The sequence below is a fragment of the Lactuca sativa genome, chromosome 7 (genome assembly GCF_002870075.4).
Source record: "Lactuca sativa cultivar Salinas chromosome 7, Lsat_Salinas_v11, whole genome shotgun sequence".
NCBI classification, from domain to species: Eukaryota; Viridiplantae; Streptophyta; class Magnoliopsida; order Asterales; family Asteraceae; genus Lactuca; species Lactuca sativa.
In genome coordinates, this window is record NC_056629.2 from 156,794,183 (window position 1) to 156,865,288 (window position 71,106).

The 71,106-nt window shown below is 37.2% G+C and overlaps 2 protein-coding genes across 2 annotated transcripts; one reads left to right on the forward strand and one right to left on the reverse strand.

Moving 5' to 3' along the window:
• Positions 1-33,214: 33,214 nt before the first annotated feature.
• Positions 33,215-36,505, forward strand: LOC111900249 (polyadenylate-binding protein 2). Its single transcript, XM_023896128.3, has 8 exons — positions 33,215-33,842; positions 33,957-34,075; positions 34,176-34,910; positions 34,991-35,080; positions 35,158-35,295; positions 35,441-35,617; positions 35,708-35,914; positions 36,092-36,505. Exons 1-8 carry the CDS (start codon positions 33,593-33,595, stop codon positions 36,338-36,340), a joined length of 1,965 nt encoding a protein of 654 aa, XP_023751896.1. The 5' UTR covers positions 33,215-33,592; the 3' UTR covers positions 36,341-36,505.
• Positions 36,506-41,476: 4,971 nt separating this feature from the next.
• Positions 41,477-47,477, reverse strand: LOC111900258 (probable E3 ubiquitin ligase SUD1). Its single transcript, XM_023896139.3, has 9 exons — positions 46,987-47,477; positions 45,914-46,594; positions 45,040-45,780; positions 44,738-44,949; positions 44,352-44,651; positions 43,250-43,410; positions 42,550-42,713; positions 42,318-42,464; positions 41,477-42,237 (listed from the first exon to the last, which is right to left on the reverse strand). Exons 1-9 carry the CDS (start codon positions 47,272-47,274, stop codon positions 41,698-41,700), a joined length of 3,234 nt encoding a protein of 1,077 aa, XP_023751907.1. The 5' UTR covers positions 47,275-47,477; the 3' UTR covers positions 41,477-41,697.
• Positions 47,478-71,106: the final 23,629 nt, after the last annotated feature.

Here is a 71,106-nt window from a genome sequence, read left to right on the forward strand (position 1 = left end):
CTGTGAATTTATATGCTTTGTGATTGTGCTTGCATGAAAGACCTCAGGGGGTTCCCGGGGCACTTAGGTGTAAGACCTTGGAGGGTTTCCTTGGCATCCTAGGTCAAAGACCTTGGGGGGGGGGGGGGGGGTCCTGAGGCACTTAGGTATAAGACCTTGGAGGGTTTCCTTGGCATCCTAGGTCGAAGACCTCAGGGGGTTCCCGAGGCATTGAGCTAAGACCATGTGGGGGTTCCCATGGCACCCGGAGTAAGACCCTGGAGGGTTTCCAGGGCTTCCCTATGTGTTGGCTTGCATGGTTTATGAGTTCTATATAGATGATTAGCTAGTATGATATGTTATACATGATTGTATGTTGGTATGCTCTGGGTAACTCACTAAGCTTCGTGCTTACAGTTTTGGTTACTGTTTCAGGAATCATCCATTTGGAAAAGAAGGGCTCGGATTGATCGCAGCGCACACACCCATGATTTCCGCAATGATAGATTTTGGGAGGAACTCTAATAAATGTTTTTAATTAACAATGTTTTGGAATGATTGAAATAAATGATATAAATGTTTGGCTATAATACAAATGAAATTTTTACCTTTGATTTTTGGGTTGTTACAATTCATGCAAACTATAATAGGTATAGTTTGGGGTTTCAAAATACAGCATCACAAATTCAGAGTTTATACATTGTCAAACATATAAAGTAAACTATGACAGACTTAGTGTATGATATTCTCGGGTAACAAGGATACTTTATTACATAATTATTTAAGTATAATTATTACTCTATAAAGTATACACACGGGTTGAAATTCAGTAGATCAATACAGAATTGCACGTAAACTAGATTATACAGAATTATGAGACTCTACTTCAAAATTGTACCCATTGGCGTACTAAACTAAATCCTATCATAGTATAACCAGAGTCTCCTGGAGGGAGAGCGTGAGATTTGTGAATAGACCTATCGGGACTGATAATCACACACCTACACTGCTAGCTACAGTTAGGTAGGCATGCCTGAGGTGACAAATGTCATATATCCGACACTTGAAGAATGTTGTAAAGGTCTCTAGGTCATATCAAGCATGGTTATATGACTCACAATAGTATAAACTAACCTTTTTGTTTACAATATTTCATTCTTCTTTAGTTTTATTTTCATTCATAGAACTATTTCATAACACAACTGGAGGATTCCAGGGATTTCAACTCACGGTTTTATTTTAACTAATAAGACTAATATACATACTGGTGTTGTCCAGGGTTTCATACAAAAATGCGTTTGTGCATTTGTCATTCAAAACTGTAATATAAAATTCATCTGGTGGTAATCAGGCATTCAAACTAATACTTCATGGAACACTGTAACAAACACATATGTTAGAAAATATTGGATTTTCTTGGAAAACATACAAACTTTTTCACTGATTCATTAACAAGATTTAATTACAAAAACATGCTTATGAACTCACCAGCTTAATGATGATACTCTTTTCAAAACCGCTTGTATTCTCAGGAAATCAGTAGACAAGTACCTCATCAGACTTTTGAGAAGACATAGCACATTGAGTCACGTCTTTATTTTTGTTGCTTTTGATGTATATATGTAACATCCCAAAATTCAAGGCTAATTTTTTATTTTTATTTTAATTAAGTATTGCATAAAACCAATCAATATAAAAACTTTCATAATAATATCTCATGACAAAACCAAAGTGTCAATAATCAAAACATAGTATCATAAAACCATATCAGAGTGAAATCCCAAAGATCTCGTGTGCGGAAAACATAGTGTAATGCGTTGCGACCAAGTCGGCTCCTCTCCTTTGTAACAAAGTACCTGAAACACATAACACATAACACGATAAGCACGCATGCTTAGTGAGTTCCCCCAAAATACCACACACATATAATTATCCACTCGAGGCTAAAACTTAACGAGACCTTCCGGTCAATGTGTCTTAGTGGGACCTTCCGGTCCCACAACTCCGGTAGACCTTCCGGTCCTACTCTGTTGACCTTCCGGTCCATACTCTGATGACATTCCGGTCCAAGCCCTTCAAGCTCATAGCATATACGTATCACATAGATAAGAACATATATCACATAAACAAGATGCATAATACCACATAGACAAATGCATAATATCACATAGACAAAATGCATAATATCACATAAACAAATTGCATAATATCACATAACTCATGTAAGCACATAAGACCTTCCGGTCCTGACTCTGTAGACCTTCCGGTCCAAACCCTGTCGACCTTCCGGTCCGAACCAGGCAAACTCACAACATGACATATTATATAAAACATATATCACATATCATGTATAAGCATACCAAGATAATTATCACAAATACAATTATCTACCAGTTACTCCTGTCGGTGGGTCGGCATTGTGGCCTTAGACCCACCCCTACTAGAAGGTAACTCACCTCTCACTGCTGAAGTCCCGTAGACTCAACCCCACACTGCCGAAGTCCGGCAGACCTAACCTCAGCTGCCAGATGATAGATCCCCAAACTATCAATATCAAAACATCACCCAATGTTCCAACACATAACCATAAATACATACTTGGGTAAATACTACTTTACCCCTAACTCAGCTTTATCCAAGCCCAAGGCCCAATCCAAAGGCCAAAAATCAACTATGAGTCAAAGCCCAACATATGCCCAATTTTCCAAATTGGGCCCAACCTTTACAAGGTCTTACCATAAGGCCCAAAAATTTATTCTAGTCCAACCTTTGACAATTTAATGATCCAATATTATATAATCATTAAGGCCTAATGAAAATTGGGCCCAACTCCTCATATCGGCCTTACCTCAAAGCCAATTAATTATTCTAGTCAATTTGCTTGATCTTGGACAACCCATTAATAACCCAATCATCAAGGCCCAACAATAAACCCAAGTGAAATTAGGGTTTTCACATAAAATGACAATTAGGGTTAAGTGTTTCTCACTTAACCCATTAAGGACTTAATCCATTAAGTCCATCATTCTTCTAAATAAGTCATATGGTGTGATTGGGGTTAATCATACAATTCCATTCCAATGGCCCAAAAGTGGGTCCCAATAAGTCCAAGCCCATAAATCAATATTAGGGTTTTCTAAACCCTAATTAGGGTTTCCAACCCCATCTTAGCCCAATACGCCCAATTGATATGTCTCTTGATTAATTAAGGTTCATTAGACTCATTAAGGTTTCAGTAGGCCCATTAGTCATCTATTTGGGCTTATAGGTCCATTAAGCTTTATTGGGCCCATTAGGGTTTCTTAGTCTCATTGTCCAACCATCCAAACAAGTCAAAACACCATCAAAGCACACCGCCACCCAACACGGCGGCCAGTGGTGGTTTACAGTTTTCCTTTCATTATTTAATTTGTAATTTACACTTTACAATGCTAAAACTCAAAATAAACACACACGCTAAACAACATAAACACACACAGCCACCCTATGGTGGCCGGTGGTGGTAGAAGGTGGCAGCCACCACCTCAGGGTGGTGGTGATGCCTTTTCCGACTAATAAACACCTACACACATGCTTCTGATTTGCGAGATGCACCTCAGCCACCCTCCCGATGGCTCACAACGACGATAGCAAAAGATTTGGGAACGTCAGCCACCACCTCACGGTGGTGGCGGTAGTCTCTTTTGGTTCTCAAACAAGCAGCAGCAGTTCAAGCAGCCACGGCGGTGGCTACCGACGGCAGAGAACGGCGGTCCTAGTCGTGCCTATAGCCGGCGGCAGCAACTCGAACAACGAATCTCGACTATGTTGGAGCCTCACAGAGGTTTTTGGTTTGACGAAGATGGCGGCGACTGGTGGCTGATGGCGATCGATGAAGTGGTAGTCCCTGGAAGCTGCCCGACGGTGCTAAGTGGCCGGAGAACGGACATATCGAATGATGTGTCGCCCATTCAACCGGTGTTCACAGTGGTTGCTTTCCATCATTGCTGGTCGGAAACCTGTTGGAATTGGGTGGTAACAGCACCGGCGACGAAGGGGCAAAAGGTGATGGAGGGGTGGCGGCTGTAAACGGGAGGTATAAGGGGTAACGGCTGGAGGGTCTTCTATTAGGGTTAGGGTTGCATAACCTTTATATACCAGCTCCTTATACGAGTTTTCCATGATGACCAAAATGGTCCCTCCATCTCCAATTTAATTCGAAAACTGATCCATATTTTACCCTTCTAACCCCTCCTTTACAAATTCTTTTCAACAGAAATCCATATGTTACCATTCAGCCCCTAAGCCTCCAAAATCTCATTCAATTTAAGTCCAAGAAGTTACCATTTAGTCCTTGCCTTCATTAATACTTACAAATTAAATTCGGATTTCACACTTTTAACCCCTAATCTCTTAAAGTGTGACAATTAGCTCTACGAGACCATCATTTGATATATAATTATTTATTTTAGGGCTACTATTCGTTCATTACTTTATTTATTTATCAAATAAATAAACAGGGTGTTACAATATAAATATGGATCAAACAGATGTAAATACCTTTTTATATATTCAATGTAATGGTTGTGTTTACTTTGATTACTATGATGTAATTGTTGTGATACTACATATGACGTCATCCACCCCCGAACGTTTCCGTTGTTCCAGTTTGGGGGTGTGACAGATTGGTATCAGAGCTATTGTTTATACTGAACTAAGTATATCAAACCTTACAAGGTATACAACTATAAACACTAAAGGGGCCAAAGTGCTCTGGAACTAAAATTATACTTTAAAATATAAGTATTCTTCAAGAAGTATACAAGAATACATAGGTACAAGAAGCTACAACACAATAAGAACTACATAAAAGTATTTAAGGCGAGTTGGACACTATGGTTAAACCTGGATAGTTATGTATTCATATGTGGGGCCAATATAACCTGATCAACTATATTTGTCCGAGATATGACCAACATGTGTTTGGGAGTGGTTGTAGTGTCGAGACAAGTCTAAAACTCATCAAATCCGATACTAATGAAGCACATAGTTAAAATACTATATGAGTATTTTATAACACTATATCACTGCACAGGGTCGTTACAAGTAGTACAAATCCTCACAAATGAAAGACTTGCAATTCCTTGTTTATGTTAGTAAACCTTTATTATAGATCCTTGTTATCACTGTAGGATTAAGATATATCTTGCTCGAAAATATCTGATTCATGATCAGTATAGAAGGATTATCGTCATTTTCCCTTGTATCTTCTGAAAAAAGATGCCTCCCAGGAAGAGACCCAACAGAAAGAGCAACAACCCTCCAACAAATCCGCCGCCACCACCTCCTCAGTTCAATCCTTCAATGTTCCAAGCAGTGGTTACAGCCGTTGCGGCTGTCACGATGTCGTAGATTATTTCTGGCGGGTCTAGCGGGTCGGGAAGTGGAACCCATCCCCTTAACCATGATGGAGGACAGCGACACCAGACGGAGTGTTCCTACAAAGATTTCGTAAATGCGATGCCCAAATCCTTCGACGGCAATGGAAGAGTCATTGCCCTAACCCGATGGTTTGAGAAGATCGAATCAATTTTCGAGATTTGTGCATGTTCCGGGGAAATCAAGGTGAAGTTTGCCGCTTGCACCTTCACCGATAGATCATTGACTTGGTGGAATAGTCGGGTCAAATCCCTAACGTTGCAAGTAGCCAATGTCATGGGTTGGGAGAGTTTAAAAGAACTTATACTTGCTGAGTAAGAACCAAGAGGCAAAATGCAAAAGTTAGAGCACGAGCTTTGGAACCTGAAGATGAAGGGTTCCGACATTGCCACCTATACAACTAGATTCTGTTATCTGGCTCTTCTCTGTCCGGGGATGGTTACCCTGGAAAGCAAGAAAATAGAGAGGTACATTTGGGGATTGCCGCGCCCAACTCAAGGAAATGTTTTGGTTGCTAAACCTCTCACATTCGACAACGCCAAGTGTTTAGCGCAAACTCTTATAGATCACGAGGTTGCTCATGATGCAGTGGAATCCGTTCCTAAACCACCAAAGGCGAGTGGTGGGAAGAGAAAGTTTTGGAAAGAGTGTAAGGGACAATCTTCGCAGGAGCCCTCCAAGAAACAACAAGTAGTGGCAGTTCATGCTGCTACCACTCCTGCCGCTGTTCCTGCAACTCAAGCACCTGCCAGTAGATATGCTTGTACTCTTCCAAGGTGCGACAAGTGAAACTTTCATTATCATGGACCCTGCCGTGATTTGCAATGCAATAGTTGTGGCAAAAAGGGGCATATAGCTCGATTTTGCAAGACACTATCCCAACCAACCAATCAGGCTCTTGGAGTGGGCGTTGGTCAAGCCTGTTATGGCTGTGGGGAGATCGGGCACTTCAAGAGGAAGTGTCCCAAGGCAAAAAAAATTTGGCAACACAGGGAGAGTGCTAACGATGGGCCAGGAGGAGGCAGTTGCTGATCCCACCGTTGTTACGGGTACGTTCCTCCTCGACAACTCTTATGCATGCATTCTTTTCGATTCTGGTGTGGAGCGAAGTTTTTTTAGTCATGCATTTAAACATCTACTCCAACATAAATCCCAAACTTTAACCAAGACATTTACCATTGAGATGGATAACGGAAAGAAAGAAATCACTAACGATGTATTCATAGGTTGTACCCTTACCTTAAATGATCATTCTTTTCCAATCGACCTTATGCCAATTTCCAAAAAGAAGATTTGATGTCATCATCGGCATGGATTGGTTGAGCCCCAATCGTGTTGATATCCTTTGTTATGAAAAGGACATTCGCCTCAATCTGCCATCTGGCGAAGCCCTCATTATTTATGGTGATAAACTCAACTCAAACCTTCGTATCATTTCATGTATCAAAGCCCATAAATATATGCGAAAGGATTCTCATGTATTCCTAGCCCATGTCGTTAATGACAAGCAGGAAGTTAAAGACCTCGAGAGCATCCCCGAAGTCTGCAACTTTCCTGATGTCTTTCCCGAAGGTCTTCCCGGAATCCCTCCTGAGCGCCAAGTTGAGTTCCGAATCGACTTAATCCCCGGAGCTACCCCCATAGCTAAATCCCCATACCGTCTAGCGCCGACATAAATGCAATAGTTATCCAGCTAACTCAATGAGCTACTCAACAAGGGATTCATCAGACCAAGTTCCTCACCCCGGGGAGCCCCGGTCTTATTTGTGAAAAAAGAATGATGGATCCTTTCGGATGTGTATAGATTATCGTGAACTAAACAAACCCACCATCAAGAATCGTTATCCTCTTCCCCGAATCGACGACCTCTTCGATCAACTGCAAGGAGCCAATTACTTCTCAAAGATAGACCTAAGATCAGGGTACCATCAACTACGAGTCCACGAGGGTGATGTTCCTAAGACAACATTTCGGACTCGGTATGGTCACTATGAGTTTGTAGTGATGCCCTTTGGTCTAACCAACGCACCGGCGGTATTCATGGATCTGATGAACCGGGTGTGCCGCCCTTTCCTAGACAAGTTTGTAATAGTGTTCAGTGATGATATACTTGTCTACTCTCGGATTGAGGAAGATCATAGACAGCACTTGAGGCTAGTGCTAGAAACTCTAAGGGCGGAGAAACTTTATGCAAAATTTCCAAAGTGCGAATTCTGGATCAGAAAAGTAACTTTCCTTGGTCACGTGGTTAGCAATTAAGGCATACACGTGGACACTTCCAAAATGTGGGCGATTGAGAATTAGTCAGCACCGAAGACACCCACAGAAATCCGTCAATTCTTGGGTCTCGCTGGCTACTATCGCAGGTTTATCCGGAATTTCTCAAGGATTGCTAAGCCTTTAACCACCCTGACTCAGAAAGGTGTACCCTTTAGGTGGGGAGAAAAGCAAGACACTGCGTTCCAAACATTGAAGCGGGCCCTATGCAGTGCACCTATCTTGTGTCTTCTTGAGGGGACGGAGGACTTTCTGGTCTATTGCGATGCATCCAATCAGGGCCTAGGTTGTGTGCTTATGCAGCGAGGAAATGTTATTGCCTATGCCTCGAGACAACTGAAAGCACACAAAGTCAATTATACAACTCACGATTTGGAGTTGGGAGCAGTGGTCTTTGTGTTAAAGATTTGGAGACATTGTCTATACGAAACCAAGTGTACTGTATTCACCGACCATAAGAGCCTACAACATATCTTCAATCAGAAAGATTTAAACATGAGGCAACGGCGATGGTTAGAGCTACTCAGTGATTATGAGTGCGAAATACGCTATCATCCTGGCAAGGCCAATGTGGTAGTGGATGCCCTCAGCCGGAAAGAGTATTCATGTTGTAGAGTGAAGGCACTAACAATGAACATCCATTCCTATCTCTCCGCTCAAATCAAAGAGGCTCAACTGGAAGCCTTAAAACCAAAGAACATGTCAGATGAAGCCTTGAGGGGAATGGAAAAGAACTTGGAGATAAGAGGAAATGAAGTTTACTATTTCGTGAACCAAATCTGGACCCCAAAGTTCAGCGGTTACATGGAGGTTGTCATGAACGAAGCTCACAGGACTAGATACTCCGTTCACACAGGTTCGGATAAGAAGTACCTGGATCTCAAAAAACTCTATTGGTGGCCAAACATGAAAGCAGAGATCGCTACTTTCGTGGGCAAGTGTCTAGCTTGCACCAAGGTGAAAGTGGAATATCAAAAGCCCTCAGGTCTACTTCAATAACCAGAAATACCTGAGTGGAAGTGGGAAAGGATTACGATGGATTTCATCACTAAATTACCCAAGTCTCCGAGTGGGTACAACACCGTCTGGGTAATTATCGACCGATTAACTAAATCCGCCCACTTCCTGCCAATCAAAGAAACATTCAAGATGGAGAGACTTACACGAATCTACATCCAAGAGATAGTTCGTCTGCATGGTGTGTCTATGTCCATTATCTCCGATCGGGATAGCCGATTCACCTCGAGATTTTGGCAGTTATTGCAGAAGGCTCTTGGAACTAAGCTGGAATATATGATGCTATAATGTAAGAAATATGTTGAATCCAAAATTGTCTCTCTAAAAGAGTCACTGTGAAGAAAGGTGATGATCCAACATATATAAACATAAGAGATCATGTTGCATCAATATGAGATACACTAATACTCAACTCTATGGACAGATGCTCAATGATGCTAGACAAGGAAGTGCCAAGCTATAAGGTTGCGAGACACAAACTCTAATACCATATAAGATATATATGTTGTAACGCCCGTAGATCAGGGCTAGTCAATTTAGAGACGATAAGCGTCAAAAATGACTTTTTGGCAAAATATTATTTAGAATGAATAATCTTAACTAAGATGTAGTGGTCGTGACAAGGATTCTGGATATATAAAGAATGTTGGAATCCGAGTTATAACGAAGAAGTTATGACCTGTCAAAGTTTCGTGACAGAACCGGCACGGCGTTGTGTGACGTAAAAAGTGAATTTACGATAAAATGCTTTTTAGCCTTAGCGATCTAAAAGAATGTTGTAGAGTTCGTTAAACCGAGAGCGTACATAAAAAGAACGTCCAAATCTGACTTCGTATGAGGAAGTTATAATTTTTCTAAGTTTTAGCTTAGCAGTATGCAGCTCGAAGTTCGATTTTGAGATCGAGTGAGTTCTATCCAAAAAAATCTAAACGAGAATCGAATATCTCATTGATAGTAGTGCAACGGTGAAAAGACAGTCGAAAACGGACGTCAGATGAAGGGGTTATGAATTTCTAACGGAGTTTTCCTGTCCCGGCCTACTAAAAATAATATATTATTAATATATTTAAAATAAAGTCAAAATTAGCCAACATAGTCTAAATGAGAGTTGTAGAGCATAATCTCTCCTACGCGTGGATATAAAGAACGTCGAAAACGGAGCTCATATGCGAAAACCCCAAAGTTGTGTCAGAGTTCACGATGTAAATACAGTGTTCACGACGTGAACTCAGTATTAATGACTTCTGGAGCCTGACAGACGCAATTTGCGATGACGCACCTGATGACTACTAAACTCACGACGTGAATATTTGAGATTCATGACGTGAATCCAGAAAAATGGCCCTATAAATAGAAATCGAAGGGCAGCCGACCATGGTTGTTATTTCCCTTACTCTCTCACTCCCGATACCCTCTCTAGCCCTCTTAAATCACCCCCGAAGCCCCGGTATCATCCCGAGACCCGAAGCGAGTCCGGAAGCACCGAAGATCCCGAGAAGAAAAGAGTTTCGATCCGAAGCTCTGCCCAAGAGAAGCTCGGTGTGTGAAGATATCACAGTTTCACCGAAGAATACTACACTTAGAGCCGTAGTGTTTTCCGATAAACATCTTATCAAGTGAGTGTATAGTCCTTTTCATAAACACGATTTTAATACAAGTATTTTTGAATGTATTAAGTATATGTTTTGGGTGAGTGTGTAGTCACTCTCTTCTAACACATAAATATGAAGTATTTGCTATGAAATATGTGCTATGTGTTTATATATTGTTGTTTATTTAAGATGAGTGCGGAATGGATGTTTTTTATGGGTTTTGGTCCTAAGAACATCCTATGTGCTCATACAAACCCTAATGCTTGGATCTAGGTTTCTCTATTGTACATGCAAGTTATCCAAGACTATAAACCCTAATTCTAGCATTCAAGTAATCATATTAACATGAGAATAGGTTTAAGATGTTACCTTGATTGTTATGTAGCAATAACAATCCCAAATCTCCTTGTATTGACTTCAGAAAGCTTAGAGTCACAAATGCCACTCCCTTAATGGTTCACAAACACCATAAGCAAGAGGATGAAGAGGAGAGAGGTTGGAGGCAGCCCAAAAACGTCTACAAACCCTAGAGGAGTCTTAGACACGTTTTTGGTCATAAGGGATCTCTTTATATAGGAGGCAATTAGGGTTATCTAACAAGGAAACCCTAATTTGGATGCTTAAGCCCTAAGCAACCCATGGAGCCCTTTCCTTAAGGCCTTGGACGATTTCATATGGGCTTCCCCCATAGAATTCGTCCACCTTATAATAAAAGGCAATCCATGGCCCAAATTGCAATTATCTTATAATTACAATTCCAGTCCCTTAAGTTTAATTAATCTCTTTTAGTCATAAAACTAATTACCAATTAATTATTGACTAATACTAATTAAACAATATGATTTCTCCTTTAATATATTATTCTCATAATATATTAATAAATCATATTTAATCCTTTCTCTCCATAATTCATCCTATCAAGTTGCTTTGGTGAAGGTAACCCAAAAGGACCATGCACCATCGGGTCAAGTACATACCAAAATAGTTATGGAATTAGACACTAATCCAATAGTTTTATATAGTTTTAAATGAGTTAAACTGTATATGTATTTTATATCTACAAATATGTTGGGTAGAACATGGGTATATGAGATAGTTGGTGTGTGCTAAAAGATGAGTTGGATAATGAGATCAAGAGGTTAGTTTTAGATCCGGAAGTATGGATCAGGTAAAGAGATAAACTTGTCATTAGTCTGGGACTATGGATTAAGACTAAGTTAATTGTCCCTAATTCGGGAGTATGGATTGGGCATAGTTATTGATTCGGGAGTATGGATCAGATCAGGAGATTAGTTTTATATCCGAGAGTATGGATCGGGTGAAGAGATTAGTTTTAGATCCATGAGTAGGGATCAGGTAAAGAGGAAGGTTTTAGATACGAGAGTTTAGATCGTGTCGTTGTGAGGATCGATTGTAACGTCCGTAGATCAGGGCTAGTCAATTTAGAGACGATAAGCGTCAAAAATGACTTTTCGATAGAAGATTATTTAGAATGAATAATCTTAAATCAGTTTTAGTATATGTTACAAGGATTCCGCACATATAAAGAACGCCGAAATCCGATTTATAACGAAGAAGTTATGACCTGTCGAAGTTTCGCGACAGAACTGGCACGACACAGCGCGACGTAAAAAGTGAATTTACGTTAGAGCGATATTTAGCCTTAGCAATCTAAATGAAAGTCGTAGAATACGTTAAACCATGAGCGTGCATAAAAAGAACGCCTAAATCTGACTTCGTATGAGGAAGTTATGATTTTTCGAAGTTTCGACTTAGCGGTATGCAGCCCGAATACTCGATTTGAGACCGATCGGTTTTTAGCCGAAACAATCTAAATGAGAATCAAAGATCTCATTAATTGTATTAAAACGATAAAAAGATAGGCGAAAACGGACGTCGGATGAAGAAGTTATGATTTTATAACGGAGTTTTCTTGTCCCGTCCTACTAAAAATAAATAATAAAAATAAAGTCAAAATTAGCCGACGGAGTCTAAACGAAAGTTGTAGAGCGTAGTCTCACCCACGCGGGGATATAAAGAACATCGAAAACAGAGTTCATATGAGGAAGATATGAATTTTTGAAGTTTATTAAATATTTTCGATATTTAATTTAATTATAAATTAACCGATATTATCCATGGGGGGAGTCAGCGATCTGATCCACATTACGCCCAAAGTAATGTAAAGTTACGCCCAGTGTAAATGGGTTTCCAGCCCCCTATAAAAGGGTGTCGAGGGCAACCGACTTCTTTGCTCATTTCTTCCCTTTACCTCGCGTTTTTGCATCGTTTTTCGTGCAAGAATTATCCCGAAGCCCCGGTATCAATCCTGAGCCCCGAAGCATGTCCCGAGGTCCCGAAGATCCCGAGAAGTGCGATTCCCGAGCCGAAGCTCTACCCGCGAGAAGCCGATTTTTGTGGAGATCTTCCAGATCTGCCGAAGAATACTACTTTTACAAGCCATAGTGTTGTCCGATCATCTTCTGATCAAGTGAGTGTGTGGTTACTTTCTTCTAACGCGTAAATACGAAGTATTTTATACGAAATACGTGTTATGTGTATATTTTGTTGTTATATGTGTGAATGTATATTCATTTTCTTCTACCGCATAGATATGAAGTATTTGCTCTGAAGTACGTGCTAGGTGTTTATACAATGTTTATTTACTTGAGATAGATGTTGAAATAATGTTTTATACATGTTTTAAAAGATTTAAATTGTATATATGTTTGCATCTATAAATATGTTGGGTAGAACATGGGTAGATGAAATAGTTGACGTGAGACGAAATAATAAGTATTTTTGAACTCAATGTGTTCATTAGGTATTTTTGAACTCTACGTGTTCACTTGGTGTTTGAACTCAATGTGTTCATTAGGTATTTTTGAACTCTACGTGTTCACTTGGTGTTTGAACTCAATGTGTTCATTAGGTATTTCCGAACTCTGTGTGTTCACTTGGTATTTTTGGACTCAATGTGTTCATTAAGTATTTTTGAACTATATGTGTTCACTTGGTGTTGTTGAACTGAGTGTGTTCACTAAGTGTTTTAGAACTAAGTATTCATTAGATGTTTTGAATTAATTGTTCAATAGGAGTGTTAGAACTAGGTGTTTGTTAATTATGTTGAACTAAGTGTTTACCAATCGTAATTTGTGGACCTTGGCAGTGGTGGACTTTGTGTCAATTCCTTAGGTCAATCCTTAGGAATAAATGGATAAAGGATAGTTGATTCTTAGGGTAAATCCTTAAGAAATACAGAGATAATGGGAATGAGTATTTGGGTTGATTGTTTGATAATTCAATATAATAAATGTATTATTGTAGGTTGAAAACCCTACATGCTCACCAGGCTCCCAAGTCTGGCCTACTCAGTTTACTTTGCATTATAGGTAATGGCACAAGAGTATAAATGGGTGGACTTAACAAGAGATTTTGGATTATAGATCAGTAGTTATAAATAACTGTTGTAAGGTCTATTTTATATTGTTTATGCTTTTGGTCTGTATCGGAACATGACATCCCGAGGTTTTATTATTTAATGAAAATATATTCTCTTTGAGAAATGTTTTGATAAATGGTTATCATATTTTATTTTGGGAACAAATTCCGCAACCGTTTTCCTTAAACGATCACTCTGATTTATAAAACAAAGCATAAACAAATCGGTCTTTTCTGGCCATGAAATTGGGGATGTCACATCGATGGGGTGGGACAAGAGTTACTTTTATATGGTGAAATTATATAAGTTTGTGAGTTCTAATATATATATATATATATATATATATATGTGTGTGTGTGTGTGTGTGTGTGTGTATATATGTGTGTGTGTGTGTGATATAACATTGTGCGATGAAAACCCTATATGCTCACTAGGCTCCCAAGCCTGACCCACTCAGTTTTCTTTGTATTACAGGTTATGGCATGAGAGCATAAGTTGGCTGAAAAAACGAGAGATTTTAGATTATAGGCCAGTAGTTATGAATAACTGTTGTAAGGTCTATTTTGTTCTGTTTATGCTTTTGGTCTGTATTGAACATGACATCCCGAGATTTTGTTACATAATGAAAATACATTTCTTTAAAGAAATGTTTTGATAAATTCTTATCATATTTTGTTTTGGGAACAAATTCCGCAACTGTTTTCTATAAAAGATTACTCTGATTTTAAAAACAAACTATAAACAAATCGATATAAGATACATTAACATATAACAATGGTTTTCTAATATATAGACATTTCGAAACCATAAAATGCATTTAAGAATGAAAAGGTGGTTAATCAGGTGGAAAGAACAATTAATGGTAGGGATGATGTTAACGGACGGTAATATATTACATGTATACATACGGATGGTAATATCACTAACACAACCCACAACCTTTTATGCGAATTAGGAGAAGCCCATGCTCTGCATGGAGTTGATGGAGTTTTAAAATTAAATTGGATGAAGCAATTTGTAACATCCTGTTTCGGATCGTCAGTGATTTGGGTTCGTGGGCTACAACCCGTGCATGAGGAAGCCTCGGGGTTGCGACGAGTTGCTAGAAGCGTAGAGCTTCTCGTCCCCTTTATATGAATTTGAGGTTCATTGGAAACGGAGTTATTCTAGGAAACTATGGAAGTTTGAAGTTTTGGCAGGATAAGTCCCTTATTTGAGAAAGGTGGCAGCTGAGTACGTTGGGTGTACGTGTGTGTACGCTTAGCGTACTCATGTGCGTGACTTTTAAGCGGAGCCACCTAGTACGCTGGGAGTACTAGGCACATAGTGAAAACCCTAAATGAAGGAGTGTCCCTATATATAGAATAAGATGGCCTCATTCCTGGCCACCATCCTCAGACAATCAACCCTCTCAAACCCTAAATACTCGTCCATTGATCTTATGTGTCCATTTGTGAGCTATTGAGTGATCTTGTGTTTCTTTGGAGTAAAGAAGGATTGGGATTCCAGGCTTTGGATCTGAGCTTATCTGAGTTGGAAGCTTCATATTGAGGTATAAAGCTCAAAGCTTTCTCACTTTTTTGATTTGTGCATCATTTTAGTGTATTTTAGGGTTTTAGTCCCAAAGTTTGAGACTTTATGAGATATTGAGCTCCAGAGCTTATTATCAACTCCTTTAAGTATCTTAAGTGGTGTAGAGTCATAAAAATCGAGACTTGGACGTTTGAATCAACCCATGCATGAGATATGAGCATTTTGAGATAAGAGAGTGAGAGTTTTGGGTGTTTGTGACTTTATCAGCCATGCAAAGGCTTAAAGTCACAGACTTTATGGAGTAAGAGCCTCTAGGGAGTCTAGATCTGTGATATAAGCTAAAGTCTTAACGGGTTAAGACCATGAGAGCGAGAAAATCCATGTTGGACGTACGTCAAGCGTAATCCTAGTACACCCTACGCACCGGGTTGGTGTCCCCGATTAGGATTCGTTCACGCTTGTGTACGCTGAGCGTACCAAGGGAGGTACCCCCCCCCCCCCCCCCCCGCATAACCTCGCTCTGGGCTTTTTGGGCTAAATCTTATATTGGGCCTTAAGGGTTGGTCCTTGTGACATCCCCATTTTCACGGCTAGAAAAAACCGATTTGTTTATGCTTTGTTTTATAAAATCAGAGTAATCATTTGATTAAAAGCGTTGCGGAATTTGTTCCCAAAACAAAATATGATAAGAATTTATCAAAATATTTCTTTAAAGAAATGTATTTTCATTAAATAACAAAATCTCAGGATTGCATAAACAGTATAAAATAGACCTTACAACAGTTATTTATAACTACTTATCTATAAACCAAAATCTCTCGTCAAGTCCACCAACTTATACTTTTGTGTCATTACCTGTAATGCAAAGAAAACTGAGTGGGTCAAGCTTGGGAGCCTGGTGAGCATATAGGGTTTTCAACCCACAATAATACAATTATTATATTCAATCATCAATCTATCAATCAAATTCCCCATCCCCATTATCTCCTTTATTTCGTAAGAATTTATCCTAAGAATCAACTACACTTCATTCATTCATTCCTAAGGGTTGACCTAAGGAATTGGCATAAAGTCCATTGCTACATGACACGCGACTGCCAGGTTTATGACATTCTCTTTTAGGCGCATCGGCCGATGTTATCCTTTAAGAACATCTGCTAGTATTATCCTATAAGCACGTCTGCTAGTATTATGACATTCTCTATTTGGCCCATCTGCCGACCTTATCCTATAAGCACATCTGCTAGTATTATGACATTCTCTATTTGGCGCATCTGCCGACATTATCCTATAAGCGCATCTGCCTGGATTATCCTATAAGCGCATATGCTAATATTATGACATTCTCTATTTGGCTCATCTACCGACATTATCCTATAAGCGCATCTGCCAGGATGTTACGACATTCTCTATTTGGTGCATCTACCATTATTATTCCTAAGCGCATCTGCTAGCATTATGACATTCTTTTTTAGGTGCATCTACCAATATTATGCTTAATCATCTTTCATAGCTCGTCATTTTATCACATACCAACTATCTCATCTACCCATGTTCTACCCAACATATTTGTAGATATAAAATACATATACAGTTTAACTCATTTAAAAAAACTATATAAAACATTCATTCCACACCCATCTCAAATAAACAACAATATATAAACACATAGCACATATTTCATAACAAATTAATACTTCATATTATGTGTTAGAAGAAAGTGACTACACACCCACACAAAACATATACTTAATACCTCCAAACAATACTTGTATTAAAATCGTGTTTTGAAAGGGACTATACACTCACACATATAAACAACAATATATATATATATATATATATATATATATATATATATATATATATATATATATATATATATATATAAACGCATAACATGTATTTTATAACAAATACTTAATATTTATGTGTTAGAAGAAAGTAACTATACACTCACTTGATCAGAAGATGATCGGACATCACTACGGCTCTAAGAGTGGTATTCTTTGGTGAAACCGGGATCACTTCACACACCGGACTTCTCGCAGGCAGAGCTCCCGCTCGGAAACGCTTTTCTTCTTGGGATCTTCGGGCTTCGGGACTTGCTTCGGGTCTCGGGATGATACCGGGGCTTCGGGGGTAATTCTTTGCACATAAATCGAGGCAATATGGGTGAGAGAAGGGTGAATTAGCAACCTTGGCCGACTGCCCCTTCAAATCTATTGATAGGGCAAAATTTTCATTTTCCACGTCGTGGACAGTGTTTCCACGTCGTGGGCTTGATCGTCACTGCATGCGTCATTGCAAGTTGGGTTTGGCAGACTCCAGGAGGCGTCAGAAAACATGCCACGTTGTGACCACTGATTTCACGTTGTGGTCTCTGACAATCTTGGGGTTTCGCGCCCCGAACTTTATAAATTCATAACTTTCGCATACGAACTCCGTTTTTGACGTTCTTTATATCGGCACGTAGGTAAAAACAAGATCTACAACTTTCATTTAGACTCCGTATGCTAATTATGATTTTATTTTTATTATATTATTTTTAGTAGGTCGGGACAGGAAAACTCTGTTATAAACTCATAACTTCTTCATCTTTCGCCCGTTTTCGTCTGTCTTTTCACCGTTGGATTACTATCGACGAGATCTTAAATTCTCTTTTAGATTGTTTCGGCTAAATATCACTCGATCTCATATTCGAACTTCAGGTTGTACACTGCTAAGCCCAAACTTCGAAAAATCATAAGTTCCTCATACAAAGTCAGATTTGGGCGTTCTTTTTATGCACGTTCTCGGTTTAACGAAATCTACAACATTCGTTTAGATCACTAAGGCTAAATATCGTTCTATCATAAATTCACTTTTTGCATCACACAGCGTTGTGTCGGTTCTGTCGCGAAACTTCGACATGTCATAACTTCTTTGTTATAACTCGGATTTCGACGTTCTTTATATGTACGAAATCCTTGTAACATAAAATACAACTTAGTTAAGATTACTCCTTTTAAATAATATTCCATAAAAAATTCATTTTTGACGTTTATCGTCTCTAAATTGACTAGCTTAGATCTACAGGCGTTACAGTCCTAGATCTTTGGGCTTATGTACTAGAGATTTTGAACAGAGAAATAGTATATATATATATGTGCCTTGGGCCTTGTGTTGGGCTTGTCACTTGGAATTGAGAGTTGGGCCTCGAGAGAGCTCATTCATTATTGGGCCTTGGTGGGCCCAATGAGTTTTAGGTTATTGATGTTGGATTAGTGTCTAAGTCCATAACTATTTTGGTATATACTTGACCCGATGGTGCATGGTCCTTTTGGGTTGCCTTCACCGAAGCAACTTGATAGGATGAATTATGGAGAGAAAGGATTAAATATGATTTATTAATATATTATGAGGACAATATATTAAAGTAGAAATCATATTGTTTAATTAATATTAGTCAAGAGTTAATAAGAATTAAGTTTGTGGCTAAAATAGATTAATTAAACTTAAGGGACAGTATTTGTAATTATAAGATAATTGCAATTGGGGTATGGATTACCTTATAATATAAGGTTGGACGAATTCTATGGGGAAAACCATTAGAAATCGTCCAAGGCTTGTTAAGGAAGGAGTCCATGGGTTGCTTAGGGCTTAAGCATCCAAATTAGGGTTTCCTTATTAGATAACCCTAATAGCCTCACTATTTAAGGACCCCTTGGGCACCAAAAATGTGGGCAACTGAATCCTTAGGGTTTCTACACGTTTTGAGTGTCTCCTTCTCTTCTCTTCTTCATCCTCTTGCTCTTGGTGTTTGTGAAACATTAGAGGAGTGACATTTATGACTCTAAGCTTTCTAAAGTTATTACAAGGAGAATTTGAGATTGTTATTGCTACATAACAATCAAGGTAACATCTTAAACCCATTGTTATGTTAATATTGATTATCATATGCTAGATCTAGGGTTTAAAATCTTGGATAAATTGCATGTACAATAGAGAAACCTAGATCCAAGCGTTAGGGTTTGTATGAGCACATAGGATGTTCTTATGACTAAAACCCATCAGTGGTATCAGAGCCTTGATTGGTTTCTATTGTATTGATGCATAGCATGTTCATTCTTGTTGCAAAATCGAATTTTTGGCTTTCTGACTGCTGAACTCGGCGAGTTGGCTCCTACTCGGAGAGTCCATAGAGGAACTCGGCGAGTTTGAGCGTCAGAATGAGGTAGTTTCGGGATTTCTTGCTGTTTCAGTCATGGATACTTGCCTTAACTGTTATGGGTCATTAAAATTCGAATTTTAATCATATTTTGAGTGTATCCTTGATTAAACAAAAGATAATTACCAATTGATTAGATAATAACTTCCTTATTTGATTAAAGTTTGATTATTTGTATTAATTGGGTAACTTATCTTGCAAGAAATTGATTTTAGGTCAAATTAGATAATAATTAGATTAATTGTTTAATTTAAGTTATTTGCTATTTGATCCTTGTGTTTTGAAAAGTTTCAAAACTTGCCCTCAAGTTTTGGAATTTAAATTTTGATTAAAAGGTTTGATTTTGAAATATTTAAATTCTAAACCCTAATGTTTTGAAATGTTTCAAAACTTGCCCTCAAGTTTTGGAATTTAAAAGTTGATTAAAAGTTTAATTTATGAATGTTAAATTCTAGAACCCTAGTATTATTTTGAAAAGTTCAAATCACCCCTTTATGGTTTTATTAATTAATTATGGTGTATAATTAAAAGAGGTTTAATAAATCCATATAGTTTTTGGTTTACATTTAATTAAATTAAAGGCATAATTTTTTAAATTAGACCAACTAGTATTTTAAAAGTGTAAAGTACACCCTATACTATATATAACATTAAAAGTCTAACATTATATATATGTATGAGTAAAAGTCAGTCTTACCGTTAGTAGGCCTCATTCACGAAGCTGGTCTATAAGGGGTGTTTAAGGAAATTGCCTATAAAATGGCGATTGAATGGGTATCCACTCTTACCCACCGCACTCTTGACTAGTGGAGGGTCGTTAGCCGAACGGGTAAGATAGGACAGAACCTTCCATTATAAGTATAATGAAGTACAAAAGTAACTAAATGTTTTACAAATTCCCAATCTTAGTTACTTTAGGCAAAAGTGAATTGATGCAATTCCATGAAATTACACTTTGTGCCCTTGCGAAGACGTTAGTGGAGCGTATGTGGTTAACCGGAACACTAAATGGTTCTAAGCAAAGGTAGCAAAGGGTGACTCAATGTTTGTCATAGTTCGATGGAGCGTGTGTGGTTAACCAGCACATCGAATAGATGACTGTAACATGTGGGGGCACCATGTAGATTTGCATGGTTATTCACACCAGCTTTATGATCCTCGGCATCCCAGTCACAAACTAGAGGGGCATATCGAGATTTAAACATGCCATTGAAAGGTTCAATGAATCTCAAAGGATCTAGGAATTTTCAATACATTTAAAACTTAATATGTTTTTCGTTTTTCATGGTGGAAAATTAGTGAATCGTCATTCACTTACCTTCAAATGTTTTGCAATTTGGGTTACGGCATCCCTCTCCCGAGTTGTAGAATATTGTGTTGGGTCCTAGCCTTAATATCTCATTTGGGTGATTTATTAAGGACTCAATCAATCAACTAACTTGAATTTATTTTCTCCCATTTTGTAGATGTCAAAGTACGACAACTATGGTCTTCCCAAATCCCGTGGAACAAGCATTCCACATGAAGATGATATTCCACGATTCGATCGAGGAACAAGAAATTATGCTTCACCTCCTCCACCTCCTCTAATTATTCTCCCTAACCCACAAGATCGAAGAATTGAAAGGTTAAATGTCACTAAAGCCCTATTGGAAATGAAACATGAAGATGGTAAACCCGTGTGTGCCCACGTTCTAGGAATGAAATCACACATCGATAGGTTGATAATGTTGGGTGCGTCATTCCCTGATAAGTTGGTTGTGGACTGGGTTCTGCAGTCACTCCCTGAATCATATAATGAGTTCAAAAGAAAGTATCATATGATGGATCATGAAGCAAGCCTCATTGACTTAACTTACATGCTCATTGCTGCTGAATCAGAAATGATTTGGCAAGGCAATGGATCATATTTGTTGGGAAAGTCAACCAACCATGCTTCAGAGGACGTTCTAGGAGAACCGAACTGTGTTTGGTGCCAAGTGAAAGGGCGTTGGATACAAGTCTACCCTAAGAGCCTGAAGAGTCCAGAAGATGGGAGAGTCAAAGAGTATGGCTGTGCTTCAGGTAAAATCCACTATCTAACTCCATTAAGTTCCTATTCATTGATTCTTAATACATAATGTGATAAGATTGCATTTGAATGTTTTGCAGGATCAGTGAAAAGAGAGGAAGCTTGATGAAAGAGCAAGATGAGTCTAATCACAAAGAAATGGATCTCGATCGCATGGACCTGAAGATTAGATTTTGAGCTTAGAAAGTTATGATAGAGTTGTTAGGAATATTTGACTACATAGTTTTTCAGTTCATTTTGCATTGTAAGGACAAATGTTTTCCGCTGCTTTTATGAATAAAATAAATTTTGGTTTGACTCATTTATTTATTTATTTATTTCCTTGCAATGAAATCGTTATGAAAAATTGATGTTCGTATATTTCTACAACGAGTGGATGTGATTCTTAATTATGTTGTTTGTGGAAATGTCGAGAATTTACCAAATAGGGAGAGTTTCTCATCGCCCAAATTTCAATTGGACAGAAACTTGGAATCATGCAACTTGGTTGCACGATGAATGAGAAATTTCATATTTGGAAATTAGATAATTCGTTGACAAAGTGTCAAGTTAAGGACTAGGAGATCAAGTACACAAAGTTGTGTGTTGATCAAGTCCACCACAAGAGTGATAAAGATATTCGTCATAATTTACTAAAGGTTTAGTAAATATGGTTATACTTATAAGATTGAGTATAATTCTGAATTGATTAAAAGAGTTTAAATCAATAGCAGAACGAATAAGAAGAATCAAGTAGGCAGAAAGATAAAAGTTTATATATTCTAAGAAGAAGGGAGAGTACCTTTTATGCTTTATGATATGTCTTTATGATTAAGAACCATATCTTAATTGATCCCCTAAGTAAATCTTAGTATAATTGTATGTCTGAGAAGAGGAATCAAGAATTGAAGAAATGGTTAAATCAAGAAGTCAATCATACTTCGTTCCAAAACAAGTCTTATAGTTAAGATTGTGGCATTGAGTGACAAGTCTTAAGAAGGTTTATAACATTCATCAAATGTAGAATTTAGAAAAAGGTTTTTTCTTATTCTTGCACATTTGGAATTGGTAAGTTGTGATGTCTTGGATAAGACAAAGACCAACTAGGACCAAATTTTGTGAAGTGTTTGTCTTGATAAAAGCTACACTAACTCTTGAATATTTGTTTGTCAAGAAATGTTTATTGACAAAAGAATCTTATATGTCAAGGAATCGGTGGGAGTCTTAATGATCTCGAAAAGTTTCAAGAACTAATCAAGAATAAACCTTATCGATCATCACTAGCACACGAGCTGAGGTTTACAACCTATCGTGTTGACACTATATTGTTTCTGTGCCATTTCAATTGAGTTAATTATGCATGTGAGTTCTACGAGTTCTCATTTGAATGAATAAAAGGCAAGCACATTGATCAATGAAAAGTACATTGATAGGAAAGAGTGAGCTGTTTAACTACTTGGGAGACATGGTGGGCACTCGTGTTACCATAAGGCAAGAAATCAAGATCTAAAAGTTCGATCCATATGAGTTTGGATTTGTCGCAAACTTCGGTTTTGACAAATTCGCATGGATAGGAACACATACACTGTTAAAATCTAAGTGTCATAAGATTCCCTCCTTCATGAAAATGACTGTGAGGAAATGCTTTCACTAAGGAAGATTTTAAGAAGATAGTGATTGTGAAAATTACATTCTTAAATTTGATTATGGTTACGGTATCCCTTTCCATGATTCGAATTGTGAGATTTGGCAATTAGTCTGAATTGTTTAGACACACATATGAGCAATCTAAAGCAAATATGTATAAGATTAGATAAAAGATTATCAAATCATTAGGTATTAGAAACATGGACCTAAGAAATTCAATAGGTATTGTTTTTCTGAAAGTTAAGCTGTTTCTGAATACATGTCAAAGCTAGTGGGAGCATAAGTGTTATGTTTATAATAATCATCGTGATAGTGGGAGCATAAATGTTATGCTTGTATGATTATTAAGGCAAGTATTGCAAGTTTGCAATATTAATTATAGAAAACAAGAGTCATACTTTGCAAAGTTGTAAGGGTTGAATAGTTGTTTTTCTATAATTAAGGGAGAGAATATTATGCTTCATTTCAAAACTACAGGCTTAGGTTGTGGAATGTTAATAAACTTAGTCAGTTAGATACATAGTGTGTTCTTAAATTTCAATTATGATTATGGCATTCCTCTTCATAGTTCGAATTGTGAGAACGTGACACATAAAAAATATGGCAGAAGATTGATAAAGTATCAAATCTCTATGTAAGACATTATGCATCGTATCCCATACGCTTCGGATATAGTATCGATTGAAAATGCTAAAATATTTGAACATTCTAAAATTTTCCAAATGTCTAGCACATTAAGAGGGAAAAAGGACAATAATCGGTTTGGACTAGGATAATTAAGCAACTATCAAAGGACGATCCAAAGCTCGCTGAGGATTGGTCGCTTGTGAGTAGTTGGAAGTATGGTATTGGATGGAACATATCGACATTATTATGAATAGATAAGATTCAATTAAGAATGAGTTGTCATATGGCAAATATGAAAATGTTTCCATATTGGGAGTTGGATAATGAGAGTCTATGTCTAGACTAGAAACTTTTATGCAAAAGGATGTTCAAAGGAATGTACTTTGAGTGAAAGACATCACATCTATGGAATTGTCTTGTAACAATCTCTGATAGAGGATTTTGTAATTTCATTGGCAATAGTCATTGTGACTCTTGTGCTATGACATTACGAAAGGATCGTTGCATAAAATGTTAGAATCTAGCATATTTTATAAGTGGCAAGAATTTGATATTCTTACACTTGTAAAAAAGATTGGGAGTTGTGAAATGAGTATGATTGGAAATGTGTTCATCTGATCTATTTCACAAAGTAAGGACCATAGGTAAACAGTGTGTGCATGCTAAGATCATAGGACAATTGTAGTAAAAAATTCACATTGTGTGAATGCTAAGAGCATGGGACAAGTGTAGTAAAAAATTCAAGTAAGAAGTTGATTACCTGAAACAACAAATAATGAGTAATCGATATGGTGATAAATAAAAGGTGTTTTATTTATACTCAAAGGTTTGAGGCCATATAGGATTAGTATTATTCTTGTATTTCACTTTGTATGTTTTAACTTCCTGAATAATTTAATTGGTTCAGAACAGTCAAATTATTCGAACGGGCCACAATCGTTCATATGTTGGAAGTAGGTATGAATGGAGACTGTCATGAATTGGGGTGTGGGTTGTCTAAAGTGTATTAGACATAAGCAATTGTTTGTTGCAACGTTCATGAGTGCTTATGAATATGATTTGAACATTGGATTAAACCCACGCTCACTTGGATCACTTCATGAATTGTATCACAAGTGATTGGTGAGACGATAACATCTTATATTCTTGAAACCGAGATGTGTGAGTTGTATCTTGCGAATCGGTTGCATATTGATAATATGTAAACGCACCAGTAACTTGGTGTCATAAAACATATTGTTGTGTGTAATTCGGTAAGTGAGTGCAAGCAAGCATTGACTCAAAGTTTATCCGTTCCTTTTATCCAAAGTAGGATAAAAGCGATATCTTTGGGCCTCTCGATGATTTAGTGATGGCACCTAAGCGCTTGGACAAGCCGAGACTAATTTGATGTCTTCAATTGTAGTCTGTTGCCAGTCGTCATAAATCGGAAGCCGGGAAATTGTATTGAGAGAATGATTAAGTTCATGTCTCATATATATATATATATATATATATATATATACACGATATCTATAATGGAGGAATATATGATCCCTTATCTAAAGGACACGCGTATCTGATAAGATCAGAGTTGACAGAGGCTTTGGAAAGCTACGATTGCAGATCAGGATCTGAAGTCATACGCAGAATAGTTATTAGACTTATCCAAGTGGGAGACTGTTGGATTAGTGTCTAAGTCCATAACTATTTTGGTATATACTTGACCCGATGGTGCATGGTCCTTTTGGGTTGCCTTCACTAAAGCAACTTGATAGGATGAATTATGGAGAGAAAAGATTAAATATGATTTATTAATATATTATGAGAATAATATATTAAAGTAGAAATCATATTGTTCAATTAATATTAGTCAAGAGTTAATAAGAATTAAGTTTGTGGCTAAAAGAGATTAATTAAACTTAAGGGACTGGATTTGTAATTATAAGATAATTGCAATTGGGGTATGGATTACCTTATAATATAAGGTCGGACGAATTCTATGGGGAAACCTATTAGAAATCGTCCAAGGCTTGTTAAGGAAGGAGTCCATGGGTTGCTTAGGGCTTAAGCATCCAAATTAGGGTTTCCTTATTAGATAACCCTAATAGCCTCACTATTTAAGGACCCCTTGGGCACCAAAAACGTGGGCCACTGAATCCTTAGGGTTTCTACATGTTTTGAGTGTCTCCTTCTCTTCTCTTCTTCATCCTCTTGCTCTTGGTGTTTGTGAACCATTAGAGGAGTGACATTTGTGACTCTAAGCTTTCTAAAGTCATTACAAGGAGGATTTGAGATTGTTATTGCTACATAACAATCAAGGTAACATCTTAAACCCATTGTTATGTTAATATTGATTATCATATGCTAGATCTAGGGTTTAAAGTCTTGGATAAATTGCATGTACAATAGAGAAACCTAGATCCAAGTATTAGGGTTTGTATGAGCACATAGGATGTTCTTATGGCTAAAACCCATCAATTGATGGGCTAGTTAGTGGACTATCTTTAACCCTAAAGAGTGAGGATTTGGACTAGATATTAATTGGGTAATTGTGGATTTTGGTTCAGTGTTAGAGGCCGATGCAACAACGACATCTATAGGAGCTGTTCATCATCCGAGGTGAGTCTTCTCACTATACTTACCATGAGTGGTATCATTGTGTGGCCGAGGTGTCTTATGTGCTTATATTGAGTATTGTGATATCCTGCCTTATGTCTTTGTGATTTATGTTGTGTATTATTTTGAGCTTACTGAGTTAGGACCGGATGGTCCACCCGAGTAGTGGGACCGGAGGGTCCCACTGAGACTCATTGACCGGAGGCTCTTATCTGAGTATATCCATGAGAGGCTAATGAGATATGTGTAAGCTAATGAGATATCTGTGGTATTTTGGGGAACTCACTAAGCTTCGTGCTTACCGTGTTATGTGATATGTGTTTTAGTTTCTTCTCAGGATTGCGGGAAGGCACCGAATTGATTGTACACACTAGAGAAAGAGTTATGTTTTGAGGATCCTGGATTATTAATCAAACAATTATGGTGTTGCATTTTGGAAAATAAATAAATGGGATTTTTGTGAAATGTTATGAGAATTATGTGATTTTAAAAAATATATATTTTTTGAAAATTTACGGTATTACACAGTTGCATTAGATTAAACATAGATGAAACTTGTCAACATACAAGTACATAGACCGGGCTTCGCCCCGGGTCGACAATACTTCAAAAATTCCACTCAGTCCATAATTTTTAAATTGGAACTGTTTAACACATATCTCAGACTATATGCATCTGTGAGGATAGAAATCCCCACTGAATCCTTACATGGGATCGGCGATACACCATCCATTATCGTTGTACTTTCTGCTTCGACATGGTGCAACATACAACACCCTGGGAAACACTCTTTACATCATAATCAGTAAACAACCACATAATATGTATAATACTTAAAAGTATATTTGATAATCAAATGAAATAAAAAATAATAGTTAACAACTTAACACTAACCTTTTTATCTTATTTAAAATTTTCCATTTTCTCTGAGAATACAAATTAAGTCAAATGCTCAAGGCGGTTCAGGAGAAAAAGCCTTTATCGTTATTATATATATATATATATATATATATATATATATATATATATATATTTATATATATATATATATATTTATATATATATATATATATATATGTATGTATGTATATGTATATATGTATGTATACAGTATATAAAAAAAACCGAACCTTTTGCACCTGACCACTTTGCCCCTCAAAACCCCATGCCATTTTCCTATTAATCTGTTTTTTCTGTAAAGATTTTGGGACAGTGAAAAAAATAATAATAACCACACAAAAGTACATTTTCTGATGATGATTTAATAAGGACCTTTTGTCATTTACATAAATTTTGCACAAGCTTTCCCCTCACTTATTTATTCTTCAAGGGGCTTTTGGTCATTTACCTTCCTGCCTACATGATATATACACGCAACAAATAAGTGAGCATTGACCAATCTACCATATTAGATTATTGACAAAATTATAGTTTTAGTTTGTGTTTTTTATTCTCAAACAATTTTTGTTCTGAGTTTTAAAAAATTGATATAAAAATGTATCACAATATGAAAAAATTTAGAACCATCACGCTTGGTCATTTTGTTTAATACCACTACCATTAGAATTTTATATGTCAAACAAATTGGATCAAAATTAAATTATTATGAATAAAGTAAACAAGTTAAAGACGAAATAATATTAACTGTGCTCTAGATGCAAGGATAGGTAGATAAGGATTCTTAAGAGAAAATTGTAATATATTGTCATTTAACTTTACATATATTTTTGTTTTATGTAAAGTAAAAGGAGAAAAGGGGCAGAAGAAGAATTATATGTTTAAATGAGAAAAAAGGAAACAAACGAAAGGCTTGTATGCTTAAATTAAATCATTGCAACTATTTCTTATATCCAAGTAAAATTGATATTGTTGTAGTGACCTCATTCATATCATATATAAAATGAATAGTTAATGGTTGTAACATTTGTGGTACAAGGATATAGGCTGTTTGAAGAGGATGATGACATGTTTCAGTGTCAAGAGGCTACACAAACTTTTAGTTGTTGAGATGTCATCCGAAATTTTGGAACACCCTAACAATCCACCATGAGCAAGTATATGTGCCCTGATTTTCTCTTTGTAATTTCAGGCAGTACCTTTGAGAAGCTCTTAAGCAATTGTCCTTCGTACTCTCCAAGATAGTGATTTCTATTCGTAGAATTCTATGGACAGAAAAAAAAAACATCGGTTTACTTCAAAACACCCTTAACTCAACTTGATTCCTACCTTCACACATGCTCCCTATCCAACAATAACCGATTTATCCAACAGAACATGAAGACAAAAATAAGCACACAAGTATGAGAAATTGTAAAACCAAAAATCGAATCAGTGACCAATCAACCAATCGGAACTTGCAATATAAACTGATTGTCCGTTTGTCCTGAATGGTTAATTGGAGTCTAAACCCTATAAAATTAATAAAAAAAATTGAGAAATATACCAATTCCCGAGGCAAAGATAGTCATGAGTTGCTTATAATCACTATGAATGCCTGAAAGGCATTTCATCGAACATGTGGTGAGCAAAGATGAAAAGAAAAGCAAGTTCTAATATCAGAAACAAAGTAGAGAAGGCGGGTGGAATACAAAGTGGGTGGAAAAAAAGAGTTGATCAAAGTCGATGTGGCTCCTTTTTCCAAAAGAAATAGAAGATGGAGACGGTAGCGGAGTAGATGATGAAGAACAATATGTGAGTTGAATAATCCAGAAATGTAACACCCCTTTTATAATGTAAATAAATAATTAAAGATTAATAAAGGAATCATGGTCTTAAAATCCATAATATTTAATATGATGTTGGTTTTGGGAGCCAAATGTTATTATTTGGGTTATTCGGGGGCTAAAGTGTAATTTCAAGATTTAATTTGAAAGAATTTTAGAGTGTTAGGGACTGAATGGTAACATATGGGCTCCATTTGAGAATAAGTTGTGAAAGAGGGGTTGTTTTGTAACTGTTGGACTTCTTATGAAAAATAATTATGGAGCAGGGGTTTAAAGGGTAAATTAAGGGATTTGTTTTGAAAGAAAAAAAGAGAGTGAGGGACCATTTGTGTCAATATGGGAAGATGTTTCCATGAGTCGGGGTTTATAACTCGTCGTTCCCCATCAAACCCTAACCCTATCCCCTACCGCCACCTTCCTCTTATGCCTCCCTCACCGTCCACCACCCTCACTCCACTCGCCCTTTTAGTCGTTGCTATCGACCACCGAAGTCGCTACCACAAACCGATGAGGCCAACGAGGTTGTTCACTGCCGCATCTTTCCTCGCCGACGATAACATAGTCGCCACCCCCGCTGTTGGGGATGTGGAAGACGATGAGCCATTACGGTTTCCATCCGTCATTTTCCGCTAAAGACGAAGACACCACGAGTTGAACCCCACTCGATGATTGCCGCTATTGCACCGTCACCGCCACCGCCGAAGCCAGAAGTCGTTTGGTCGAAGATCGTCGTTGTTGCATCCGTTGCCAGTGATGAACGAGGACCGAAGGATCGTTGTGGGCGTTGGAAGAAGCCGGAGGAACTAGATTTAGCTGTTGTCGTTCATTGCGGCTACGCCACCACCCTTCTATTCACTTCCCTCCATCAGCCGCCGATGTGGCCGTTAGGGCTGCCATTGCCATCATCATGCGCCACCAGAAGTGCTGTTGGGTGCTTGCAATCAGAAGTGTGGTTGGGTGTGTTTCTGTTTTGGTATGTTTGTGTGTATAACATAGTTTGGCCGAAATTCGGAGAAGGCCACCACCCCCACCGTGAGGTGGAGGATGCCACCACGTGCCATCGCCGGCCACCACATGGGTGGCTGTGTGTGTGTTTTATTAGTAAGTGTGTGTGTGTTTTATTTGGATGAAGTTATAAATTGTAAATGGTGACCGAAATAATAATAGAAAATCCATAACCACCAACGTGAGGTGGTGGCTGCTGCCACCGACCGCCGTGTCGGGTGGCGGTGTGGTTGCCTTGTTGTGTTTGACTCGTTTGGGGTATGCTTGGACAAAGTGGGCCCAATGAAGCCCTAATGGGCCTAATGGACCAATGAAACCCTAATGGGCCTAATGGACCTTAACTGATCAAAAGACCTAGCTATTGGGCCTATTGGGCTTAGATAGGGTTGGAAACCCTAATTAGGGTTTAAAAAACCCTAATATTGGATTTATGGGCTTGGACCTATCGGGACCCACATTTGGACCATTGGAATGGAATTGTGTATTAAGCCCAATCACACCATATGATTTTATTTAGAAGAGTGGTGGACTTAATGGATTAAGTCCTTAATGGGTTAAGTGAGAAACACTTAAGCCTAATCGTTATTTTATGTGAAACCCTAATTTCACTTGGGTTATTGTTGGGCCTTTCTTTTGGGCTTTGATGATTGGACTATTAATGGGCTTTCCAAGAATAAGTAAATGGACTAAATAATTATATGAGTTTTAGGATAAGGCCCATGTGAGAGTCTTGGGCCCAATTTGGAAAATTGGGCCATAGATGGGCCATATATTGGGCTTTGACCCATTACTTGACGTTTAGGCCTTTGGAGTGTAAGTTGGACCTTGGGCTTGGAACCTAATTATTAATTGGGTGTTGTTTGATGTTGACAGTTCAGGAATCTGTCAACCAACATCTGGAGTTTAATCTGCGGGACTTCAGTGGTGCCAGGTGAGTTATCCTCACTTTACTCAAGGGTCTAAGACACCAAGGTCGGGCCTTTGTTTTGTTATTGGGATTATTACTGTTGTGATATGTTAGTTCGGTATCCTGGTAGATAGGATGGTTATATGCTAGTATGATCCGTTAGATCGGATATGGTTATGCTTAGTGACCTATAGTTGGTCTGACTGTCTGCATGCTAGTTGTTATGCCAGTTAGATAAATCTATAGGACTACCTGTAGTATTATGTGATTATCTGTATATGCATTAGTTGTGTTATATGTCGACATATTATGTGGGATGGGTTAAGGTGAAACTGCTCTGTGCAGTAACCAACAAACCCGGGAGCATTCCAAATACGAGTTGAGGGAGACTCGTACTGTAGGCTCGATGGCAATCCAGATGTGAGCTGTGGCCTCGAAAGGCAATCCAGACTCACATTGTGAGCCCAGGGGTAATCCAATCTGTAAAGTTGTGGACCCAGTACATGCTGTTAGTTGTATATGTGTTATATGAAGTGTATCGGTATGTTGGCATTCCAACCCAATGGTTGAGGGCCTGTGATATTCCATCCCGATGGATGATTGGACCCATAGTATGTTGTTTGTTATTGTATGTGTATCGTTATGTGTATGGGTATTTTGGGGGTAACTCACTAAGCCTCCGAGCTTACAGTTTTAGTTTATTATTTCAGGTTCAGCGGGTGACCACAGGAAGGCGAAGGCGTGACCGTACACATCCTCGTGTTTTGGACTTATGGTTTCTGGGATACTCTGATATTAAACTATTTTGAAAACATTTTGTAATAACTAATGACTTTTGAATGTTGAAAAAGTTTTAAAATGGCTTGATTTTTATGGGTGTTACAAGAAAACCACTCACCTCCCACTTCCAGCTGTTGTTCGACCCACCCTCAATCTTTCACTTCGTCTTTCCCCTTCTCTCTCAATTTATGGTAATGGTGGGTCGCGAACGAAGCAAATCCAAATAGATAAAGAGTGAGGATTAGGGCATACAATCGAACTTAAAGACGCAAATAAGAGGAGTCACACTGCCATATCTAAGTAGAGTGAGGATTAGGACACATAGTGAAGTTGGGGTTGAGAGATAACGATCGGAATGACAGTGGTGGTGGCATGCTACCTTTATGGAGAGAAATTATGTATATCAATAGTTTTCTTAAAGAATGGTACAGAAGTGGAGGAAAGTAATTGGATGCAGAAGCGGTGGAGGGAAACGTTGGAGACGGTGTATCATGGGTGGAAGGGACGTTATTGGATCCACTACCAGCCATTGATCAAGACCAACAAAAAATAGAAACATCTTCAAAGTAAGGAAAGGGGCAAAATATGACTATCGAAAGTTATGTAATCAATGTAAAAGGCAAAACTTATGTGGCTAAATTCAGAAACCTTAAAGATTCTTGTTCCCAGACCCCACAAGATTTAATATATATATATATATATATATATATATATATATATATATATATATATATATATATATATATATATATATATAATTACTAGTTGTAATACCCATGTATTATATGAGTTAATTAAAAAAAATAAATATAAAGGTCTAAATATTTAATAATTTTGGATTTATAAGAAAATAAGAAAAAAATGAATTATTAAAATTGATTTTTTATTTTTTAAATTTAAATAAATAAACAAATTAAATAATAAACTTTAATTTGAGAATTTTAAAATAAGAACATTAATGAAATTAATATCAATTTATTACAATTTTTATTGTAATTATAACATTAAAGTATTATATGAAATTTATTAAGATAAAAGAATCTATAAAATGACATAAGCCATAAAATACAAAATAATACTTGAACAATTAAATAATGAGAATGCCATATGATGGTAAAAAAAACTACATTTATTAAAATTGATAAATAATTTTTTTTGGGAGGATATACTATAATTTTTCTTAAAAAAACACATATCTATTTTGAAAATGCCGAGGAAACATGTTTTCTATGTTTTCTATGCTGACCAAGTAAATGTGCGGTCATAAACCCAGCTGTCAACAGATCCAACGGTGGAGATCGTGCCTCCACCTCGTAGGTTTCACCGTAACGTTTTGCACTTTGACACACAACCATCGGGCCCCACATAGCACACGCGTCTCCAAAGCCCTCAACTTGCAGCCTGCAGTTTTTATCTTCCCTTTCAAACCCTCCTATCCCAACTTTTCCTCCCAACTTCTCTTATCTACATCTCCTCTCTCTCCTCCGCCGTATCCAGGCGGCGATCTAGGCGGTTCCCTGGTCGGATCTCCGACTTATCTATCCTTATATTCATATCCTTCCCTCTCCTATCTCTCTATCTCTCTTATTTAAAAAAAACAACAAAAAATTGGAAGTTTCTAGGGTTTCTGTGGTTTGCTTTGTTCGGAGTTGGAAAAGCTTTCTGATTTGCAGGCAATTTATCTATCTAGGTTTGGATTCATATCAATAAAGGGAGAGGGAAGTTAAAAAAAGCCAAAAAAAATCAGAAAATTTGGGGAAAAGGCAAAATATTTCTAGGGTTTTGAGATGGCGGCTCAGGTTCAAGTTCAACCTCAGGCGGTGAGTGCTGGTGTCGGTGGTGCTGCTCCTGCTGGTGCTCAGCAGTTTGTGCCGACCTCATTGTATGTTGGGGATCTGGAGTGGAATGTGACGGATTCGCAGTTGTATGATCTGTTTAACCAGTTAGGTCAAGTGGTTTCTGTTCGAGTTTGCAGGGACTTGTCGACTCGACGATCGCTTGGTTATGGCTATGTCAACTATGCGAATCCTCAAGATGGTTAGTGCTGTTTAACAAATTCACGTTCTCATAGTTAGATATTGCAATTCCTTTTGATGTCAACACTGTTGAAAGCATTAGTTCTTACTCCTTCTGTTATGTTCATGGCAACAGCTGCAAGGGCAATGGAGGTGCTGAACTTCACACCTTTGAATGGGAAGGCGATCAGAATAATGTATTCTCATCGAGACCCTAGCGTACGCAAAAGTGGCTCTGGAAACATATTTATCAAGGTATTCAAAGCAGAAAAACCTCAATCTATTAATCACTGTTTCTACTTTCTTATAGTCTTCTTTACCTAATGACTTCTGTTAACAATCTGAACAAAAACAGAATCTCGATAAGGCAATCGACCAAAAGGCCTTACACGACACATTCTCTACATTTGGCAATATCCTCTCCTGCAAGATTGCGACAGATTCAACTGGCCAATCAAAGGGTTACGGTTTTGTACAATACGACGCTGAAGAATCTGCACAAAAAGCCATTGAAAAACTCAATGGCATGCTTTTAAACGACAAACAAGTCTACGTGGGACCTTTTTTGCGCAAACAAGAAAGAGAACTAGCTGTCGACAAGACAAAGTTTACTAATGTCTATGTCAAAAACCTTTCTGAATCAACAACAGATGATGATCTAAACAAGACATTTAGTGAATTTGGAACTGTGACAAGTGCTGTTGTGATGAGGGATGCTGAAGGGAACTCCAAATGCTTTGGATTTGTTAATTTTGAGAATGCTGAGGATGCTGGTAAAGCAGTGGAAGGGCTTAATGGTCAGAAATTTGATAACAAAGAATGGTATGTTGGAAAAGCACAGAAGAAATACGAAAGGGAACAGGAATTGAAGCAAAGATTTGAACAGACTATGAAGGAGGCAGTTGATAAATCACAAGGGTTAAATTTGTACATAAAAAATCTAGATGATACCATTGATGATGAAAACCTCAAGGAGTTATTTTCTTCTTATGGTACTATAACTTCTTGCAAGGTTATGCGAGATCCTAATGGAACAAGCAAAGGTTCAGGTTTTGTTGCCTTTTCTACTTCTGAAGAAGCTTCTAGAGCAGTAAGTAAAATATCTTCATCAATATCATTCTTACATACTTTTCTTTCTAAATTTCTTTTCTTTTTTATAAATTGTAATAGCTTTTTGAGATGAATGGAAAGATGGTTGCAAGTAAGCCACTTTATGTGGCACTTGCACAACGTAAGGAAGACAGAAGGGCAAGATTGCAGGTATGTTGAGACATATGTACTTTTGATGCAAACAAATATAAACATTTTTATGACGATTTTGCCCTTTTTGTATATAGGCACAGTTTTCACAGATGCGCCCAATTGCAATGGCGCCAGCTGTAGCACCACGTATGCCAATGTATCCACCTGGTGGGCCAGGTTTAGGTCAACAGATATTCTATGGTCAAGCTCAGCCTACATTCATTCCTCCACAGGTAATAACTTCAGTTAATAAAAATTATTCTTTTTATTATAATCATGTTTCAAGATTTTTCATGGTGTTGAATATTTTGTTCTTGTAAAGATCTTTTCAAAACTAAACATTTTTTTTTGTTTTTTTAATTTTTAAATCATGTACAGCCTGGATTTGGGTATCAACAGCAACTTGTGCCAGGTATGCGTCCAGGTGGCGCCCCAATGCCAAACTTCTTCATGCCAATGGTGCAGCAAGGTCAACAAGGTCAACGCCCAGGTGGCAGGCGCGCTACTGGTCCAGGTCAGCAAAACCAGCAGCCCGTTCCCCTAATGCAGCAACAGGTTAGAATTCCAATATCATTTAAAACAAAAAATTCAGTGATATTAATAATTAGATTAATTAGTTGATTGATTACAATAAATGAATAACAGATGATGCCACGTGGGAGGATGTACCGTTACCCCCCTGGACGGAATGTTCCGGATGGTTCCATGACCGGAATTGGAGGTGGGGGAATGGTTTCTGTTCCGTATGACATGGGTGGAATGGCATTGAGAGACACTGGAATCACACAACCCATTCCGATTGGTGCGTTGGCTTCTGCACTTGCTAATGCTTCCCCCACAGAACAGAGAACGGTATATGCTTTTCTAATTAAATTACAATTTTGGTCCCTGTGTTTTGATTTATTTCCAATTTTAGTCCTTATAGTAATGTTTTGCAAATATGTAAATTTTCCATAAGCATTGCTATTAAAGTATATTTCTAAAAAGTATTTTGAAATGACGAATTTGCCCTTGATAATGAAATGATAGATGTTGGGAGAGAGTCTGTACCCATTGGTGGAACAGTTGGAGCCTGAATCAGCAGCAAAGGTGACTGGGATGCTTTTGGAGATGGATCAAACTGAGGTTCTTCATTTGCTGGAGTCGCCGGAGGCTTTGAAAGCAAAGGTGGCGGAGGCCATGGAGGTGTTGAGGAATGTGTCTCAGCAGCAGGCGGCAGCTGGTGGTGCCGCCAGTCAACTGGCGGGTCTGTCTTTGAATGATGGGATTGTTTCTTAAAAACATGTTGTGGTGTGTAGAAGTTTGGTTAGTAAGTGAAGAGATTGATTGTAGTGTTTTTTTTTTCTTTTTTGAAGTTTGTTTGGGCTTGATATTTGAATATTTGATGAATGATGTGATGTGATGGTGTTTATTTGGGATTTGAAATAATCTGTGTTTTTGTTATATGTTCATGCTAATTTGGGAATGGTGGCTTTTAAAGGCTTCCTTCCGTATTTAGAATTAGAAAGCCTTCATTGTCGATTTGGACAAAAAATGGAATCAATTCGTTGATTTGTGGAGCTATTTATTAAACTCCCAAATATCATTATCACAACAATAATATTGTTTTTTATCTTATTTAACAAAATCAACAAATAAACTATGTGGTTTGAAGATTAAGGATGTGTTTGGTTGGGAGCTTGCAGCTTTTGTGGAAAAACTAAACAAAAATAATTAGTATTTGAAAACTTTTACATTTTAATTAACGTTACAGGTAACAATTGTTTTTTGTCAAACACTGTATAAATAAAAGCACCATTAGTTTTTCAAAGCACATCTAAACCTGGTGGATGTTTAAAACTATTTTCATTTACAATCAAAACCAACCCAACTATTTATTAAAAAATTATTTTATTTTTCTTCCACCTACACAACCTACTTAAACCTAACTTTTAACACCCACCATCAATCCAACACAAACTAAACTTTGGTATTATTCATGATTAATTTTTATTATATTATACAAACTACATATGTTATGTGGTATTCAATTTCTAACCTAATTTTTTATTATTTTTTAGGATTATATAGAAAATATAGAAAGTTTATTAATAAAATTCTTAAATATATATCATTATTTTGGTAGATGAAATTATTTTGCCTATTTTAGCATATGTTGTTTATTTTTTAAAATTAAAGTAAAATAAAATTAATTACAAAATAATGTTTAACTAAAAATAATTATAAACAAATAAATAAAAGAAAAAGAAAACTGGGGACTGAATGTTTGGTGGAGCAAACCAGTTGTGGGTTTTAAAAGAAAAAAAAAATCATTTCTTTTAATCCAAATGTGTCAACATGCCAAACATTTGGTTATCAATGGGTAAATCTAACAGTCCTTTCATAAGGCATCGTTTTTAATTGATTTTCTATCTTTGTTTTGAGAATATGTTTTTCAACTCGGTTGCTTTAACTTTTTTCGTTCAAAAGCAGTTTGTAAACCAAATGTCTCTATGTAGATGACATGACAACTATGCAAGCTAGTAAATCTTTAATCATTCTAAATTGAGTATATATAACAATAAAAAATAATCCTGTTAAAGGTTAGGTGTTTTGTCTAGCAGACTTCGATGGCCAGGATTCCAGTAACAAATACTTTATTAGCAAGGGGTTTAAATGTTACTAATCAAATGTGTCCATTTTGCAACAATGACTTAGAATCAGTGAACCACCTTTTCCTCCATCGTGGCTTGGATTGGGAAGTAGAAGGTGCTCAAGTATCTTAGAATTTCTTAACATAGGTAATGAGTGACACAACTCTCAGATACACAAACATTGATTGACAATACAGTTTTATATTGTACGCTCTGGAGCATTTGGATTGCCAGGAACGATTGGATTTTTAAAAATATTCGAGTATCTTCAACAAAGGTAGCAGATGCCATTATCGTTAATTCATACTCATGGTGCAAATACATGAGAAAAAATGGTTGTGACGACTAGACTGAATGGATTTGCTCATCTTTTACTCGTTTATCTTTGTAAATTGTTTTGCTTTTATTTTCGTCTTTTTCTCCTTTTATTGTTTTTCTATTGTGATTTAGTTACTTGCTAATCATCGACCTTTTGATGATATTTGTTGTTTCAAAAATAAATAAATAAATAACAATCAACAACAGTTTGATTGCCACTGTGCGGATCGTGAATAACCCGCGATGTGTATGTTAGCATCTATTTTTTGGTCATTTCTAGGGTTTCAAGTAACATAAACCTATATTCTCTTTAAAGTCGGATGATCTAGTAGGGTTTAGAAAATGATGCTTTAGGAATGTGAAAATTAATATCCGTGAGTTTTCCAAATTACTGGCTAAGTGTCTTATTTACATGTTATCCAACACTATAGCTTTTATGAGTAAATGTGTGTAAAATAGGCATATGTTTTTAATATCTTACATGAAAATGGAATATGGCTAAAAGAACATTGGTTCGCGAGTTTTTAAATTTTTTTATTGGGTGTCTATTAATAATAATAGTAAATGCTTCTTACTTTCTTCGCAAGCAGGAATTTTGGTAAAACTGTATATTTTTTTTTAATGTATTTTCTAGCCACAATGTATTTTCATAACCTTTTTATTATTTCCTACCCACATTTTTTCTTTTCCGATTTTTCTTGAATATTCTTTTAATATTAATCAAGATTACGATCGACTGTAGTGACCATCAAGGCCAAGGCATATTAAGGAGTACAATAAGGGCGAATTTGTCTATTATTATTAATAGACACCCAATAAAAAATATGAGACATGCTCCTTGTCAATGTTATGCTCTTGTCTCACTGACCATGATTTAGCATTTTTTCCGGTTTTGGTCCCAAAAAAACCAATTTTCAAATTTTGGTTAATTCTGATGTTCTATGACAATTGTGGTCCCCAAGTTATCAAACCTATAGTAAATCAAATTAATGGTCCCTCAGTTATACACAAAATTCTAGGTTCAGTCCAACCTTTTTTTGATTCAAGTTGGCACCTGACTTCGATTTTTGTCTCGATGTTTCCCTTTGCCTTATGTAAAATGACTTTTTTTTCCCACTTTCTAATTTTTTTTTTTAAATGATTGTTCTTCCCTTGGAATATATATATATATATATATATATATATATATATATATATATATATATATATATATAGAGAGAGAGAGAGAGAGAGAGAGAGAGAGAGAGGTTCTTTTGAGAACCAAAAGATTTGTGAGAACTTGCGAACTCATATTCAACTCATCATTTTTCAATACCAAAAACACAAATCTTCTCCAAATGATGCGTCTAAGCCATATCTAGGCTAAAAAATATATATATATATGATTTTTTTTTGTATGACTGCTGATGAGCACAATCAGCAGATGTATGGACAACAAATATGCACAATTAACAATCATATGGACTGCTGATGAGCACAATCAGCAGTCATATGGACTGCTAATTGCTCATCAACAGTCTATATGACTGCTGATTGTGCACATCCGCAGTCCATACGACTGCTGATTGTGCTCATCAGCAGTCCGTACAACTGTTGATTATGCATACATGAAATTTCGAAAATAAAAAAAAAAAAAAATTATCAAATCTTTTTTTTGAGCCTAGATATGGCTTAGACACACCATTTGGAGAAGCTTTATGTTTTGGGTGTTGAAAAATGATGAGTTAGTTATGAGTTCGCAAGTTCTCACAAATCTTTTGGTTCGCACAATTATATATATATACACACACACACACTACAACGACCAAAAATGTGTTTCTCGATTCCTTAAATTTTAGGGCAAAGTGCAGAAAACACACTTTACTTCTTTTAGCAATATGGGCAATGAAATTTAGTTTTTTTTTAAATAATAACAATATACTTACATTTCTTTACCCTTAATAGCAACATACCTATATTTCATAATAAAGTAGCATGTTTGCATTATGTATTGGTAATAGCAAATATGTAACAAATAAACTACATTATACATATTGGTAGCAAAGTAATTACATGAGCAAAATAAATATAAGACCCTTTGTATTATAGGTAAAAAAGATGAAAGTAGGTTGATTTTTTTGGTATAAAAATGTTAGTACACTACTACAATGGGTGAAAATTTTAAGTAGGTTGCCATAATAGGTTAAAAATTAAGTCATTGTATATATTGGTAATAAGTAAAATATGTTTCTAGTCCCTATAAGTGGGTGGATGTATGACTAGCTACATCTAGCATCTCTATAATATTTTATTTTTGAGAATTAATTGATTTTTTAAAAAGGTCACATACAAGGGCATATTTTGACATGGATGCCTCTGGAGATGGACTATATGGAATTTTTGAAAGAGAAGGTGGCAAAGGCCATGAAAGTGTTGATGAAAGAGAAGGTGGCAAAGGCCATAGGGCTGTAAACGAGTCGAATGAAAACGAACAATGATTTGTTCATGTTCGTTGGTTTAAGTTAGCCGAACAAATAAATGAATACAAACGAATTTTCTTGTACATGTTCATTCGTTTAAAAAATTACATTGTTCTTGTTTGTTCGTTTATGTTCATGAACATATTAAACGAACGTAGATCAATAAACATAACTAACATATATTAACATAAACGAACATATAATATAGTAATGTAAACAAACACAATTGAACATATATAAACATAAAAAGAACTTAAATGAACGAACATAAACAAACACAAACGAACAATATAAACGAATGTTCACAAACATAAACAAACATAAACGAACAATGAAAACGAATGTTCATGAACATAATTGAACGAACGAGACCATTGTTCGTGTTCGTTTGTTTAACTAAACGAACGGGAATTTGTGTTCATATTTGTTCATTTATTAAATAAACGAACTTACTGCCGAAAGGTTTACGAATAGTTCGCCGAACGTTCAGTTTGCTTATAGCCTTATGTACTACCGTTTATTGTTGTGTAGAGTTTTGTTAGTAAGTAAAAGATTAGTTTATGTTTGACTTGGGTTTTTTGGGTATGGTGATTATAATTTATGTTTGTGTTTTCTTTAGATTTTTTTCCTAAAACCCACAAACCCAATTATGACGATCTGTTTCTGAATCTGACCTATGAACACGCAAACCCATATAATGAAACTAGTTAGTGGTTACACAAGTTAACATGTTTATGGCTAATCAAGGTTAGAGTTGTGCAAGACGAAACAAATATTTATGAGTCCTGTTCACGTTAAACTTTTCTAACCCATCAACCCAAAGACACACAATTGTCACCCTTATTCTTTGTCGCCTTTAGTAACTTGAACAAAGTATGAATTCTCTTGTTATACAAACTCTCGACCAATGTTCAATTCTCCTCTACGAGCGTCTATATTATTAGTTGCATTCCCTTGTGTTGTGTTTTCCCTCTATTTGGGGTCCAATGAAAGACGACAAAATATAGAAAAGACCAAAATAATGCTCATTCCATAAGTTAATAAAACCTAAACCAATAACAACAGTTTTTATAGAAACAAAACAAAAACGACCATTCCTTGAGGTTTACTCAAATTTAACCATAAATCAAAAACCTTATTACTTACAACACCAACCCCTTTAGCTTTAATCTACCTTTTTACATTTTAACCACAACCTTGAGTCCAATTTAAAACCCAGTCATATTCACATTACATTCTCAACTTCCACATGGCGTCTATGCCTCAAACCCACCTCATCATTTCTCACCAACACATTCAAACTCTCATCATCATCATCATCATCATCACCATCATCATCATCATCATCATCATCATTATCATCCACATCAACATCATCAACACTACTCTTACTATGATCTTCCCCAAAATTATGAAGCCTTCTCCCAATCAAATACCTATCGTCTCTTATCGAATTATGCAAATTGCTAAACCACACATGAAACCTCTTCCCACAGAAACACACCAAACTGAACCCAAGGCACCCCACCCATGCGAACCTATACACAGCCGAGTTCACCACTAACGGGTAGCCAAATACCGGAAATACCCCTCGGGCTAACACATAAGGGACACATAGAGCTGTGAGAAGTTTCATCATGATGGGGATTACTATCTCTTTTAGCACCCAAAACGCTTCAAGCCTTGAGAAACCATCTTCTCTTACCCTTTCGAATTTCACTCTCCATCTCTCATCCATAAGTGGCATCAGGTGATCCAGCATTACCTGTTCAAGAAATAGTAAATATAATTTTATTTTATTTTTGTTTTATTATAATCAAGAAAATATAAATGATGGGAACTTACAAGGCGAGTCCAGATCTTGAGGAAAATAAGGCCAAGAGCCCAATCTTGATATAGTAAAAACACGGGGCTTTCATCAACAGGTACTCTCATGGGTACAATTACCAAAAGTTCAAACAGGAGTCCAATTAAAACTGGGATTACAAAAATCTGTAAATAAAAAAAAAAATAAGAATTGGGATTAAATCTTGTTATTAAATGTGGTGAGGTGAAGTGAAGAAAAATATGATCTTACCCAAATTGACAAAAGTACAGAGCTCTTCACCACAATGGAACACCATTTCCAGATTTGCCCTAGTAGAACTGTGGTTCTCCTTGTTCTGATTTGATCAATGGAATACCTGATTCCAGCCAATGCTGTCCAGATCACGTAACTTCCGATAATGAAGGCATAAATGTCTGAAATAGAATGTGAACAATGTACAATCAGTTTTTGTTTTTTATTTATTTTAACATATTATATAGTGAGGGTATTATGGTCTTTTTAACAAAAAAAAATGATATCGACTTGCTTCTAACTGATCCCTAGGAGTGATGACGCCTGAGGGAATTGGATTCCGTCCATTTGGTGGTCACATACACTATGGAATGGAATCCCAAATTCCAATTCCGTAGGATGAACCAAACATGACTTGAGGGATTGACTCAAATTCCTTTACCAATGAATCCCATCAGACATGGAATTTAAAGGAAAATGAAAAAATTGAGTTCCAGCCATTTGGGACTGGAATGGAATCTCGAATTCCAATTCTGTCAGATGAACCAAACTCATCCTAAGGTCTTGAATCAAATTCAAATACATCAAAGATGGAATCTGAAGAAATGTGACGGAATTGGATTCCGCCAATTTGGGACTGGAATGGAATCTCAAATTCCAATTCCAATTCAGATAGAAGAACCAAACATAAAGATGGCCTAAATAAAAAAATCCTTACCGTTACATTTGATGCCGTGTGCGATAGGAAGAAGAGGAACTGCATTAAACAAGACTCGGCCAAGGGAAACAGGCACCACAATCAAAGCAGAATTGACAACCAACAATGTCATCCAAGCCACCAATAAAAGCAACACAATACAGAACACAAACGTATACCTCCTAAAAAATATCATGATATACCATAAATTAATAACTTCAAATATATGACATCTTTCATATATTTAGCTACTGTTTGATGTAATGGAATGAAATAAACAATTAACTGTTTCTGTTTGTTTTGTCTGATAGAATGGAATGGACCATTTACATGGAAATCTGTTCCATTCCTACTGGCCAACCAAACATGACAATGGAATGTAATGATTTATTCAATTACTGTGTCGATTCCATTCCTCTGTCATTCCGTTCCATCCAACCAAACAGACTTAGGTAATGTTTGGTATGTAATAATCAAAAAGGGAATGGAATGGGATATCACAGTGGAATGAAGATATCATGTTTGTTTAGAATATTACAAACAGAATGAAAAAGTCATGTTTGTTTGCCACATAGGAACGGAATATGATTCCTTCTCTTAGTTGTTTTTCATTCAATTAAGGGAGGGGTATTTTTCTTTCATGTCTTAATGGAATGGAATCATATATTATGGTTAACAATTAGTTTTATTTGAATAATTTACAATAGCAATACTGCTTTTCATAAAAATTCAAATAAATCACTTTTTGTTATTTTTTAATTAGAGTTCTATTTTAAGATTTCATGGTTTTTCATTTTACTTGATCTTTCATATTTGGTTTATAAGTTATAAGTAAACCTTTTTTTTACCAATTGAAATATATATAGTACATATTTCAAAACATGCAATATGTTTATATGCAATTCTTTTAGCATAAAGCTTTATTTGATTAAAGAAAAAATTTCATGGAATAATATTTTTTTCTCTATACTTATCAATTTAATTTTCCAATTGTACATAACAAACATGATCCATTCCATTACCTTGCGTATTCCATTACTTTTTTTCATTCGGTTCCTTTCTGATTCCATTCCATCCAACCAACCAGACAACATGATAAAATAAAAAAATAAAAAAAACTTACTCTGAATCAGCTTGTTCATCACCATCATCTTCTTCCACAACTCGGTTCACATCTTGAGGGTGCAATCCAACTATGGCTCGATTTTCAGCATATACTAAATCATTCCCATTTTGCCCCTCAGTGCCCTCAGGTTCAGGCAACAAGTAATCTGTTAACCCAAGTGCCCAACCAACCGCAGTAAACCAATAATGCAAAATTGATTTGATTGTAGCACGCAACTTGAAATGCTCAACAGCAAATGGAATACAAATTTGGAAAAGAAGCATGTCAGCAGGGATCTCAGTGAATGGATCAGATACCCTACAAATATGGAACAGGAATCTGTAAACAAAAGTACAAGATGGAATGGAATTGGCAATTCCATAGAAGATAAAAACCAATCTTACGATATATCAAGAGGAAAGATGGAAGGAGCCATTCGCATAGCAAGTTTGACTGGTAGAAAAACCAACATTACAATTAAGCTCCCGTAAACAGCAATTGACAATAATACCCTTCGAGCATGTTTGTGGACAGGATCATCGATTAAATCCCTGAAGGGGTTGTAGTTAGGATCAGCTGGATCTCGCAAGAAATAAAGAACCCCATTTCGCAAAACCTGCAAATATATATAGGGGTTTTCTTGTAATTTGCACTTTAGAAAATGAAAAGGTGAAAGGGTAGTAGAGTATATAGTATATAATTATACCCCTCGAAGAAGGCTGACAAATATGGATATTTGTAACATGTAGACAATCCCCACAACCCAATGAATCAATGAACTTGCAAGTGGTGAAACCGAAAAGAAGTCAACTCTTTGACTAATTGACTTCCCAAACATTCTTATGGTACAAATATCCAACCACCATCCACACATTAGAGGGAAAACTCCAAGTTCAATGACTAAAAGGAATGCGACTTTTATCATTGTCATTAAATGTCTCATTGCAGCTAAGAACTGTCTAAAAAGTGAAGGGATTGTTTCTGCAATCGAAGCAATACCATAGAATCTTCCCATTGTTAAAGGCTCTCCTCTAGTGTACCTTATAAGTGCAATAACTCCAATGTAGAAAATAATTAGGGACAAAATGAACAGATAGCCAACAGCAAGAGTCGTGACATCAGATAATCTTGATCCTCCTGAAACTGCCCCTTTTAGAATAATGGGAGTTGTGACATTGTTTGGGGAGTCTTGAAGTCCAGTGGCATTATTGACATTTAACATCTCTGTGACATGGGTAAGGACATTGTGATCGGATGTTAGATTTGTGACTGCAGTTAGTGCGTTTTTTAATGTGATATTGGCTAGGGAAAGTGCTTGTTCTGTGAGGGGAACAACGGTTGATAACATTGGAGTAGTGGCAGATGATAGAATGTAGAGGATCAATCGGCCTAGGTGAAAGGGGATGAGAATTATGACACCAAGGAATATCATGTTGCTTGCAAGAACCTGTAAGGGTAAAAGAAAGTGAGAAAAGATAAGGTAGTGTTTGGTGTGATGGAATCAGAGAAGGAATGGTTCATGCCATTGGAATGAAAAGGTTGTTTTTTATGGAAAAACTGCAAAGGAATAGTATACTTACAGTGAATGCATTTTCCACCAAATGGAAAACAGGCCCCTGCATACCAACAAGCTCATCAAAAGGAACATCTTCAGCACCATCACCATCATCCAAACCATCAAACATCTGTTCAACATGTGCTTCAAGACGAGCTGCTTGCATCTCCCACCTGGCTGCAACATTTTCTGCATTCCTTCTGATAATCTGACCAGCACCAGCAATACCTTGACCTCCACCATCTTCACCATTCCCATCTCCAATAAGGTTTCTGTTGGCTTGTGGAGGTTGTCTCCTAGCAACACGAGCACCATTTCTATCTCCTTCATCCTCATCCTGCCCTCCAAGTTCTCGTAAATGTCTAAAATAGTCCCTCAAAGATGTGGCCCCAAGAAAAATGAACACAATGCTGGCTGAGAGTAGGAATCCATGGAGACAGTCTGTGAGAATGATTGTAGTTGAGATATGATTCAAGAATAGTCTCTGGGCTTCTCCAAAACTTCTTACAAATGACAGGCGCCATATCCAGAAAGTTATAAATGGTATGGTCAAAAGCCATACAGAAAGCACAAAAGTGAGCCTTAGGAAGAACTGTAATACATGACAGGCTTTCATTGCCATTCCAATAACAAATTCCTGAAAAGGAAGCCTTGTTGGGGTATTCTCGGCATACACAGGGGAGAATGAAAAGGGGTGCTTGCAAACCTGCAGCACATGATGACAACAGAAATGAAGAAAAGCCAATAAAGCCACATAATAAAGCAATTGAACTCATTTGCTTCCTCATTAGTCTACAAGAATGTCAGCTTAACTTCTCCTGTAATAAAATAATTTCTATCTCAATTAAGTTAAAGAGATATGTCCACTAAAGATGATGAATACATCCACATTGAACTCATTTACCAACGAAGGGACAATTGTTGCAGTCAATTGATGTAATCTGTCTGTAGTTGTCACAGTTCTTTTTATAAAAACGAAGAGGACCACACAGCATAATCAACCTAATATCTTAATGCATGTTTAACCAAAAAAAATTCAGCACGTAGGAAGAGAGTATAAACAATCACTTAATATTAAGGTGAAAGAGGTAAATGAACCTCACACTGGCGAGCGTTGCTGTGATTGAGCCATTGGAGAAGGCAGTCTTGGTGAACAAACTTAATACTTCCGCTACAAGCACAAGGATATCTGAGAGGATTGTCGGCGTCTCCTGAATTCCGACAGATCCGGCAAACATCTTCCTCTTCGTCATCATCATCATCGTACCTGTTGCTCGAGATATTATTGTTATTAACGGGAACAGTCGAAGCAGAAGATTCCGATGAAGAATCAGGTGCGTTTCCGACTCCGTCGTGTGCGGCTAGCACCGCCGGTGCGATCTCCATCAATTGACAATCGGAAGCTAGAGTCTCGACGCGTTTTCTCTCTCTCCGTGTGAAGAAGATGAAAAGCCCTTTGTTTTTGTGATGAATATGATGGCGGTGGATGGGATTGTTAACTGGTAGGACTTGAATGATGATGGAATATGGAATAGAGACGGTTGACAGGGCGGAGCTACTAGGCGGGCGGGTGGATTGGTGGTGGGTCGGGGTTCCAAGATATTTACGGTTTTGGGCACGCTATTTTTGACAATTCTCATCTGTACCACGTGAAGTCGTTGATCTTGAGAAGGGTATATGTGTCATTTTCCGGTTCTAGAAAGATGTATGTTGTATCAGACAAAACTATGAAAATGGTCCGGTGGTTTAGCAAAAGTGGCAAATTCAATCCCTGAAAAAAAAAATTAGGAGTATGGTGATGTGGTTTCCGAAACTTGCATGAATAACCCTTATTGTTTATCTGTGAGGGTATTTTGGTCTCTTCAAATAATATGAATTGAATTTGTGATTATGGGTAAACCGTATGGATCATTTATATTTTTTTTTCTATATTTTATGTTTATTAGTTCGTGGTTTTTCCACCGTTTACTTTTTAAAATATTATTTTGAACCCTTAACTTTAAACTTTAAAAAATATTACATTCACTTCTTTATTTTTAAAACTTTTATTTTTAACCTCATATTATATATAATTTGATTTTTATTAATAACTTTCATTGATTAACCTAAAAAAAACTACTTTTACATGTTTGTTTTTATAAATTTTCATAAGGCGTTCTTCAACAACTGATGGCAGAGAAGTAAGAGAACCTAGGCAGAGAAGTGAGAGAATCTAGGAAGAGTCTAGGGAGTGACCTTAGTCAGATGAGTACGTTGATAAAGGAGAGTATTCGTTGGGGAGCGGCCAGGTTTAACGGGATTGGTGATCGAGAAGGTTGAACAGCTACTTAGGAAATCTGGGATGATCCACGTGGAAAGTATGGGTAGATGTGGCAGGTAGTATGGGCTCGTACTACTAAAAGCAGAGGACCCGTACTTGAAACAGGGAGAATTCCAGTGGTTCTAAGTAGCAGATTGAGAGGTGATAACATGGTTCGAGTACCATGATTCATAATAGATTGAGAGGTGATAACATGGTTCGAGTACCATGATTCGTAGCAGATTGAGAGGTGATAACATGGTTCGAGTACCATGATTCGTAGCAGATTGAGAGGTGATAACATGGTTCGAGTACCATGATTCGTAGCAGACTGAGAGGTGATCACACGTTTTGAGTACCATGATTTGTGGCGGTTAGTGCTTCTGATTTTACCAAGTTATCATGTTGTGATTGATTAGACTGAGAACATATATGATAGAGTGTGGGGCCAAAGGTTCACATCGAACGAGATTCAATGGAGCATACCTTGAGAGGGAAATCGAGATTTTATTGGTGAGATGCCAGTTGGAGTTGCAAGACTCAAGTATGAGTAGAGATGATGCTTATTGGAGGATCGCGGTCTGAGTTGAGCAATCGACCGATAGATGAGACGTCGCCTTCTGTGACAAGAGTTGCGTTGTCCCCGTTTCCTGGGAGAAGCAAAAGAGATAACGAGCTTCCGGTTTCAGAGTTTGGAGGTAAACCCCGTGGGGTAGCATAGGGTTGCAACCTTTTCACCAGAGTATTTGGGCAGTATGTTTGCTATGAGGTATTTTATACCGTGAGAGAGTCATTAGTGGGACTAAGATGGAAGAGAACATGGAGGTGCCTTATTGAGGGAGGTATACTTTTAGAAGTAGTTCCAGGTGATCAAGAGGAGTATATCGGGGCGGTGAACATTGTTGTCTACGTTGTGTATCTACTGCGAGAGTGAGGTCTCTTGCTTTTATGATGATTCCCGTGATGGGAGGTTGGTCGAGGAATTAGAGACGAGGTGCGTGATAGTGCATTATTTTCGGACCGAGAGTCAGGACTAATCCGGAATAGTTGGGGTATCTGGCAGTATATCGGTCTGAGGTTTTGAGATGACTAGAGGCAGTCACGTTGGGAGGATTCTAAGATTTTTGTCTGAGTTACGGGATATTTGGAGTTGCTTGGTTCCATCAGGAAGATCATTGAAGTGATTACATGGTACGTTCCAAGAGTCAAGTGTGATATACCTGGTGAAACAGTGTATGGAGTAGGTTGTTGGTATGCCAATTGGTGATGGTTCGAACCCTGAGTGGGGGAGAACTGGGTATTCTATTGAGAGGATCAGCGATCCGTTCAAGTGCGGCTAGAGGATTGGTTATGGAGATTTGCGGTGCAGACACATGAAAGTTGGGTTATTGGTGGATGAGGCGAGATGATGTATGTGTATGTGCTTATGAAAGGATGAATGAATCCACGACAGGTGGTCATTGGTCAGAGAATTTCCTGTGGCCAAGGATTTTTTTCGGGTATGCAAATGTAGAGATCGAGGCGGTTGGGTCGTTGAGTCCAGAGTGCAATAGTTGAGATTTACGGGTATAGGTATAGATTGTGATCTATACTCTATGAGGGGCAAAAGTTGATTTGTCAACCAATTTCAGAGTCGGTATGAGTAGTTTCGTATGGGTGGTGATCAGTAGAGGATGGAACTTTAGATTTTCGTCAACGTGTTTTCAGTCATTGACGATTCCTCTGTGTTTCAATTTGTGAGATGGGAGTATTTATAGGTTTCGAGTTGCATAAGTGGAAGATCAGTGGTTGAGGCAAGACATCGTGAGATGATGTGATGGTGTACCGAGGTACTCGATTATGATGTCCTAGTTTTTGGTCATGATGAGACTTGAGTTGTGAGATGGCAAGTGGAGTACCGAGTGACTTTTGTTCCAAAGGGAACCCATCGGTTAATTGTCATCGAAGTGGGACTGTATAAGGGTGTATCTGTCTAAATTTTAGTTCAACTTAAATAACCGAAAGAATATTTTGTAAATAGTTAAAAGTGATAAATTGTAGTGTCTTTCTAATCATGATTATAAGTTGATTAATAAGGTTAAATAAGTATCAAACCTAAAGTGTAATCATAAATAAACTAAATTTCAATATTAAAATAATATTTTTACTTCTACTTATAAAGTTATGTCTTTAATTTTTAGCATATTATACTTAATTTATTAGATTTAATATGTTGTTGTATGTAAACCATTATCAGTTTAAAGCTACAACTTTTGAAAGGTTTGGACAAAATACTTAATTGTTAATTTAAATATAACATTACAGGATCAACTTCAATATAAATTTCAGTTCCACTTAAAAAACCCAAAAAATATTTTGTGAATAGTTAAAAATGATAAGTTGTAGTGCTAAATGCAAAAACTAAATTGTAATACCAATTTAACTAAAATATTTCCTAAATATAATTTTATAATCGTTAAAATTTTTCAAATAAGTAGCTTAAAATAACTTACAATAACAATAGTTAAAAATAACTCTATATAAATGATTATATTGTTACCTTTAAAATAAAAAAAATGTTTGATGTTTTAATAATTACAATGATAGAAACTAAAACTTTAAGCAAATAAATTTTAAAAAATTAATTAACAATAACAACAAGTATAAATAACATTAAACCATATATTATATTTAATTTTATTCATAAGTTATCCGCGGGTAAATGTCATTCAAAAGATTGAGATTATGCAATTTTAATAGATGTATATATTATCATATAATTCAAAATAATCAATATATTGTATCAACTTAGTATACAAATTATTATATCAAATTTAACAACATTATTGTTTTATTTAGAAAAAACATATATTTTATAAAGATTTTAGCTATATAGATGTTTTTGCGCAACGCGCGAGCATTCACCTAGTTGGTACATGAAGGTGTGAACTCATAAAGCTTTTATAAGGGAGGTTTATGTTTAAATGACATACAAAGTGACAAGAATGAAGAACATTGAATTGGTTCTTAAATATTGACATCGATACATAGTATGAATATAGATATTTCATAAGCGTGAGTTATATGATAGTGAATTCAATAATAAGGTAAAATGAAAAATTCCAAAGGAATTGAAGGCTCAAGAACTCAAGGGAATGACAAGAAGGAAATATGATCTATAGTTAAACAACTTAACTATTTGAGGTGAGTACATGTGGTTGTTTCTTACTATGTGATACATGACTTGTATAAAATGTTTGTGTGTTTTAAAAGGGCTTTATTATAAAACAAATGTTAAATGTTTATGTCTATGTTTTTTTAAAGGGCTTTAATATAATTTTTATATACATGTTTTTAAAGGGATTTATTATAAAACAGAAGTCAAATGTTTTGAAAGGCTTTCTTATAAAGCAAATGTTAAATGTTTTGAGTGATTTTATGAAGAAATGGTTACATGCTTTGAAAGGTTTCTTATATATAAAATATGACGATTTACAAAGTATACTAGGTATATATTACTTGGTAATGTTAAAACTTGTATGTTATGATTTTATACAAAGCTGTGAATATTTGCAAATTGTTTAAATCTTATGTTATAGTATTTACATATTGTGACAACCCAAAATTTTATGTTGCCTTGAAAACTCAGCCATTTAACCCATATAAATTCCAGACTTATTCCTGCTATCATCTAGCACAATTTAGAGTCTGTTTGAGCGTTTTGAGCACAGTACACTTAAGGAATAAGTGTTGGGGTTTATCTGCCAAAGCAATAGCACGTCAAACGAGCATGAACCACCTTGACCTGGAGTTCACGGCCAACACATGGGAGTTTACGGCTGTAAACTCCATGTGGGTTGTAAACTCCACCTTAAATGGTGAAAGGTTGGCCATTTGTTCATTTCATCCTCTTCCTTTGGCTGAAATCCTCTCAACTATCATCCCGTTCTTCGTCCCCGATCTTCAAAACTCGTAAGTTCCTTGTCCCAACTAGTTGATATACTACTTAAGCTAGTGATCTTACATGTTTTCATCCATGAAATTCATGTTTTCATAGATCTTCAAGTTTCACCAAGAACACCAAGAACACACAATAGTGTTCTTGGCCAAAAACGACCATTCAAGCTCCTATATCATAAGTACTCTTATCCTAACTCATTGTACACTAGGTTTAACATGTTTAGGGCTTATAAACATCAAGAAACAAGGATGAATGAGAGTTTACGGCCAAGGGATGTTCTTGGGCCGTAAACTCCCTTTAAGGGTGCAAAGTTGCCATTTCTTCTCTTCTAATGCCCAGAACTCAACCTAGAACCAACCACCATTGAAGTAGGGACCTTAAACATCAAAGAAACCATGTCCTCATAGAGTTTACAGTCGTAACCCCCTAAGGAAATGGTCCTTGGGCTGTAAACTCCATAAGATGGTCATATGATGCCTCTAGCACCCCCTATGACTTGTATAATTGACTAGAACCTTGCATGCTTAATCTAGGAACACCAAAACATAAAATGAATGGGCAAACATGAGTTTACGGCCGTAAACTCATGTGTTTACGACTGTGAACTCCTCCAAAGGTCTATTTGGAGCCCCAAATCACTTCTTATGCCCTAGATTCGAGTCTAGCTTAATTCCTTGAGTGGTATTAGAATTTTGAGCACCCAATGGCACCACTTCCATGAGTTTACGGCCGTAAAATCATGGGGGAAGTGGTATTGAAGCCGTAAACACCCCTAGGTACTACCATTTGAGGAGTAAACTCCAAAGTGAGTCTATACTCCCTTTATATGCAACCCTCGGTACTCCTAGCACTTATGGTAAAGTGTTTCCATGCTTTAGGATGTCCTTACATGCTTAATTGGTTGTTACATGACTAATTAGATACTTAAATGTATCATTACTTGTTAAATAGGATCCGAGTGTGTGGTCAAGTCCTCACTTGACACTGAGCATCCTATACTGTCCGTTCTTCCGAATCACCCACGACAGGAGAGTTCATACCCCTAAATCAACCTTTTAAATGATTTTAACTATTTTATGGGGGGGGGGGGAATACAAGTTGAACTATACAATTATTAGATAAATCACATGTGATTAATAACTATATAGCAAATGGATTTTTACATGTTAAATTGCTTCATCTAACAAAAGGTTTTCCAAATCTCATTTTCAAATCTTGTTAAAGTATGAACTTCTCTTTTAGATTATCAAAAGTATTTGAAAGGTTTTCCAAAGGTTTTCCCAGGGTTTTCAAAGCTTGTTTTATAAAATGACATCAAGTCGTAAATTCTTATTTGTAGAGATTTTCCAAAGGTTTTACCAGAGTTTTCTTCTATGCTTTTATTTTGTTAAATGCATGCCTATATTTGTATAGTTATATAAATAATGTTTAAAGGACTTAGAATGGCTAGTTCACTCTATTTCCTTTTCCTCGTTGGGATGTGGTCTGATGGGTATCAGTTATCCGTCCGAAGGTCGTTTAAATATTAGTTATATATCATGTATACATGTATAGACATAAAGGTTTCCATCGACCAGTTTGTTTCCCTTGGGTAGCAAGGGCATCCTTCCATTCATCAATCATATACCTGAAACATTAGTAAATATTATAGGAATAGTTAGGAGATTCTATTTACTCTTTCTAGTACGAAGAATTCCAAAGGAGTCAGTTCATTCGTGAGTCTATATCATTATTCCAATACTTATAATAGAATTCGAAATACGAGATACATCCTCAGGACACGGATTCCACCGTTGTCAAGTTGGTAACCAGAGTCTCCTGGAAGGAGAGCGGGCATTGTATGTATAGATCTATACGAGACAGACACTCCCACACCCTGACTGCTAGCTACAGTCCCGACCGACCAAGCCAAGGGGTGACAAATGTCACATTCATTCCGACGCCAGTAGGTCATCAAGTATTCGATTGTCAATCAGTATGGTTGCGAGTATCTTTATGTTTACCTTATAATTCATGGCTTTAAGGTAACAAGAATTATCACGGTATTTTGAAACCATCTTAACCTATTTTCCTAGTTATATACTAGGTCACGTTATAAACCTTTAAACCAACCCACTTAGGATTACCGGATGTTTTAGACTTTTCTAGTTGTATCGTTCATTCGATACTGTCTGGAGTATGTATTTCCTTGTTTTGGACTTTGCTAGCTGTATCGTTCATTCGATACTGTCTGGAGTCTGTATTTCCTTGTTTTAGACTTTGGTAGTTGTATCATTCATTCGATATTGTCTGGAGTCTGTATTTCCTTGTTTTAGACTTTGATACTTGTATCATTCATTCGATACTGTCTGGGGTCTGTATTTCTTTGTGTTAGACTGAGCCAGGCGTATCATTCATTTGATACTCTCCTAGAGTCTATGTTTTCCTTTGCTTTAGTCAGCAATATTACTGCTGAGGTATATGTTATTTTCCCCTAGTATTTTTACTTGTGATTTTCTCATAATTCCTTTAAAGTCAAAACTATATTTGGTAATGATAGTATGTTGGGGAAAATTACTCCTTAAAACATAAATCTGTCGGGTCTTGGTAGAAGACTGCTTTTATTTAGAAAATATAGGATTTTCTGGAAAGAACGCTAATACACCATAGATTCTAGACTAGTATCTTTCATAAAGTTATTTTGAATAAAAATGTGTAATTATACAAATGACACTAAATACTTATGAATTCACCAGCATTATAAAAATGTTGATACTCGCTTTCAAAATAACTTGTATTCTCAGGTCATCGATAGACAGGTACATCTCGGGAGCTTTTGCGAAGTCAGCCTAGAACCAAACTGCATCTATGTTATGTTTTGTATTTACTTTTATGTTGGTATGAAATGTAACCTATGTAAAAATTATTAGTATTAATGCAATGGTTGTTGTACTTTGATTACTATACTGCATATGTTGTGATACTTGACATGACGTCCTCCACCCCAGAACGTTTCCGCATTTCCGGTTTTGGGGTGTGACAGATTGGTATGAAAGCATTGTTTATAGTGAGCTCGGTATATCAATTCATAAAAGATATACAGCCTATAAATACATTGGGATAAAACACTCTGACCAAGAATTATACTTTAAAATATAACCATATTTTACCAAAGTATAAGAACATCCAAAATCTAAATACTTGAACAAAGTATCACTAGAAGAACAAAATAGAAGTCTTTGGATGTTGACCATTACCATCAAACCTGGGCAATTATGTAATCGTAAGCTAGAATAAATGTAACCTGATCAACTACATTTATTCGAGATGCGACCAACGTGTGCTTGGGAGTGATGGTGGTGTTGCAACGAATTTGAAACTTACCAAATAGGAATGCTAGAGCCAAACATAAAGTTTAAAATACTATGGGAGTATTTTGGAATACTAAAAGACTCACATTAATCCCAGAATCATATTCAGAAGTTAAGAATCAAGCAAGTAATTAAAATACCATAGGGGTATTTTAGGATCCGTAGATAACCTTGTGTGAAAAATTAAAAAGGTCCTTATTGATATACTTATGATTACAGAGGGTATGCTTCCAAGGTTATATATAATGAGGATCCCATAGACTAAGAATGTGTGGTTTCGCTTTACTTCCTTTTCCTCGTTGGGATGTGGATATAGAGTAGTATCACATATTCGAAGGCCTGTCGGATCTAAGTAATATATAATTTGTATACCCTATGTAATTGTAGCAGGACTCAATATGGATCACCCAGTGAAATGTTTTAATAATCTCTTAAGATTCTTTAGACATTTCCATTCTCACACGAAACCCTTTAGAGAACCTTATCCACTTCAGCGTCTGACAGAAGAGTTGATTCAAACCCAAAAGAGGTTCATTGAGAAGATTTCCAGTTCGGAAATAAATGAACTAGGACGAGACTATTGAAACCACCAAGTGCCTATACCTTTTAGGGACACCGGTGGGAAATCCGCCTGAACTTCCGAGATTTCCAGTCATCCATCATGAAGCGATGACACTCAGGGGCAGGATCAGAAGTAAGACATCGATGGCACTCAGAGTCAGGATCGGAAGTAAGACGGAGTAGAAATTCAATATGTCTACACGAGAAGAGAACCCTAGGTAACTACCCGAAGAAAACCAACGTCGGTCCCAATCAAGGATAAGAGGTAGACAGAGGGAGCCAATACATGGAACCTGAGAAGTGTCTTTTCCTCGTATTCATCGTGCTAATACACCCATAAAATAATACAATTTAGTGAGTTAGTGATTACATTACTCACACTATGTGCCAGGAAAATCGCCTTTCCCCGTCGCAAGTAATGCGATTAGATCAGATCCCGAAACCTCGATTGAGAGTGTTTAGCCATAAGTCTTCATGAGCCTTTTCTCCCGTGATCTTCGTTCTGAACTGCCCTCAAATCTTTCAAAAGCCGGAGAGCGAATCTCTCCAGCATAAAGATAACTTAGTAGGAACGACTCCCATCTTATGGCTTTCCGATACTCTTACTCCTACCTTGAAACCCGGACTGCATCATAGGGATGTAGGTCGACACTCAGATAACCAATATCCAAGGCACGGGAAAAATTATTGCCTATTATAGTAGGGATAGATACGTCCAGGGTTAACCATCGTCTCCCATCAACTTGTGTTCCTTTTCGTGTAGGAAAAAAAACCATGCCTCCGAAGAAACGTAACCAATCCGCTGGCAAGAAACCGACTCTCCTATTCGATGAAGATATGTTCCTGCTGTAGTCTCGGTAGCCGTAGCAGCCGTCATGGCTCATCCGAATTCTAACAACGCCAATGTTAGCAGGAGCCCTATCGAGATTCCCGATCCTAGCAATGGACAGTAGAAACCAACACCTGCGTACCCAGCCACCCAAGAACCTCTACCAACTCCACTGAAGAGAAAGTTCAAGAACGAGGAGGAAAGTGGTGGTTGTCAAGGCCAACACAAATAATAACCCTAAATATTACACACTAAAATAGTGTATAGTGGTAAAGGGGCCGAATCCACGGAGATTGGTTCAATTTGTAACTCAATGAAAAATCTCTTTGTAAAAATACTTGTAAAATAACAATAAAAATAAAATGGGGGGATTTGGTGTTTTGAAACACTTGAAACAAACTAGAATTAACTATGATTTAAATAGACAATTACAACAAAAATAAGGGTTTGATGTAAAATTAGTAAGGGAGAGATGGTTGACTTAAAGTTTCCTCACTTTGACTTTTGATGAACATATCATTAGAATCCAAGGGTGCAATACTTTAATTTAAATCCTTAAATTGGCTATAGTAATCCAAGGATCTTGAGATTACCTAAACCTTTCTTAATTGTTGAAATGGCTAGAGAAGCTCATAACAATTTCCTTAGTCAAAGTCACTAATTCCAAATAGCATGTAATTAGTGAAAGTCAACTAACATTAAAAACCAAAAAGTCACCAAATCCAAGAGGGGTCAAATGCTTTCAACACCATGTTGGAGGAAATGTTTTTATGATTGTGTGAAGCAAAAACAACACAAAAATCACTTGTTGCTTACTAATTTGAGGATCTTTTACTTAATCAAGAAATTAGCCAACTAATCACCACAAACAAATTTTAACTCATGAATAAAAACATACTAGTAGTGATAACATGATAAAACACAAAACATTTCCATAAAGATTTAAGAACAAGTTCATGGATTCTTCAACATTCAATAAAAGTTCAAAGGATTCAACAAGAAATCAACCAAGATTTGTTTAGTCAAGCATGACTAAACTCAAAGGAACAACGTTAGATGAGATTGTACCAAACATTTCACAATAATCAAGAGGTGAAATCAAGATGTTCTTGTAGTGTTCTTGGCCTTCACAAGTACTCCAAACTCCAGAGAGAACAAGTCAAACTCGAACCTCCAAGATAAGGCTAAAGAGGCACACCAACCTTCCCAATATAGAGCTCTTAGCAAAATACCGAAATTGCCCTTGTCAGGAATCCATGCGGGCCGCGGGTAATCTTACGCGGGTCACGGGCTTCGACGGGATTTTTGGGCTTCTTCAAGTCTTGGGCCCCCAAAGCTAATCCATTGGCCCAGTTCGAATCCAATCAGCTCCTAGTCCATTTTTCTTCAATATTTCTTCAATTAAAGCCCAATTTGTCTTTCCACATCACTCAAAACTTCCGAAAACTCTTAAACATCGATCTTGCACACTTAAGAATTCTCTCGCGCTGTAACGACCCAATTTTCACGTCCAAAAATTTCGTTTTAAAAACATTACTTTTAGAAAATATTAAAAGTTAAAACATTGTCTGATCAAATTATCACACAAGTGAACCATGTCTAAAAGCCAATTCATACATTCAATCAAAATATCAGAGTACAAATCCCAGTGAAGCTCGTAAATGCGGAAACCGGAGAGTGTGTGTGTGACGTGCCGCTACCGCGCCGGCTCCTTTCCCCTAGTTGAGGAGGTACCTGAAACCAAAACTGAAACTGTAAGCACAAAGCTTAGTGAGTTCCCCCATAATACCACATACCATGCAACATATAACAACCATTGTTCAACTAGGAGTTACGGGCCTTGCCCACACTCGGGAAGATACGGGCCCTGCCCACACTTCGCTAGCCGGGAGATACGGGCCTCGCCCACACTTGTGAAGATACGGGCCCTGCCCATACTTCGCTATCTGGGAGATACGGGCCTCGCCCACACTTGTGAAGATACGGGCCCTGCCCACACTTCGCTATCTGGGAGATACGGGCCTATCCCACACTCCAACCTCGGAGAGATACGGGCCCTGCCCACACTCAACCGCTAACCCATAACATACAAGTATCACGCAGACAACAAGTATAAGCAATTCTATCATATTAACACATATATCATACTTGACTAAACCCAGAGATACGGGCTCGGCCCACACTCTAGTACTAGCATCTCGTCTACACGGGTCGGCCTTGGTGCCTTAGACCCGTTCCTACTAGAAAGGAAACTCACCTCGAAATAGTTGCTGGTCTGTGTGGGAATTGATCACCTACTACTGCTGCTGCTGCTCCGGAAACCCTCCGACTGCAATTCCCACGATATACTCAATCAAACACTGCTCACTGACCTTTGGGTAAAATGAGCATTTTACCCCTGACCTTTCCCTAAGTCAAAGTCAGAGTCAACTTTCAGTTGACCTCGACTCGCCGAGTTGGCTTTCCAACTCGCCGAGTCCCTACGCAAACGACTGCCCTGAATCCTGGTCCTACTCGTCGAGTTAGGCGACGACTCGACGGGTTCACCTTCTTAACCAATATTCAAGTCCTTCATCCTACTCGCCGAGTTGTATGAACAACTCGCCGAGTTCATCTTCATCCGATGAACACTTATGCGAAGACTCGCCGAGTTGTATGAACAACTCGTCGAGTCTGTTCTTGATCTAAGGAGATTGCCTTGAACTCGCCGAGTCAGGGCATTGACTCGCCGAGTACCTCCATAGATGAGTTAAGCTTCCGACCCACTGAGCCACACCCCGTGACTCACTGGTCACTCAACACTACGAAAAGGGGACAAACTCGGAGACTCGCGAATAGACTCGCCGAGTCATATGAACGACTCGCCGAGTCGTTGCCATGCACCTACTGAATACACGGATTTGCTCGATTCCAGTCCATGTCATTCATAGATCTGGACTTCTAGGATACGATTCACACGTAAAGTTTCCAACTTTACGTGTGGATATTCACCAATATGGATTTTAGGGCTCAAAATGTCTCAAAAGGGTAGATCTAGGACTAACAAGCAACATGGGGCCAAAAAGCTAACAGATCTGAGCCCCTGGAGCTCAATCTTGCCTAGATCCAAAGGCCAAACGCCTTATTACAACATACAATGCACATACAAACTTGGGGATTTGACCAAGAAGGACCCAAATGAAGTTTTAAGCATAGAATCAAGGGGAAAACGGGTTATACCTCAAAGGAACTGCTGGAAGAACACAAATAATGCTTGGATGGCTTCCCTTCTTCTGGATCTACTTCCTTCCTCTTTCAAAGCCTTCAAAAACACACACACTAACCTCAAACTCTCAAAGAATAGCTTAGAATGAGAGATACAGGGCTTTAAGGGTCAATGGGGGCCGGCTTGGGGCTGATAAGTCCTTTAAATAGGGTGCAAACCCCTGAAACTTAGGGTTTCATCCAACAGCTGTGACTCGCCGAGTCCAGGATATGGACTCGCCGAGTCACCAACTTAAACGTGTCCCGGGTCCCGCATCCACTCGGCGAGTCGGACCTATGACTCACCGAGTCCAAGGCTAAAAGAAAGGAAATACTCAAATAACATTACGTACCAGGAACCGGGTGCTACACGCGCCCTTTCAAATTTAAAGTTCAACACTTCTGCGCCTTCAAGCAATTGACAAGCCTACTCCCTGGATCACCTCCAAAGCTATCAAGCATGACATCCCCACTGCTCTTCAAGTCCAATCGCCTTCCAAAAGATCCCACACACTCCCACTCCTCTAGTTTCCTTAAAATCTGCAATAATGCTCAAGAAACTAGAAAGTACCCGAAATGGTCATAAAAATAACAAAAAGGAAAATATGCATGGAAATTAACTAAAATGCGAATGGAATGTGCTAAAAAAAACTATAAAAAGAAGTAAATAAAATGAAGCTATCAGAAAGTACCTCGGCTCAAGGACCTTCCGAAGGGCAAAGAGCTGAGGCAGTCAATACCCCTGCCAACCCTTCCATCCCGACACCTAGAAGGCCATACCTAGGAAGCCTTCCCCGCTGCAGCAAGTGTAGCTACCATCATCATGGTATCTGTCGAGAACTATCTTGCGTTAGGTGCAACATGAAGAGGCATACTGCTCGCTTCTGTAGAACCCCGGTTGAGTTCATTACATCAATCACCAATGTTGGGACCCGTCCAATATGCCACCTATGTGGTGAAATTGGACACTTCAAGAGGGACGGCCCAACTGAAAGAAACGACAAGGGCGTAGGAAGAGTCTAACCCTAATGCCTAGGGAGAAGCATCAAGGAACCCGGTAGAATTTTGGTACGTCTCTCAATCCTAGATAACTAACCGAAAACATTAAAAGGCTAATTCTAAATGTAATTACTCTCCCGTTAAGGCGAAAGTCGCAGCACTGTTGTAAAATTCAAAATTTCATCAGGTAAAGCTATAATGGCTCGATATATACGTTAAATAAGATGGATAGACCTCGAGTGAGTGATGCTGCCTTATTTCCTGTTCCTCGTTTGGTTGTGGATTTAGGGTGGAGTCGCTCAATCAACAGTCCTTTCCACCTTAATTATACATGACTAGTGTATACTAGGCGATTATAGAGATTCCTCGTGAGAAATCCATTCATGAAAAGTACATTACTCCGAAACCTCAGGACCGTCTATAGTTCCGCGTCGACTCTATCAATCCAAGTATCCGCGAAAGTGATACCACGGATGAAACCCGAGACGCCAAGAACTTGTGTGCTCGTTCAGCACATGGCCCTATCGACCCTCATTCTATATCATGTCGATGTATGCCAACTTCGACGCCTCTATCAATCATGGTTCGACTTAGTGCAACTATGGGTAAATTCCTAGTGCTGTGTAAAAAGAACTTTCACCATAGCCATTTCAGCAAATAAAAGTTCTTCCGAACTTAATAATAAAACCTAATGCAATCCGTCAGTCGTCTCCCTTATCTAAAACCTTCTGAAATACCCAGGAGAAGGGTATCGCGCGTTGTTAACCAACCTCTCCTTAGGCGAGATGGAACCCGAAGCAAAAGACACTGCAGGTATTCCAGAAGACGATAACCACCTGAAACCTACTCCGTAGATCCCCTAGAAAGACCCTTAGCACTTCACAAATAGATTCGAGAATCAAGAAAAGAAACTCATGGGATTAACTTGCTACTACTAAGTGCATGCATTAGAGTGGTATATAATTTAGATCAATACGATTTAAGATGTGTGTTTCCTCCCTACTTCCTGTTTCCCGTTGGGTTATGGGTCTGGGGTGGGGCCACACAACTGAACGTCCCGTCGATCTCAATTATATACGGCTTGCGTACACCAGGTATTAGTGATTAAGCCGAGTATGAGCTCTACCACGAACCTTGTAACAAGATCCTTCATCCTTTCCCCCGTAGAAAAGGAGTTGGAGTCAAGAAAACCGTTGTGGGTTGAGCTACTAAAATGACCACAAATCCAAAATTTGTCGTCATCCCGGTTGAGCCAACATAGTAGCTAACACCCTCAGCTAGGAAAGTAACTCGAGTCATAAGAGTCAAACATTAACTACGACCATCCATTCACGCGTAATCCCACAAATTAAGCATCTCAGCAGAGATCCCGAAAACTTGGAGGTTGTAACAGGTTAAACTCTGAGAATAGTGGATGAGGAAATTAGAAGTTCCGAGTGACGGAACCCTATACTCTCTGGATTTGATCTAGATCGAGAAAGCTCCGAAACACCAGAAGAGTAGTTGCAAAAGATACTCGCACTACTCGGGCACTTCGTCCATCCCGTTACAGACGAGTAGTGCCTAGGACATACCACCTTTCTCATGCGAGAAAGAAGTCACCGTCGCCCTATAGACGATAGACTGCATTCTCCGAAGTGAACACTAGAATGCCGAGAACCATAGGATAACCTTCGCAACCGAGAATACTTGAATAGAGTAAAATGGTATGTTGCGTTAAGCCTTATAACCCAGACCCCGAAGAGGTTATAGGCTCGACACCAGTCTAGGTGTTAGTCGATGGGTTATACAAGAACACGCGCTTTCTGCAACTAGAATAAACCGACACCTTGGAGAATAGGGCATGTCTTAGAGATTCATTGGACTATTAGGTGTTCCAAGAATACTATCTCACACAGAAATAGTAAGACCACCTCCCGAGGTAGTCCAACACTTCCGAAAAATCTATAAGGGCTGAGTTAGCCCTGAACAGAGATTGCTTTTTATGAAACAACAAAGCGAGTAAGAGCATGATTCTTTCCCATTAGGATCATATTGTGAAAGCGTCAACTAGACGATGATGAAAAGTTTAAAAACCTTATAAACAATCGTCTGGTCAAACCCTATCTCACCGACCCTGAGAGTTCCCGTTAGAAACACCTCGAGAATCAGAAGTGCAGGTCCATGTTTGCACTAGGTCGAGGTAGATGCCACGAAACCAATAGATGCCAGTGTGTAGTCAATACATCCGATGATCTAGAAAACCTCCGAAAGCCAATCAGTAGGAAATGCAAATCCGAGGATAACCCGAGCCTTCTAAGAACCAACCCGAAGAACTACACCCCCAGTATGAGAGAATGTTTGGAACTTCAAAATGGCGATCACGCTAATGATGATCTCACCATAGAAGTACATTATGTTCTAAGTACTGAAAAGCTCTATCTTTCCGAGAGCTTAGGACCATCCAAGATTCTTTATAAGAATTGGCCCAACCCTTGTCAGACCACAACTACTTTCGGAATTCCATAAGTTTCACCCCAAATCGATCCACGTCTTAGACTTGAAAAAGTGCTTGCCCGACGTAACTCTCTAGATCCCACTTGTCTTGATAGAAATCATTGGGAACCCTAAATTCGTAGAGGAACTTATAGGAATCGCGAACCGAGCAATCAAGCGAACGAAACAAAATCCGCATCCCGTTAAGTGAAGGTTTCTGGAACGCCGAGCGAAGGCCGGAGTTCACTTGGGAGCGCGAGGACCAACCGAATAGGAAGTACCCTCATCTCTCTACCCGATTGTTCATGCCTACTTCCTTGCCTAAACTCTAAATTTCAGGACGAAATTCCCTCTAACGGGGGGATGATGTGACAACCCAAAATTTTCTGTTACCTTGAAAACTCAGCCATTTAACCCAAATAAATTCCAGACTTATTCCTGCTATCATCTAGCACAATTTAGAGTATGTTCGAGTGTTTTGAGCCCAATACACTTAAGGAATAAGTGTTGGGGTTTATCTGCCAAAGCAATAGCACGTCAAACGAGCCTGAACCACCTTAACCTGGAGTTCACGGCCAACACATGGGAGTTTACGGCTGTAAACTCCACGTGGGTTGTAAAATCCACCTTAAATGGTGAAAGGTTGGCCATTTGTTCATTTCATCCTCTTCCTTTGGCTGAAATCCTCTCAACTATCATCCCGTTCTTCGTCCCCGATCTTCAAAACTCGTAAGTTCCTTGTCCCAACTAGTTGATATACTACTTAAGCTAGTGATCTTACATGTTTTCATCCATGAAATTCATGTTTTCATAGATCTTCAAGTTTCACCAAGAACACCAAGAACACACAATAGTGTTCTTGGCCAAAAACGACCATTCAAGCTCCTATATCATAAGTACTCTTATCCTAACTCATTGTACACTAGGTTTAACATGTTTAGGGCTTATAAACATCAAGAAACAAGGATGAATGAGAGTTTACGGCCAAGGGATGTTCTTGGGCCGTAAACTCCCTTTAAGGGTGCAAAGTTGCCATTTCTTCTCTTCTAATGCCCAGAACTCAACCTAGAACCAACCACCATTGAAGTAGGGACCTTAAACATCAAAGAAACCATGTCCTCATAGAGTTTACAGTCGTAACCCCCTAAGGAAATGGTCCTTGGGCCGTAAACTCCATAAGATGGTCATATGATGCCTCTAGCACCCCCTATGACTTGTATAATTGACTAGAACCTTGCATGCTTAATCTAGGAACACCAAAACATAAAATGAATGGGAAAACATGAGTTTATGGCCGTAAAATCATGTGTTTACGACTGTGAACTCTGTTGGATTAGTGTCTAAGTCCATAACTATTTTGGTATGTACTTGACCCGATTATGAGCATGGTCCTTTTGGGTTGCCTTCACCATAGCAATATGTAGGATGAATTAAGGAGAGAAAGGTTTAATTATGATTTATTAATATGTTATGAAAATAATATATTAAAGGAGAAATCATATTGTTTAATTAATATTAGTCAAAGAATTAATTGATAATTGATTTTGTGGCTAAAAGAGATTAATTAAACTTAGGGGACTGAAGTTGTAATTATAAGATAATTATAATTGGGCTATGGATCACCTAATAATATATAGGTTGGACGAATTCTATGGGAAGCCCATTAGAAATCGTCCAAGGGATATGTTAAAGGAGTCTATGGGCTGCTTAGGGCTTATGCAGTCAGATTAGGGTTTCCTAGTTGAAAACCCTAATCGCCTACATGTATATAAAGGGCCCCTATGCCCCAAAAACGGGTACAACTGATTCTCTAGGGTTTCTAGTCGTTTTGGGCAGCCTCCTTTCTTTTCCTCTTCATCCAAGTTGCATATGGTGTTTGTGACTCCATTAGAGGTGCAACACTTGAGACACTAAGCTTTCTGAGGCCAATCAAAGCAAGGAATTGATTGTTATTGCAATATAACAATCAAAGGTAATTCTCTAAACCCTAATTCAGTTTATTATATGTTAGATCTAGGGTTTATAGCTTTGGATATTCAATTGCATGTTCATTAGACAAACTAGATCCAAAAGCTATTAGGGTTTGCATGTACACCATAGGAATAATGTATTGCTCAAAACCCATCAGTGGTATCAGAGCCTAGGGTTGTTTGTTAGTGAATTTGATGCTTGTTTGATCTGAAAATCGAATTTTTGGCTGACTGGTTGATGAACTCGCCGATTTTTCTCTAAGAACTCGACGAGTTGCATGAACTCGACGAGTTCCAAAGAGTACTCGACGAGTTACATGTTCTGTTGCTGGGATTTTCGATTCTCTGGCCAGATTTTGATGGGGATAATTACCATAACTCGTTTTTATTGCCTAAAATCGATTTTTTTATGTTTGGAATGATTATCTTTATCAAAATTAATGGATTTGGTTAAATATGGATAATATAGGATTATTATTAGATAAATATTTGACCTAGTTAGTTTGAAAAGGTTTCAAAAAGCACCCTTTAGGTTTTATAGTTTAAATTTGAACTTCAAGGTTTTGTTTATGAAATTTAAATAAGTTAAACCCTAATGTTTTGAAAAGTTTCGAAACTTGCCCTCAAGTTTTGGAATTTAAATTTTTTATTAAAAGTTTAATTTTGAAATATTTAAATTCTAAACCCTAATGTTTTGAAATGTTTCAAAACTTGCCCTCAAGTTTTGGAATTTAAAAGTTGATTAAAAGTTTAATTTTGATATGTAAAATTCTAAAACCCTAATAATTTGAAAAGTTCAAATCACACCCTTATGGTTTTATTAATTAATTAAAGTGTATAATTAAAAATGATTTATAAATCCATAAAGTCTTGGTTTACATTTAATTAAATTAAAAGTATAATTTACTAAGTTAAACCACCTAGTATTTTAAAAGTGTGAAATACACCCTATACTATATATAACATTAAAAGTCTAATATTATATATGTATGAGTAAACAGTCAGTCTTACCGTTAGTAGGCCTCATTCACGAAGCTGGTCTATAAGGGGTGTTTAAGGAAATTGCCTATAAAATGTTGATTGAATGGGTATCCATTCTTACCCACCGCACTTTTGACTAGTGGTGGGTCGTTAGCCGAGCGGGTAGGATAGGACATAAACCTTCCATTATAAGTATAATGAAGTACAAAGTAACTAAATGCTTTTTCAAATTCCCAAATCATAGTTACTTTAGGAAAAATGTGAAATTGTATGCTAATCCATAGAATTACACTTCGTACCCTTATCAAACATTAGTGGAGTGTGTGTGGTTAACCGACACACTAATTTGGGGATGACATTGGTAGTGAAGGGTGACTCGATGTTTGTCATAGATCAATGGAGCATGTGTGGCTAACCGGTACATTGATTAGGTGATAGTAGCATTGAGTGCACCACGTGATTCGTATGGTTATTCACACCTTGTTTGTGATCCTCGGCATCCCAGTCACAAATAGTAGGGCATAATCGAGATTAAACATGCCATTGAAAAGTTCAATGAATCTCAAAAGATATAGGAGTTTCAATTCATTTAAAACTTAAACTTCCTTTTCGTTTTTCATGGTGGAAATTGGTAAATCGTCATTTACCTACCTTCAAATATTCTGCAACTAGAGTACGACATCCCTCTTCTAGGTTGTAGAGTATTGTGTTGGATCCTAGCTTGATGTTTCATTTGGGTGTTACATCAAGAATCCTAATCAACTTAACTTGAACTTTCTCCTGGTTTGTAGATGTCTAGTTCTGACAATCATGGTCTTCCCAAATCCCATGGAACAAACTTTCCAAATGAAGATGACGTTCTGAGATACGATCAAGGAAATGAGAGTCATGATTCGCTTCCTCTACCTCCTCCAATTGTTCTCCCTGACCCACAAGTTCAAAGGCTTGAAAAGTTCAAGCTCACTCAAGCCCTTTTGGCAAGTAAACACGAAGATGGGAAACCTGTGTGTGCACACGTCTTAGAGATGAAGTCACACATTGATAGGTTAAGCATGTTGGGTGTCGACATTTCAAGTGAGTTGGCTGTTGACTAGGTTATTCAGTCAGTTACTGAATTGTATAGTGAGTTCGTTAGAGAGTACTATATGATGGATCACGACGTGACTCTCATTGATCTCACCTATTTGCTTATAACTGTTGAATCACCAATGAGTTGGCATGGTGGTCAAGCGAATTTTTCTGGTGAATCAAACTCCCAAACTTCAATGGACACTGGCAACATTGGAAGTCCAGAAAGAACTAAGTATGTGATTGTCCGATGTGTTGTGCCAAAGGAGTCCATTTGCTTTTATTGCCAAGAGAAGGGGCATTGGAGACGAAGCTGCCCTATTTACCTGAGAGATCTAAGATATGGGAGAGTCAAGACGTATGGCTCTACTTCGGGTAAAATCCATTATCTAACTCTTTTAAGTTCCTATTCTAGATTCTTAATACATGATGTGATAAGATTACATTTTGATGTTTTGTAGGATCGAAGAAAAGAGAGGAAGCTTGAGGGAAGAAGTGAGCTGAATCTAATCGTGAAGAAATGGATTTCGATCGCATTACTTGAAGATTGGATTCTTGATTTACTACTTGGAGTTAGAATAGATTGTTAAGAAATATGTAATAACATAGTTTTTCAATTGAATTGCATTGTAAGGACAAATTTTTTCCACAATAAAATGAATTTTGATTTTATCTTATTTATTTATCCTTGCAATGGCATGTATGAAAAGTTGATGTTTGAATGGTTCTATTATTAGCAATAATGGATTTGATTCTTAATTATGTTATTTGTGGAAATGTCAAAAGTTTACCAAATAGGGAGAGTTTTTCATCGCCCAAGTTTCAATTGGACAGAAACTTGGAATCATGCAATGTGTATTGTATGATGAAATAAAAAAAAACTTTCACATTTGGGAAACTTAGACTAATTCTTTGACAAAGTGTCAATTGAAGGACTAGGAGATCGAGTACACTAGGTCGTACGTTGATCAAGTCTACCACAAGAGTGACAAAGATATTCGTCATGATTTACTAAAGTTTAGTAAATATGGTTATACTTATAAGATTGAGTATAATTTTGAGTTAACTGAAAGAGTTTCAATCAATAGCAGAACGAATAAGAAGAATCAAGAAGGCAGAAAGATAAAAATTTCTCCATTCTAAGAAGAAGGGAGAGTACCTTTTATTGTGTTTTATGATGAAGTCTTAATGATTAAGAACCATATCTCAATTGATCCTCTAAGTGAGTCTTAGTGCATTTGCATGTCTAAGAAGAGGAATCGAGAATTGTAGAAATGGTTAAATGAAAGAGTCATTCATACTTCGTTCCAATATCAAGTCTTAGAGTCATACTCCAAGATTGTGACATTGAGTGAAAAGTCTTAAGTAGGTTTATAACACTCATCAAATGTGGAGTTTGGAAAGGTTTTCTTATTCTTGCACATTTGAAATTGGTAAGTTGTGTTGTTTTGGATAAGACAAAGACCAACTAGGACCAATTATGTGAAATGTTTTGTCTTGATAAAAACTACACTAACTCTTGAATATTTGCTTTGTCAAGAAATGTTTCTTGACAAGAGAATCTAATATGTCAAGGAGTCAGTGGGAGTCTTAATGGTCTTGAAAGGTTTCAAGAACAAATCAAGAATAAACCTTATCGATCATCACTAGCACACGACTTGAGGTTTACAACATATCGTGTCGACATTATTTTGTTTCTGTGCCATTCCAATTGAGTTAATTATGCATGTAAGTTCTATGGGTTCTCATTTGAATGCATAAAGGTAAAGTTCCTTGATCGATGGAAAGTACATTGATATGTAAGGATAAGTTGCTAAACCACTTGGAAGACATGGTGAGCACTCGTGTCACCATAAGGCAAGAAATCAAGATTAAGAAAGTTCAGTCCATATGAGTTTGGATTTGTCACAAACTTTGGTTTTGGAAAATTCCCATGGATAGGAACTCATACACCATAAAATATAAGTGTCATAAGATTCCCTCCTTCATGAAAATGACCGTGAGAAAATGCTTTCACTAAGAGAGATTTTAAGAAGATAGCAATTGTGAAAATTGTATTCTCAAATTCGATTATGGTTACGGCATCCCTTTCCATAGTTCGAATTGTGAGATCTGACAATTAGTCTAACATTTGGGACTTATTGATATAAGTTCTGAATTGTTTAAACACACATATGAGATATCTAAGGCAAAGGTGTATAAGTTTAATAAGTTTAGATAAAGGCTTATCGAAGCATCTGGCATTAGAAATATGAATTTCAGAAATTCAATAGGAATTGTTTTCTGGAAGTTCATTTGTTTTATGAATACATGTCAAAGCTAGTGGAAGCATAAGTGTTATGCTTATATGATAATAATCATCATGATAGTGGGAGCATAAGTGTTATGCTTTTATGATTATTATGACGAGTGTTGCAAGTTACCAATTAATTATAGAAAAACAAAGATTCAATTTGCAAAGTTGCATGGGTTGAAAAGTTGTTTTGCTATAATTAAGAGAGAGAATATTATACTTCGTTTCAAAATCTAAAGCTTAGATTAAGAAATTTTAATAAATTTAGTCAGAGGATACATAGTGTGTTCTCAAATTTCGATTATGATTACGGCATCCCTCTTCATAGTTCAAATTGTGAGAACGTGACACATAAAATATTATGGCAGAAGATTGATAGAGTATCATATCTTTATGTAAGACATTATTCATCGTGTCCAATACGCTTCGGGTATAGGATCGATTGCAAATGCTATAATATTTGACCATTCTTAAATTTTTCAAATGTATAGCACATTAAGAGGGAAAAAGGACTAGAATCAGTTTTGACTAAAATAATTAAACAACTATCAAAGGACGATCCAAAGTTCGCTGAGGATTGGTTGCTTTTGAGTAGTTGGAAGTATGGTATTGGATGGACCATATTGACATTATTATGAATAGATAAGATTCTATTAAGAATGAGTTGTCATATGGCAAATGTGGAAATGTTTCCATATTAGGAGTCTATGTCTAGATTAGAAAATTTTATGCAAAAGGATGTTCAAAAGAATGTACTTTGAGTGAGAGACATCACGTCTATAGAATTGTAACAATTTCCGATAGAGTACTTTGTAGTTTCATTGTCCAAGTCTTGGTGACTTTTGTGCTATGATTTTGCAAAAGGATCGTTACATAAAATGTTAGAATCTAGCATATTCTAGTAGTGGAAAGAACCTTGTGTTCTTACACTAACAGTAAGGATTAAGGAATTGTGAAATGAGCATCATTGGAAAAAATTTCAATTGATCTATTTCACAAAGCATGGACCATAGGAAACAAAGTGTGCATGCTTAGAGCATGGGACAATTGTTGTTGTAATTCAAGTAATGATTTGATTATCCAAAACATTAAATGATAAATAATGAGTAATCAATATGGTGGATAAATAGAAGTGTTTTATTTACTCTCACAAGTTTGGGGCCATATAGGATTAAGTATTATTGTTATGTTTCAGTTTGCATGTTTTGAC

Excerpts from the sequence above, each read along its gene's own strand:
- LOC111900249 (XM_023896128.3), top strand. The coding sequence starts at position 33,593 with ATGGCGGCTCAGGTTCAAGTTCAACCTCAGGCGGTGAGTGCTGGTGTC. Across the intron at positions 35,618-35,707 it reads TTCCCCTAATGCAGCAACAG|ATGATGCCACGTGGGAGGAT; the intron begins GTTAGAATTCCA and ends AATGAATAACAG. Across the intron at positions 35,915-36,091 it reads CCCCCACAGAACAGAGAACG|ATGTTGGGAGAGAGTCTGTA; the intron begins GTATATGCTTTT and ends ATGAAATGATAG.
- LOC111900258 (XM_023896139.3), bottom strand. The coding sequence starts at position 47,274 with ATGGAGATCGCACCGGCGGTGCTAGCCGCACACGACGGAGTCGGAAAC. Across the intron at positions 46,595-46,986 it reads GCAACGCTCGCCAGTGTGAG|GTTTGCAAGCACCCCTTTTC; the intron begins GTTCATTTACCT and ends CATGTGCTGCAG. Across the intron at positions 45,781-45,913 it reads TGGTGGAAAATGCATTCACT|GTTCTTGCAAGCAACATGAT; the intron begins GTAAGTATACTA and ends TTACCCTTACAG.